At 35.5% G+C, this 72,089-nt stretch overlaps 6 protein-coding genes across 6 annotated transcripts in view; 1 reads left to right on the top strand and 5 right to left on the bottom strand.

Annotated features, from left to right (window-relative positions):
- Positions 1-39,361: 39,361 nt before the first annotated feature.
- On the bottom strand, positions 39,362-42,155 carry LOC140882353 (calcium-dependent protein kinase 17-like). The gene is made up of 8 exons (XM_073288307.1): positions 41,303-42,155; positions 41,052-41,195; positions 40,814-40,966; positions 40,439-40,554; positions 40,110-40,277; positions 39,908-40,035; positions 39,741-39,840; positions 39,362-39,654 (listed from the first exon to the last, which is right to left on the bottom strand). The coding sequence occupies exons 1-8, from the start codon at positions 41,967-41,969 to the stop codon at positions 39,547-39,549; spliced, it is 1,584 nt and encodes a 527-aa protein (XP_073144408.1). The 5' UTR covers positions 41,970-42,155; the 3' UTR covers positions 39,362-39,546.
- Positions 42,156-43,581: 1,426 nt separating this feature from the next.
- On the bottom strand, positions 43,582-44,181 carry LOC140877286 (uncharacterized). The gene has a single exon (XM_073280826.1). The coding sequence runs from the start codon at positions 44,179-44,181 to the stop codon at positions 43,582-43,584; it is 600 nt and encodes a 199-aa protein (XP_073136927.1).
- Positions 44,182-50,766: 6,585 nt separating this feature from the next.
- Positions 50,767-51,282, bottom strand: LOC140877285 (uncharacterized). The gene has a single exon (XM_073280825.1). It carries the CDS (start codon positions 51,280-51,282, stop codon positions 50,767-50,769), a length of 516 nt encoding a protein of 171 aa, XP_073136926.1.
- Positions 51,283-54,829: 3,547 nt separating this feature from the next.
- On the bottom strand, positions 54,830-59,823 carry LOC140882245 (uncharacterized). The gene is made up of 8 exons (XM_073288115.1): positions 59,474-59,823; positions 58,748-58,855; positions 58,029-58,667; positions 57,297-57,376; positions 56,056-56,604; positions 55,887-55,973; positions 55,706-55,800; positions 54,830-55,181 (listed from the first exon to the last, which is right to left on the bottom strand). The coding sequence occupies exons 1-8, from the start codon at positions 59,481-59,483 to the stop codon at positions 55,109-55,111; spliced, it is 1,641 nt and encodes a 546-aa protein (XP_073144216.1). The 5' UTR covers positions 59,484-59,823; the 3' UTR covers positions 54,830-55,108.
- Positions 59,824-60,125: 302 nt separating this feature from the next.
- On the bottom strand, positions 60,126-63,263 carry LOC140884606 (uncharacterized protein At2g34460, chloroplastic). The gene is made up of 9 exons (XM_073291405.1): positions 62,938-63,263; positions 62,292-62,404; positions 62,083-62,136; positions 61,875-61,959; positions 61,385-61,490; positions 61,196-61,282; positions 61,008-61,105; positions 60,806-60,915; positions 60,126-60,287 (listed from the first exon to the last, which is right to left on the bottom strand). The coding sequence occupies exons 1-9, from the start codon at positions 63,233-63,235 to the stop codon at positions 60,207-60,209; spliced, it is 1,032 nt and encodes a 343-aa protein (XP_073147506.1). The 5' UTR covers positions 63,236-63,263; the 3' UTR covers positions 60,126-60,206.
- A 6,486-nt stretch (positions 63,264-69,749) lies between these two features.
- LOC140880147 (magnesium-chelatase subunit ChlD, chloroplastic) overlaps positions 69,750-72,089 on the top strand; it is an 8,592-nt gene continuing 6,252 nt past the window's right edge. Inside the window, exons 1-4 of the mRNA XM_073284317.1 lie at positions 69,750-70,088; positions 70,584-70,762; positions 71,003-71,087; positions 71,159-71,475. Coding sequence (XP_073140418.1) covers positions 69,804-70,088; positions 70,584-70,762; positions 71,003-71,087; positions 71,159-71,475 — 866 coding nt within the window. The 5' untranslated portion in view covers positions 69,750-69,803. The remainder of the gene's footprint in view (positions 70,089-70,583; positions 70,763-71,002; positions 71,088-71,158; positions 71,476-72,089) is intronic.

The following is a 72,089-nucleotide window of genomic DNA, read 5'->3' as shown; positions in this document are numbered from 1 at the left end:
AACATAGTTCCGGAATCCTTGCGACGAGAGATTCGATTTGACGTAAGTATTCTTGAGTTTCCAGCATGTTACACAATCAGGATATTGGGGAAATCAGATTTGTATGCTCTATTTATGTTCTTGAGGTTGTATATCGTGTATATGCGAAATCGAAGCAAAGAACGAATATCGTATGTACGTATTCTGAATTCCAGCTTATATTTCGACATGTATAGCTGCTGATATGTGGATAATTGAGGTGTGTTTGCTGGGTTACGAAGTATATGCGTTGAACATGAAGTTAGTTATGAGTTCGATATCGTTTCGGTTATCGATTTTCAATCGTTACGCCACCGATTTACGAATTTGATCGAGTTTGAATATTGTTTGATTCGGCTGAGTTTGACATGATGTATTGCTGATATATCTTGTTATGACCACTTCATTTCAGCATTTGATAAGAGTTGACGACTCGAGATTGACGCTTTCGAACCGACGAAGGAGTTGAACTAGGTTTGAAGTTGTTTGATTGTGAAGATTGAATGATGATGGAGTTGGGAAGTTGGTTAGAATTTGATATATGTGTTCTTATTGTTGTGTTTTAGAATTGAAGCCACAAGAACCGAGACAAAACGAGAAGGTATAATACAACATCGAGAGTCAGGAATTATCATATTTGATGACGAATGCTCCAGCGGTTTTTATGGGTCCTATGAATCGAGTGTTTCAGAAATATCTTGATGATTTCGTTATCATATTTATTGACGATATTCTGATCTATTTCAAGAACCTATGTGATCATGCTGACCATTTGAGAACAGTTTTGAAAACGTTGAGAGCAGAAAGGTTGTATGCCAAGCTATAAAAATGTGAATTTTGGTTACGGAAGGTAGTATTTCTCGGCCATATTATATCCGAAGACGGTATTTATGTTGATCCGAGTAAGGTTGAAGCAGTGATTAGTTGGCCTAGACCGACGTCTGTACCAGAGATACGGAGTTTTATGAGTTTAGCAGGGTATTATCGTCGCTTTATCAAAGATTTCTCAAGTATTGTCAAACCTATTACTCAACTCACACAGAAAAATGCACCGTATATCTGGACTGAGGCTTGTGAAGACAGTTTTATTGAATTGAAGAAGAGGCTGACAAGTGCACCAGTCTTGACTATCCCTTCAAATACTGGTTATTTCACTCTTTATTGTGATGCTTCTCACATGGGACTAGGATGTGTGCTGATGCAGTAAGATCATGTTGTTGCTTATGCGTCGAAACAGTTGAAGCCACATGAAACGAGATATCCAATTCATGATCTTGAATTGGCAGCCATCGTCTTTGCATTGAAGATATGTCGTCATCATTTGTACGGTGAGAAGTTCAAAATTTATTCTGATCATAAGAGTCTGAAATATCTGTTTTTGCAATCTGAGTTGAATATGAGACAACGAAGATGGTTAGATTTGTTGAAGGACTTTGCGAAATCAATATTATCCAGGAAAATCAAATGCTGCTGCAGATGCCCTAAGTAGAAAGATATGTGCTTTATCCTTATCTACTGTAGGTGTATCTCATTTGATTGAAGATTGTTGCATTTCTGGATTAACATTTGAGACAGATATGAGGTCTATCCAAGTTTGTGCAATTAGAGCTGAGCCTGAATTGTTGATTCGAATCAAGGATGCACAGAAAGAAGATCAGAGTATTCAGAAATCAGTTGAAATGGTTAAGTCTGGACATAAATCTGAATATAAGGTCAGTACTGATGATATTTTATATGTGAATAACCGACATGTTGTTCCAAATGTTTCTGATCTGAAACAGTTGATATTGAAAGAAGCACATTGTAGTAGATACAGTATTCATCCTGGTGGCAGGAAAATGTATAATGATTTGAAGAATCATTATTGGTGGAAATAGATGTCACTGAATACGTGTTTAGATGTTTGAATTGTCAACAGGTGAAGGCAGAGAGAAAGAAGCCTGGTGGTCTGTTATAGAGTTTGTCAATTCCTGAATGGAAATGGGATCATATTTCTATGGACTTTGGGACGAAGTTGCCACGATCATCCCGAGTTTGTGATGCGATTTGGGTGATCATTGATAGGTTGACGAAATCAACTTGTTTTATTTCATACCGAATGACATATCGACATGATCAGATGACAGATTTATATGTTGAGGAAGTGGTAAGATTGCACGGAGGGCCAAAGTCTATCGTATCTGATAGAGATCCTCGATTCACATCTCATTTTTGGCATAGTTTGCAACAAGCTTTAGGTACACGTTTACATTTGAGTACTGCTTATCATCCTCAAACTGACGGACAGTCAGAACGAATGATTCAAACTCTTGAGTATATGCTAAGAGCTGTAGTTTTTGATCTGAGTACAAACTGGCAAGATTCATTACCACTCGGGGAGTTCTCGTACAACAACAGTTATCAGACTAGTATTGAGATGGCTCCATTCGAAGCTTTGTATGTTAGGAAGTGCAGATCACTGTTGTACTAGGATGATGTGACAGAAGTATCGGATATTGGTCCTGATATGATTAGAGAGATGACTGAAAAATTGAAACTCATTCAAAAACGAATGAAGATAGCTCAAGACAGACAGACAAAGTATGCGTACGTGAGACGTCGACCTTTGAGGTTTGAGAAATGAGACAGAGTATTCTTGAAGATTTCACCTTTCAGGGGTACTGTTCGATTTGGCAAGCGAAGAAAATTGTCACCGCGTTTTATTGGACTGTATGAGATTCTGGAGAAGATAGGCGATCTAGCTTATCAACTTGCATTGCCTCCAGCTTTATCTGGTATTCACGATGTATTCCATGTATCGATGTTGAGGAAATATCAGCCTGATTTATCTCATATTATCCAAGTAGATGAAGCTGAACTCGATGACACATTGAGATATTTCGAGAAGACGATTCAGATTCTCGATCGAAAGGAAAAACAACTCCGAACCAAAACCATTCCATTGCTGAAGATTCAATGGAGTCGGCATGGAGTTGGAGTTGAAGAATCGATATGGGAGACTGAAAAAGAAATGAGACAGAGATTTCCCTATCTATTCCACTGATGTGAGTCTTATTCAGTATTTCTATTATCTCTTTATCTTATGTGCGTACAGATTGCTTATGAATTCGAGGACGAACTCATGCCTTAGTGGGAGGGGGGGGAGAAATGTAAGTCCCGGGATTATTTGATTGAATCCGAGATTATTTAATTTTAATCCAAAAATATTTAATTTGAGAATTTTTAGAGTTTAGATTTAAATTCTAATATTCTTAAATTATTTAGGATTGAAATTGAATTAAAATAAGGGCCGAGGACCGAATTGAAAATATGAATAATTGAGGGACTAAAATGCAATTTTTCTTGAATATATCTTATTTCCTTGCTTAGTCATCAAATGATACATGTAATTGGATATTTCATTCAGAAACTTCAGAGGAAAATCCGAGATCTCCATTTTCTTCTGTGAACTTGATTTTCAAACCTTCGTATCTTTTGATCTGATTGTCCGAATTTAATTCCAAACATAGTTCCGAAATCCTTGCAACGAGAGCTTCGATTTGACATAAGTATTCTTGAGTTTCCAACATGTTACACAATCAGGATATTGGGGAAATCAGATTTGTATGATCTATTTATGTTCTTGAGGTTGTATATCGTGTATATGCGAAATCGAAGCAAAGAACGAATATCGTATGTACGTATTCTGAATTCCATCTTATATTTTGACATGTATAGCTGCTGATATGTGGATAATTGAGATGTGTTTGCTGGTTTACGAAGTATATGCGTTGTACATGAAGTTAGTTATGAGTTCGATATCATTTCGGTTACCGATTTTCAATCGTTACGCCACCGGTTTACGAATTTGATCGAGTTTGAATATTGTTTGATTCGGCTGAGTTTGACATGATGTATTGCTGATATATCTTGTTATGACCACTTCATTTCAGCATTTGATAAGAGTTGACGATTCGAGATTGACGCTTTCGAACCGACGAAGGAGTTGAGCTAGGTTTGAAGTTGTTTGATTGTGAAGATTGAATGATGATGGAGTTGGGAAGTTGGTTAGAATTTGATATATGTGTTATTATTGTTGTGTTTTAGAATTGAAACCGCAAGAACCGAGACCAAACGAGAAGGTATAAGACAACATCGAGAGTCAGGAATTCAATACTCAAGAATGACGCTCTTTGAGTTATTCCGCAAAAACCACATACTTGTTTATCGTTTGTGTTTATAGTATTGATGTTGTCGATCCAATTCAGTTAGTGGATCTTTATTTGATATGATATGATATAAGATATGAATTGATTCTTATGCCAAGGTCAGATGGACCTTATTTTTGAGTCTGATGAGACGACGATAGATGGATATTCATGTCAAGATCGTATACGAATCTTGATGGCAAATAGTGTGGTAGGAATCAATTCTTTATATATGCATTTACTCTATTCTTGAATTGAAATGTTTAGAGTCGATATGAATTTATTTAATGCATGTATATGTTGATTATACTGAGAATTTTATTCTCACCGGATGTTTCCGGTTGTTGTCTTGTTTTGTATGTATGCATGACGACAGATGGGGCAGGAGCTGGCCAAAGTCGACGAGGGTAGCTCATGAGAGAAGATTAGATGTGGACTCGGGTAGTTTATTGTAGTGACCCTGCATGGAATCACCTACTAACTGGCAACTAATAGCATGCATTAAACTTAAATACAGCAAAATACTTAACAGAGTAAAAACGTGCGGAAACGTAATCCATAATTTACATATCAGCTTAGTAATATAATCCAGGCTTAAATCTGTAGTGATACAACCATATCGAAATTCTTAAAAGTAAACATTATACAGCTAATAAATCGTGCTGTATAAAAACTTTCAAAGCTCCTGCTCCCTAGTCCTGCCTTGAACTACCAGCTTCGTCCATCCTGCGACCTGCCCCATAGAATAGGGTGTCCAAGATAACAACTAGGACGTGAGCGCTACGCCCAGTACATAGACATGAGTAAACATATGTATATAATGCATGCAACATGATGACTGGTACAGGGTCATCTGAAAAGTCATGCTCAGAACCGGCGCCACATGAGTGCTGCCACCGCACGGATCAACCTCTGGGTGCAACCACACTCGTCTAGTACACCAGAGTAGACAGACATAAATGCCCCCGCCGTCGCGGTACTCTCAGTGACAGACTATCGAGTATAGAGCTGAGCGGCTCTATAATCAGGTATAACAAGGTATAGGCTCAACGTGTATATGCACATGACATATGAATATAGAAAACGGTAAATCATATCTCATGCCATATAATAATGCCAAATAAATGCAACATATAAACATGTATACTCGCTGGCAATCTCAGTCAATGTGTACGTACCTCTAGGCTAGTTCAAGTATAATAGGATCCTAGGTTCCAAGCCTATATTCAAAAGTTCACCGTATCACTACATAAATTCTATAAGCCTTAACTAAGCTAATAAGTACTCCCAAAACTTAAATAGATTCCCGGACCATACCTTCGTCCGTAGTTAGCCCTTTGGAGTCGCTAGTCCTGAATGACTATAACCTCACCGTGGTTATTTCAGAACCTCACTATTAACCGATAGGGCCCTCAAGTGTATATCTCACACTATATAACTGAAGAAGGAAACGCGGGAATTCGTATTTCAAAACTGAAGCAAATGAGCCCTATTTATAGCCAAAATCTCGGCAACGATCGGAACCACCGATCTCGGGATTGGAGCTTCCGATTCCAGCTCATTCTGTGCATGTCCGACACGTCGGGATCGGAACCACCGTTCCGGGATCGGAACTTCCGATCGAACCCCCGATCAACACTTGTCAAAACTCACGGCTGAGTCATCGAGCATTGCTGGCTGGCTGAGATCGGAACCTCCGTTCCTGATCGGAACGTCCGATCTCCGTGCATCCGATCTTCTTCCGAAGTGGTCAGGATCGGAGCTTCCGAACTGGGATCGGAGCTTCCGATCTGGCCCAAAGTCAAAAGCCCAAATTCCTCTTCCGAAGTCCAATAACACTCCGAAATAGATCAATTACCAACCCTTAATCATGTTTAACATATTATTATCTTAAAATGGTTTCCGGGTTACTACATTCTCCCCACCTTTAGATATTTCGTCCGCGAAATAACATCTAAAGATAAATCAAGATAACAATATGAAACAACAAACCATGTCTTATTACAACAACGGTAATTACATCTTATATGGTAATCAAAAATACAAAGTAAACAACTCAGGATATTCTGCTCGCATACGACTCTCAGTTTCCCAAGTTGCTTCTTCAACGCCTCGGCGCTGCCACTGTACCATCACAAGTGGTATAGTCTTGTTCCGAAGAACTTTCTCTTTCCTGTCTAGGATACAGATTGGTCGTTCAACAAAAGACAGATCTGGCTCTAGCTGAATATCAGTAGATTGAATCACATGAGATTCATCAGCTATGTACTGTCGAAGCAACGACACATGAAAAACATTGTGTATACTGGAAAGAGATGGCGGTAAAGCCAAACGATAAGCAACATCTCCGATCTTCTCCAGTATCTGGAAAGGCCCAATGTAACGAGGAGACAACTTGCCTTTCACACCAAATCTCATCACCTTCCTGAAAGGTGATACTCGCAGAAAAACATATTCACCAGGCTCAAACTGAAGTGGCCTGCGGCGAATATTCGCATAACTGGCTTGTCTATCTTGAGCAACTTTGATCCTATGCTTGATCAAATCTACCTTGTCTACAATCTGCTGCACCAATTCAGGACCCTCGACTTGCCGTTCCCCGACTTCATCCCAGAATAACGGAGTACGACACCGTCGACCATACAATGCCTCGAAAGGTGTCATATCAATACTACGATGATAACTGTTATTGTAGGCAAATTCAATCAAAGGTAACTGATCCTGCCAAGATAAGCCAAAGTCCATGACAGAAGAACGTAGCATATCCTCCAGCGTACGAATAGTGCGCTCTGACTGCCCGTCAGTCTCCGGATGATACGCCGTGCTCAAACTCAGAGTGGTACCCAACGCCTGCTAGAAACTACCCCAAAAATGTGAAGTAAATCGCGGATCTCTATCACTGACAATACTCACTGGAATCCCATGTAACCGCACAATCTTCTGGATATATAAGCGTGCCATGCGATCATAAGAATACTCCCGGTTATAAGGAATGAAATGTGCTGATTTCGTCAAACGGTCAACGACAACCCAGATAGCATCACACTGACGTGACGTCATAGGCAAGTGGGTGACAAAATCCATAGTTACGTGCTCCCACTTCCATTCGGGAATCTCAAGATTCTGCAGTAATCCACCTGGTCGTCGATGTTCAGCCTTGACCTGTTGACAAACCAAACATCTCGAAACAAATTGATACACACTTCGCTTCATCCCCTTCCACCAGAGTCTAGTTCGCAAGTCCTTATACATTTTCATACTTCCAGGATGAACTGATAATCGACTCCTGTGAGCTTGAGATAGAATATCATTCCTGAGCTCCGCAACATTAGGTACAACCACTCTATTGGATAGGCACAATAAACCATCTGCCTGAAAATGGAATCCAGATGTATTAACTCCATTGGCTAGACGTGCCAATCGCTGAGTCTTAACATCAGATATCTGAGCATCTCTGATCCGAGAATACAATGCTGGCTCAGATAGAATAGTATACAAACGAATCCCATTCCTCCCTTTCTTGTGCTTGAGCGTAAAACTCAATGAACAGCACTCTTGAATCATATGAGATATTTCATTATTCTGAAGTGCAGACAATCTCACCTGCCGACTCAAGGCATCAGCAGTAAGATTAGCAGAACCTGGATGATATTTGATTTCACAATCATAATCCTTCAAGAGATCCATCCAGCGTCTCTGTCGCATATTCAACTCTGCCTGAGTGAATAAATACTTCAAACTCTTGTGATCCGTAAATATCTCAAATTTCTCGCCATAAAGATAATGTCTCCAAATCTTGAGCGCAAATACAATGGCGGCTAACTCGAGATCATGCACTGGATAGTTATTCTCATGCGTCTTCAACTGTCGAGAAGCATAGGCAATAACATGTCCATGCTGTGTCAAAACACATCCTAACCCCTGACCAGAGGCATCAGTATAAACAACATAACCTCCTGATCCAGAAGGTAGAGCTAACACAGGTGCAGTAGTAAGACGTCTACGCAGCTCGTGAAATGACTCCTCACAATCCGAGGACCAAATGAAGGCAACATCTTTCCGTGTAAGCTGAGTCAAAGGCCTGGCCAACTATGAAAAATTCTCGATGAACCGACGGTAATATCCCGCTAGACCCAAGAAACTACGAATCTCAGCAACCGTCGTCGGTCGAGACCAGTTCAGCACTGCCTCTATCTTACTAGGATCAACAGATATTCCTTCATTAGAAATCACATGACCGAGAAATACTACCCGATCAAGCCAGAATTCACACTTGCTCAATTTCGCATATAGCTGCTTATCTCGTAACGTCTGTAAAACAATCCTCAAATGTTGTGCATGCTCATCCTTGTCATGAGAATAAACAAGAATATCATCTATGAAGACGATGACAAATCTATCCAGATAATCTCGAAATACCTGATTCATCAGATTCATAAAGACTGCCGGTGCATTCGTCAAACCGAATGGCATCACCAGAAACTCATAATGCCCGTATCTGGTCCTGAAAGCAGTCGTAGATATATCTGAGTCTCGTACCCGCATCTGATGGTATCCAGATCTCAGATCTATCTTTGAATAAACAGAAGTACCCTGTAGTTTATCAAACAGATCATCAATCCGCGGCAAAGGATACTTATTCATGATGGTGACACGATTCAACTGCCTGTAATCAATACATAATCGCATCGATCCATCCTTCTTCTTGACAAACAAAATAGGTGCTCCCCACGGAGAAACACTCGGACGAATATATCCCTTATCAAGCAGATCCTGTAACTGCTGTTTCAATTCCCTCATCTCTGACGGTGCCAGACGATAAGGTGCTCGGGATATAGGCGTAGTTCCTGGTACTAGATCAATACCAAATTCAACCTCTCGAACCGGAGGAAAACCAGGAATCTCATCAGGGAATACGTCAGGAAACTCGCTGACAACCGGTAGCTGATCAATACCCGTACTACTCATGGACATATCAACTGTATAGATGAGGTAGCCCTCCCCACCTGACTCCAAGACATGACATGCCTTCAGAGCCGAAACAAGTGGCATCGGAGGTCGCGCACCCTCACCATAAAAGTACCAACTATCACCCTCAACAGGATGAAACTGTACCAAACGCTGATAACAATCTACAGTAGCGTGATACAAAGTCAGCATATCTATTCCCAAGATACAGTCAAAATCCTTCATCGCTAATATCATCAAATTAGCCGATAACACATTACCCTCAAACTCCAGAAGGCAACCCATCACTAGACGCTTAGTTACTATCTCTTGCTCTAACGGAGTAGATACAACTAAATCCATATCTAATGATACATAAGGTAATCTATGTCTCTTAACGAAGCGACTAGAAATAAAGGAATGCGATGCTCCCGTATCAATTAATACAAGTGCAGGAATACCACATAACAAGAAGTTACCTGCCAACATGCGATCGCTTCCCTCAGTAGCCTGCTCCTGAGACAGAGCAAACACCTGCCCTTGAGTCTGGGGACGATAACCAGAAGAACTCTGTGGTGCTGGCTGCTGACGTGGAAAAATAGAAGCTTGAGATCCAACTTGTGATCCCGATCCACTAGCAGAACCCATACGCTGAGGACAATCTCTCCGCAGATGTCCCTGCTGACCACAAATATAACACGCCCCAGTAGCTCTCCGACATGAAGCTGCAGGATGCTTCCCACCACAGTGGCTACAAAACTCCTCCTTCTTCTTCTTCTTCCCAAAACGGAACATACCTCGTGAACCACGAGATCCAGATGAAGTAGTAGGAGTAGAAGAAGACGTAGGTACAAATGGCACAACAGATTGAGCTCGAGGCTCAAAAGATCCACTAGGCTGTGCTGGCATCATCAACTGTCCACGCCTGTTGCTGGTCTCCACAAGACGGCAACGGTTCACCAAAGTCTCATAAGATACCGGGTCATCACAGACGACAACCTGAGAGTAGATATCTTGGTTCAGGCCTTGCAGAAAGATATCATATTTCGACGCATCACTCTCATTGATATGAGGACTGAAAGGTAGCAGATCAAGAAATCGCTGTTGATACTGATCAATAGTCATTGATCCTTGCCTCAAAGTAAGCAACTCCATAGATCGTGCTTGGCGAACAGCCGGAGGAAAATATAATTTCTGAAACTCCCGACAGAAATCCCCCCAAGTCACCTGTCCTCTCTCCGTACGTGCCTGAGCAACCTTGGCATCCCACCAAAAACGTGCTCTATCCTCTAGAACGAATTCTAGAACTTCCAGTTTCTGCTCCTCAGTACACTCAAAAGCTCGGAACGTGCTCTCAAGTTTAGACATCCAGCTTCTAGCTTGTTCAGGATTCTCGCCTCCCACTAAGGGTTTCGGTCCTACCTGCATAAACTTATTAATAGTATAGCGACGTCGACCCTCATGAGGACGATGTTGATCATCCTGATGATGATGATGGCGACGATGATGATGACCACTTCCCTGGCCAACACTACCGTGACTCTCGTCAGCCATATCCTAAAAAGAATTGCACATTAAAATCCCAAATGCGCAAGAATTACTCAAGACTAAACTAAATCCCAAGTACTAATCCCAAAATCTATGCATGCTCTGATACCAAAAATGTAGTGACCCTGCATGGAATCACCTACTAACTGGCAACTAATAGCATGCATTAAACTTAAATACAGCAAAATACTTAACAGAGTAAAAACGTGCGGAAACGTAATCCATAATTTACATATCAGCTTAGTAATATAATCCAGGCTTAAATCTGTAGTGATACAACCATATCAAAATTCTTAAAAGTAAACATTATACAGCTAATAAATCGTGCTGTATAAAAACTTTCAAAGCTCCTGCTCCCTAGTCCTGCCTTGAACTACCAGCTTCGTCCATCCTGCGACCTGCCCCATAGAATAGGGTGTCCAAGATAACAACTAGGACGTGAGCGCTATGCCCAGTACATAGACATGAGTAAACATATGTATATAATGCATGCAACATGATGACTGGTACAGGGTCATCTGAAAAGTCATGCTCAGAACCGGCGCCACATGAGTGCTGCCACCGCACGGATCAACCTCTGGGTGCAACCACACTCGTCTAGTACACCAGAGTAGACAGACATAAATGCCCCCGCCGTCGCGGTACTCTCAGTGACAGACTATCGAGTATAGAGCTGAGCGGCTCTATAATCAGGTATAACAAGGTATAGGCTCAACGTGTATATGCACATGACATATGAATATAGAAAACGGTAAATCATATCTCATGCCATATAATAATGCCAAATAAATGCAACATATAAACATGTATACTCGCTGGCAATCTCAGTCAATGTGTACGTACCTCTAGGCTAGTTCAAGTATAATAGGATCCTAGGTTCCAAGCCTATATTCAAAAGTTCACCGTATCACTACATAAATTCTATAAGCCTTAACTAAGCTAATAAGTACTCCCAAAACTTAAATAGATTCCCGGACCATACCTTCGTCCGTAGTTAGCCCTTTGGAGTCGCTAGTCCTGAATGACTATAACCTCACCGTGGTTCAGAACCTCACTATTAACCGATAGGGCCCTCAAGTGTATATCTCACACTATATAACTGAAGAAGGAAACGCGGGAATTCGTATTTCAAAACTGAAGCAAATGAGCCCTATTTATAGCCAAAATCTCGGCAACGATCGGAACCACCGATCTCGGGATCGGAGCTTCCGATTCCAGCTCATTCTGTGCATGTCCGACACGTCGGGATCGAAACTTCCGATCGAACCCCCGATCAACACTTGTCAAAACTCACGGCTGAGTCATCGAGCATTGCTGGCTGGCTGAGATCGGAACCTCCGTTCCTGATCGGAACGTCCGATCTCCGTGCATCCGATCTGCTTCCGAAGTGGTCAGGATCGGAGCTTCCGAACTGGGATCGGAGCTTCCGATCTGGCCCAAAGTCAAAAGCCCAAATTCCTCTTCCGAAGTCCAATAACACTCCGAAATAGATCAATTACCAACCCTTAATCATGTTTAACATATTATTATCTTAAAATGGTTTTCGGGTTACTACATTTATAGTTGAATCGATATGTATATTAGTCCTAGTCCTATCAAGCATGTTAGAAAACACTTGTGAATGTTGTTCTTGAGAAGTTGATGAACACTTTGTGTAATCTCATGTTTTTGGTTGGATTCCAAACTCTTGGTTTGATGTATTATCTAGTGATAAACATGTGTAGATCTTGTTCTTTGTATTTATACATGTTCTAGACTTGTAAAATATGGATTGAAATGGATTGGAAGACTCAAATTTTTCTGCTGGAAAACAGAGGAAAGGATTGCCCAGAGCTGAGCCCGATCTGCTATTTTTGGCAGACCAATCGTAGCCCCTGAATCCCCAACCCGAAATTTGGGTTAGGGGGGGCGCTCGGTCGGCGATTTTTGACCGACCGAGCGCACCCATGTTTGAAAAAAAAAAATTTGTTTGATCTTCTTCCTTCCTTATTTAATTAATGATGTTTAATTACTAATTACCCTAAGATTGAGATTAGCAACCCGAGGCCCCACAAGTTAATTTTGCAGGGATGTTCATAAACAACTTAGCAATGGACAGGAAGGTGTTCAGTCCTTTATTAAAAAAAGAAGGCTAGATTCATATGGACGGATGAACACACCAAAGGGGTTAACCAATTAAAGGAGATATGTAAGAATCTCCCAAAAGTGGTCATACCTGTAGATGAAGATGATTTGGTATTATTCACAGATGCCAGCGATGATTGGTGGGCAGCAGTTCTCACTAAGCTCACTAGAGATGACGAAGTACCATGCAGATACTTTAGCGCTCTTTTTACAGAATCTGGGGGTATCAGATGGCATATCAACGAAAAAGAATTTTATGCAGTTAAAAAGGCTTTTGAAAAATGGAAATTATTTTTACTTGCTAAAAAATTCACCTTAAAGGTTGATAATACCCAGGTAAAATCTTTTCTAAGAATTAAAATTAAATTTAAATCCGAGAAAGCTAGGTTATTAAGATGACAAGCATTATGTCAAAATTATATTTTTGATATTGTTATTATTAAATCTAATGAAAATATTCTTGCAGATTTCTTAACAAGAGATGAAAGACGGTGACGTGGATTCCATCATGAAAATGCAGAGGCACCTCATAGAACACTTGGGTTTTTTCAAACCGAGTTCAACCAGCTAGTCATAAATGCTGATATGGCCGGCAGGTTACAACAAGATGATCGGAGCAAAGTCTCCAATCGAATCACAGGATGTCTGCAAGCTCAAAATCAATTTTGGGTTGCGATTCAAGGACCGATTCTTCGTGCTATAGAAAAACCACTCGTTTTTCAGAAACAAGAAATAATAAAACCATTGGTTTTAAAAGAACAAGAAATACAACCACAGGTCGTAGAATAAGCTATTGGGGATTTTAACACCCAAGAAACAAGTGCTAATCCATCAAAAACTTTTGATGGATTGGACGAAGTAACAATTGATGAGCATAACTCATCAAGTCAACTCTCCGCCTCTGGGGTAAAAGAGGAAGAGATCAGTCTTAGGCCCAACACGAACAAAGGCAAAACTAAGATTGATACTAATCAAGCTGCCATTTATCCATTTCAGGTTTATCAACAAAGGTGGGAGAAATTAAGTACAAGAAGATAAATTAACCCGAATAGTTACAGGGTTGATGTCGTAGGAAAATATCCAAGGGTTTGACTAAAAATCAATGTCAATCCTAAGGATATAAAACTATGATATGAATTTGGGGATTTGGCCTCAGTTTATACAACTTCACAAGGCTTCCCGGAGATATCACAGTTACCAAAATGGATTCAGGAAGCGGTCCAAGAAACATAGGCAAATAATGATCATTTGTCCAGAGGAGATGTGCTAGAATTATACTTCTTTAGTGCAGCTCCAGAACCAACAGAGAAATGATCACACGAGTCCTTTCATTTCATCAAGCTTAGGAGACTTGATATGAATATTCAAAGATTTATCAAGGATCTTATATCTGAAAAAATGTCATTGGTGTCTACTTTTGGAGAAGATGAAATCTCTACCAGAAGAGCATGGGGTATTTGGGTCTGTCTCACTGAGATAGATAAAGTCAAGTTTTCGTTCAAATTATAGCAGAACTCTGTGAATGGATCATTCCTGTTAAACACAATGACAGGAAAAACTACGGCTTTCGCGGAAGAACTCTTCGAAAAGAAGAGAAAATTTTTGTGGAACAACAAGCTGTCGGGGAGTAAAAAAACTCGCCAAAAATTTTGTAACATAGCTCATGTAGGAAGATGGTCAGAGGTTATCTATCCAGAATGTCTAAATCAAAAGGAGCCTGAAATCGGAAAAAACTTCAGACCCCGAACGGATCGAAAGGATTTTTCCGAGACCAGCAAAGGTGGACAGGGACCGCCAAAGATGCGTTTTCCCTGGAGACCACTACAAAAGCAGAAGATGCACCTGACAACAATAAAGAAAGCATGTGAGGAGAATAAAACCAAAAAAAAATGGCAGACATGTGACTCTTCCACTAGCAAAATATGTCATCAATAATGGCATAAGAAGACAAGAAATATAGTTTTAAGATTCCCTGAAGTTTCTCGGTGAAATGAGTGGAATCATAACTATAAATACAAGCATTCAAGGAAGCTGAGGACATCAATCATTCCCTTCACTTTTCTTACAAATAAATTATTGTAATATTTCTCTCTAAATTGTAATAAATTTTCGTTTATGTATTTCAAGAACAAGATTACTATGAGTAGCTAAACAAACTGTCTTCTCTTCTTCAAAGGAATTGATTTATGTAACAATATTATGTCTGAATAAACTTCGCTTAGTCTCTTGTTCTTCTATGCTCACATTTTATAATTAAACTTATATATCATACGCCTTAAGGTAGAAAATGAATTAAGGCTGTGTTGGGTGTCGTTGAAGGAGCTTGCGTAGAAACCATGTGTTGCGACTGGGTAATTGGAGTGTGAGGAGCACTTCGTAAAACTCGACAGGTATACCGCGATGACATTATGGTCAAAGAGGTATTTAAGTTTAATTCATTTTACGGAAGCATGTTGGACCCTAATCCAAAGTATATCGGTTGAAATCCTTGCATAACTAATAGTTCGGTATGGCCTGGACTGGTTCGATAGGTAAAATAATGTCACGTACAAAGGATTAGTTACTAATTAAATAATTAATTCAAAATGAGGACCTCTAGGGAGTGAAAACAAAAAAATGGGTGGGTAGACGGTAAAAAAAAAAAAGAAAAATTTGGTAAAGGGGAGTTTTAAATAATTTGTCCAAAAAAAAAAATTGTATGATCACTACAAATTTGACGGCCTATAATGTCCCATCACATGTCCTGGATTTTGTGTGTCGTGATGTATATATTTGGGAGCTTCTATGATCCACGGGGTGAAATTCACCCGGTGGATCTAGGTCGTTCATGGGCCGGGCCCCACATCCAGGGCCCGGGCTCCACACACAAATTGTGTGGGTCCCGGGCCCCATGGATGGTGGATGCTGCTCCGGGTGAAATATATATGCATATATTTCTTCGAGTTGGTGTGTTGCAATATTTAGTGATATAACTTATATCTCACGTTAGAACAAGGGCAACTTGTAGATAACTCCCTAAATCAAACATAAGTTTCAATTTACTCCCTATATTTGTCTTTCCAAAAATGCCCTTGTCTTTATTTTAATCATTATTATTTCTTCAATTATCAAATGTGGAATCGGATTCAAAATCTGATTCACTTGATTAATCAAGATAATAAATATTTTCATCGTCGGATGAAAATCCAATTGTTTCTACTGGATAGAATCCAATAGTATATATTTCTTCAAGAAGTTTAACTTTATTTTTCTTTTCGTTTCGTTTTGGACATTCATTTGCATAATGATCTTCTTTATTGCACAACCAACATGTGCAGTTCTTTCCTTTATTTTTTGGGCAAGGTGGTTTTTTATTATCAAACTTTTTATAAAATTTTCTTTTATAAGGTTTTCTGAAGAAATTCCTTCTAAATTTCTTTTTCTTATAGGGAATAAATTTCCTATTAAAAGATTTATAAGGTTTATTTAATTTATTATGTTTCTGTCGTTTTAAATGTTTGTGTGACATGTTTGTTTTACAACCGTATTCTTTTACTGTGAATTCCATTTTGTCACAACAAAGTTTATTGTTTTGTTTGTAAGATTTGGATATTCTTTTATTTAATGTTACTTCATGACATTTCTTTGTTATAACGTCTTTAATAAATTTAATAGCTCCTCCTAGTGTTTTGGCATAAGCACTAGTTAAGAATTCATCTTTACTATTTATTGGTATATTAGGTATTTTATTAAAAATACTTAATTTATAATGCTCTTTTTTATCAGCATCTATTAACTGATAATAGTTTGTTTCATAATCACATATAAATTCTTCTAGATAACATAGATTACATAATTTTATATTATCCAGAATAAAAATCGCTCTATTTTGTTCTATATTTTTGGCTACTAAATTAGCGTTATTATTAGAAACTCCTAAAAATTCTTGGTACAAGGCATCAACAAATAGTTCGAAATATCGATGTCCTGTCATTCCTTGTGGTAGATTAGTAATTATTAGGTTTTCAGCCCAAGTTCTTACTGCTCCTACCAGTGTCATTTTTATCATCCCATGAGTTAAAACTTGAATATTCTCACTTTTGTCTAATAATGGTGTTAATTGAATTTGTACTGATAGTTCATTTGCCCAATGATCTATCTTTGATTTTTTTTCTTTGGCTGTTGAACAACCTAAATCTAAGATATTCTGTTTCACAAATTCTGATGTTTTTGATTCTCTAAGAATATCTCTAACATCTTTATAAGATCCAGAGTATTGGTCTCTTTTATATTTAAATTCTTCATCATCTCTTCCACCACTACCTTCTACATTCGTTCGTAGATTTAATCGTGGTCTAGAATCATCTTCAGATTCTGATTCTGAAATATCCATATCTCTGTATTGTTCTGAGTCCTGATGTGAATGATATAATTTTTTTGTATTTACTCCTATTTGTTCAAAATCAGATGAGTCGGTTTCACTAAACATCTCCATACTTATGTTTGCCATAACTAAGGGGATTTCTATACCATGATTCAATTTTGAATGGTGGTTCTTCTTCCATTTTTCTTTTTCCTTTATCTATTGAAAAAACTTCTTTAAGATAGTTTAATATTTCATTACTATGTCTTTCCTGTTCAATTATTAATCTATTCGTTGCTAAATCAATATATTCTTTGAAATTTTTCTCTAATTCTTGTATTGATAGATTGATCTTATTGATATTATTTTCTAAATCTCCTAGATCTTTTTCTAATTTTATTAAGGACGTCATTGCGATGAGGTTGATTTATTAACAATATCTTGTTTAATTTTAAGAATATTTTGATTCATGGTTCCAATCTTTTCAAGAATATCTTCATCATTTCTAGCAAATGATAATGATCTTCTTGGTACAGACTGTTTTGTGATTTGGAGGTCATCTGAACTCCATATTTTATAGGGATTTATTTCTTCAATAAATGCTTTTCGAGGGTGTTCAATTCTTGTAATATTTTCAAACATTCTTTCAACAGAAATAGTTGGTTTTGTTGAAATTATTCCTGTTTAAGAATTATTACTTATTGCTAAACCGACAACATAGTTTATATTGATCGGATAATTTTCTGTTAACATAAGATTATTTCTATAAAAGTAATAATCTAATGTTAAAACGTCATTTATGTTTTTATCAAAAAGAGATATATTGTATTGTGGATAAATACAAAATTTTATCTTTTTGTAACATAAGTTTCCTTCAATTTTTCCAAGGATAGAATCCTCAAAATTACGTATCATTTTGTCACGAACTGTGATTTCAATTGGTGTATCTATTCCTTCTCGGTAGTGAGCTGATACTATTCTTTCGATTCCTCCAATGTGAACATATTTCAGTTCAGATCGTTCTTTTTCACTGGCTTTTGCCATGATGGTATCAATATCTTGAGTTGTTAATAACTTCAGAGTATTAGACCTTGATTCGTTATTTATTTTACAAGATCGTTCTTTTGTACGAATCGAATAATAAATTAAATTTTTTCTAGGATTAATAAAATTTGAAATCTTGCTTAATATTCCTGGTTGGTCTATTAGATTTGTTTTTGAATTAGAAAACCCTGTTTTCTGTATCTCAGCAAACTTATTCTAATTAAATATAATATTCAAATTATACTCTTGGTTCTCTTCAGATTCATCAATCTGACTATTTTGATTTGGAATTGTTACTTCTGTCATTTTAACAGATGATAGAACTTCTTAATTTTCTTAAGGCTATTAAAAGCCTTTTTGTTGAATCTATCTGTTCTAATAAGTTCTGAAAATCTTCGAAACTATCAATTGAAGATTGACAATTTTTAAGATGTTTCAAATTGTTTTCACAATTTTCTATATCAAAATTTATATTTTGAGAATATAAATTAAAGATATTCATTTTTGTATTTTCATACATTTTCCATTTAGTAAAAATTGTTACTTTTATTATTTTGTTTTTGTTGATCGGATTTCGATAACAAAGTTTGTTCTTATTCATAACATATTGTTATGTCTTCAATTTCATCGTTTTCAGAAATTTGAATTATCATTTTCCAGTTGCTTGAAAAATGTTCTTTTTTATGATTTTTGAAATAAAAGGTTTGGAGATCTTTTATTTTATTCCATAATTGATCTATTTGACGTAAATATTTTAGTAAGATTATTTTATCAAATAAATTTTTAATCTCAATATCTAAAGTTAATCCAGGCATTAATAATCTTCTTTATTTAACCGCTCTGATACCAGGTTGCGGAATTCTTCAAATTCTTATGAATTTTCTCATTCATGGCTTTACAGATCTGATTCATTTATAACAGATAAATATTTTCAGATTAGTTTGGTTCCATTCATAGGTTATAATTACAAATTTTAGTTGATAAATTGATTCGAATATGGTTAAATCAGAAGTATTTAAATGATATTTATGAAATGTATCGTATTCATGATCATCTTCTATTTCAAACCAGTTTTTTATTATCAATCTTCCATTTCTTATAAAGGATGATGACATGATTAATGTATTTTGACTATTTTTTTAAATTAAAGGCTGTAGGAGATTTAGGAAGGTTACCTTGTTTGAATGAATCTTGGTTTTGAGCAGAGGCCAAATCATTGCTTTCTCTTAACGATCACTTGATCAACTGGTACTTGCTCTATGGATCTCCAGATTTACTCTAACCATGAATCTTCAATGGTTGGTTTCCAACCTTATCCTCCTTACGCCATGCTTGTTTAGTTATTAGCCATAAGACTTATTTTTGTTTCTGATTTTATGTTTGTTAGTTTTTGATAGTTTTCATACGTCTTGTATGAACCAGATTGTAAGAAACTTGAGAAGAGAGAGATACTCAAACTTCACTTATCCATTTACAACACAAACATCTCCTTTTATAGGCGTAGAGAAACGCATACAGTAGTAAAAATAAAGGAAGAGGGGGACCATACTACATAATGGAAAACAACTCATTTTACATCTGAGTGGATGCCTTTCACATGTGGTGTGGTCCACGATTTTATTTGTTTTTACATTGTGTCACTTTCTGAATCACTGGTACATTCGGACCATTTCTTTATTGGTTTGTCTTCTTTCACAGCTGGTTTGTCCTCTTTGACAGATGCTTCTTTTGTCTGAATGGGTTGGCAATGTCTACATTTGTGAGTGGAAATCATGGTTCTTAGTCTTTGACATAACATTTGTTTGGTTTCTCCGGTCATGTCAACTCTTGCTTCATAGATTGGAGCTTCGAATTGAGCTAACATGGCTTGTTCTTTCTTTTGGATTGTCTCCTTGTGTCCAGTGGTTAATAAAATTTTACTGGTTGCAAAATTTATTTTAACCTTTGAGTTTCCATCAATCTTTTCTGTCTATAAGATCATGTCAATCAATATCTTTATTCTTATCTCAGGAAGTGTTGAGATATCCATTACTGGTTTCTCTTCATTTGATCCTTCAAATAAAAACTTGTCTTTATTTTTTCGAAATTGAATGTATATCATCGACTGATAGAATTTGTCATTTTCCCAATCTGGAAGGGTTGAATGAATACTTAATGTTAACACTGGTTCTTCCTTGAAGACTGCTTTCTTGAACTGGATAATACTATTTCTTAGTTGATATGGAAATAGTTCTATCTCTTGATTGTTGGGACTGACTTCTAATCCGCTTAATAATCCATTTGAAAAGAATCTTGCGACTTCATGCGCTGGAGCACCTTGTAGTGTTCTTGCTCTTGATATGCTCTGTGTGTCACAAGTTTGTAGCCAAGATCCTGCAGATGGTTTGGCTATTCTCAAATAGTTTAGTGTTTCAAAGAATTCAGTTTTGAGTTTTTCTGGAAAATTTGTTTTTTCAAAAATTGGTTTTTGTGGTCGCAGATTGACCATCTTTCTTTCTCTTGTTTCAAGGGCGCTTTTAAACGTCCTTTCTTCTTTTTCATTTTTCTCGGTGTTGACTGTGACCACCGGTTCTTTCTTCTTTTCTTTTTTTTTTCCTTTTTCTTTTTCTTTGTTATCAGTGTTGGCTGTGACCACTGATTGTTTTTCATTCATCTCCATTATTTTTTCAAATAGAGTTGCTAACTTGATTGGTGTTCTTGGTGAGAATGATGATGACGAGGTTGTCATCTTTTCTTTTATCCTCTGAATTTTTCCATTTATATTCTTTTTCCTTTGTTGAAGAATCTAAATTTCTTCATCTATGTCAATCAATTGTTCTTTTAATTGATCTAATTGCTCCATCCTGCACAAGAAACATATATATATATATATATATATATATATATATAATGGTTAGAAATTTAACTCTTAATTGTGAGTAATTCGGATAGTTTTATTATGTGTATCATTGCATTTATGAATTCTTTTGCAAGAATTGAACCAATCTTCATGAGATTGATTATTTTACTCATAGAGTAATTCATGTTTCTGAATATAAATCTCATTTCATCAATTTATATTTCCCATGCTTTCTAAGGCATGTTCGGATGACTTGAAGTCATAAAATAATTCATGTTTTTGAATATAAATCTAATTTATCAATTTATATTCTCCATGCTTTCTAAGGCATGTTCGGATGACTCACAGTCATTTTCTGGATCACTTAGGATCTCTTTTGTTATTCTGGTACTACGGATAGTATAATTTGGATGAAGTTCTCTAGTTAATGCGTCGGGTAATGAAATGTCTGTTCCTTTGACATGCTAGATCTCGAACTGATAGTGGTTTAATTCCAATTGCCATCTAATTAACCTTGCTGCATTTCTCCCTTCATTTCTTGATATTTTTCTTGTCTTGAAATATGTTAAATTCATATTATCCGTTCTTACTAAAAACGATTTAGAAATAAGATAAATCTCATAATTTCTAATTGTATATGTTAAAGCTAATAATTCTTTTTCATTTGAATGATAATTTAGTTGTGCACCTTGAAAAGTTCCTGATGTATAATTACATAATTCTTCATTATTCCTAGTAGTTATTTTAGCAAGTTCTTCTAAATTTCTTTCTCATGTATAAGCTTTTAAACATGCTCCCCAGTATTCATCTGAGGCGTCTGTTTCAATTATTATTATGTCTTTATTTGAAGGAAAATATAATTCGGGAAGATTACTAATTATCTTCTTTTTAATAGTGTCAATATAATTAGTATCTTCTTTAGACCATTTCCACTTATAGTCTTGTTTAAGTTTTGTCTGAAGAGATTTTCTGATTTCTGCAAGTTTCTTAATGTAATTTCCAGAATAAGTTAATAATCCTAAAAATCTTCTTAATTGATCTTTATCCTTGATTTCACTAGGAAAATCGTGAATTTTCTTAAGTATATACTGTTGTAAACAATGTTTTTCATCTTCTATTTGTAATCTTAAATAATTTATTTTTGTTTTAAACAATTGTGCTTTCTTTTCAGAAAGTATAATTCCATCTTTATGACAAATATCTAATACTGTCATGAGGTCTTTATAATGTTGATCTAGTGTTTTTGAATAAATTAATATGTCATCTATATAAACACAACAAAAATCTACATATGATTTAAAAGATTCATCCATATATCTTTGAAAGATACCTGGTGCTTGTTTAAGTCCGAAAGGTAATACAGTCCATTGATACTGTCCTTTTGGACAACTGAATGATGTAAGTAATTGTGTTTGTGGTTCTAGCTGAATTTGCCAGAATCCTGATTTACAATCTAAACTGGAGAAATATTTCATTCCTCCTATATAAGATAGTAAATCATTCTTGTTTGGGATGTAATATCCATCCATAATTGTTACATTATTCATTTTTCGATAATCAATTATCATTCTTTTCTTATCAGTGTCTTTCTTACTGACATAAAAGGCTGGTGAAGAGTGTGGACTCTTGCTTGGGATGATTATCTTAAGTTTTAGTAATTCTTGAACCTCTTTTTCGAATATTTTTACATCATCCATGTTGCATCTTCTTGGTGCTTCACGAATTGTGATATTAGGGTCTTTAAGTTTTATTAAAGCAATGAATTGTTTTCTTTTCTTAATTTTGTCCTGAGGATTTTCAGAACAAATATCATGAAATTTCTTCATGATTTCTTTTTCATGATTAATTGTTAAAATATTTTCTATTTTTAGTTATATTGGATTTGTATTTCGTTTATGAAATTTTTTTGTAAATCCTTCATTTCCTACACGAAATGCTGTTCGTATTTTAGGAATATAAATAATTGATGATCATTTGTTTAAAGTTATGTGATTTTCAAATTGTGTAAAAGGAAGATATTCTCTTAAAAAGTTATTTCCTATTATAATGTCCATTCCTGATTCTAATTGGTATATAATGGGTATTACAAATTTTGTTACCTCAATTTCTATTTTTAATTTTTCTGCTACTGTATCAAGCATGATTATTGATCCATCTCCTATTCGAACTTTTAATCCTTTATCATATTTCTTTCAATAATGATTTGGAAGTATATGTTTGCTTTCTAAACACATACTTGCTCCTGTATCAACATAAGCATGTATATGATATGGTTTATGTTCTTTGATTTTAATTTAAATTTTTATATATATACTATTTGGATTGGTTTTGTTTTTATTATTATCCATTCTCTCTTTTTTTTTTTATGAATTTTAAGAGATAAAGGTATAATTGGTATTTATAAATAAAAGTTTCTCTCTCCAGGAAATTAAAAGTAAGTTTTATTTATGTAGGGATTTATAAATAAGTTAGAAATTGGTTTAGGGAGTGATTGGCAATTAACCCTTAGAACAAAGAAAAGATGGATATAAAATCTTTATTAGAGTGATATGTGCCAAAATAATTAAATATCGTGGATGAAAATATGGAGGAAAATTATACAAATAGTGGTATTTAACTAAATTAGAATGGATTAATAGTAATTCAAAGTTGTAATTGCCTTAATTGTTATTATTATTTTCGAAAATTAAAATAATAATGATGTTGGAAAACTGGCGTTCAGATCAATCACAATTGATACCCGGTGCAGCGGAAGTTTAAAAATTTTATCATGGAACAATTCCATGGTGTGGGCATCAACCGTTCAACGATTAAATTATTTGTGTGTGTAAAATTCAAATAACAATTAATTAAATTTTACCTTCAATCTCGAAGCGAGATTATTGGACACCACACAGATTTCTCTGCGCTTCTTGTATCTCCCTGGAACTGATGAACAAGCTTTCCTTCAATCAGGTCCACGAATAGAGGTTTAATCCCTCTGATAGATTGCACTAGAAAATCTATCAGAAGTTTTCTACGAAGAGAATAAACGAATTTGATTCGCTATTCCAGACTGCAATTCAAAATCACAGACCGGAATTTCTCACGCAGAGAAGGGAGGGGCCGGCCGAATTTGAGAGAGAGGAGGCTAGGGTTTTCGAAAAACCTGTCTCAAATTATGACCTGTTGTGTGTAATTTCTGTACTGCAATAACTTATTTATAATGCAGGCCACTAACACCTTAGAGCCCATTAGTCATAAGTTGAGGCCCGACAAGCAAAGCCCGCACGTTCAGAAATTAATATAAAATTCATCGTGACTCCGATTGATAAACCGATTTTACCAATGTGCACAGAAACCATTTCTGCACATTTTAAAGTCAAGATAAATTTTCCTGAATCCGAATTCAGTGGTTTCCAAAAATGTACATCCCTATGTCATTTTAGGAAATCCTACTCCCTTACTCTTATTTAAGAAGTCCAACTTCTTTATTCATTAAATTTAACTCTTTAAATTTAACTATCTCAACGGGGATTAAAAACTCCATTACACTGTGTGACCCTCAATGGTTCAGGGATACAGCTAGCCGTGGGCTCACAACTCCTTGTGACTCGGAACAACGATTTCCGACTTGCCCAACGAATCATGGTAAAGCGCCTAGCAACATCGCCCCATGATTCCCTAGGTATCACTGATAGTGCCTACAAGAACCAGTAGATTTTGGTTCGCGTACAGTACGGTCCCTTCATCCATATATCCCGATCGAATCAACAACCATTGGTATATCGAGAGTCGCTCAAGATTCGATAACTATGCAATACATCTTGAAGATCAAATTAGTGACATCGCATGTGCTACTAAGAAACCATTTCTTAAATCACATCAAGTACTCTGGCCAGAGATTCGTCACACTAATATCTCCTCAGATCGCATAGGATATCCACACTCGCAAGTATGTGGTGAATCCTTGACAACAATGCATCGACTCCTATATGTGTTGTAACTGTACCCAATCCCGACACCTGATGACCCCCATAGAGTCGGTAAACGAGTCAAAGCACAGTACTAGCATATAGAGTCTCCATGATGTTTCAAGTAGTAAGGACTAATGGTGTACAACCAAAACCGCGGACTTTATCCACTCGATAAGTGATAACCACTTGGAAAGTCCGGATAGGGTAGTTCGATAATTCATCCTATGAATATCCATTTGCATGCTTCGAACATCTCCATGTTCCCTACCAATAAAACGTGGTACTCCGCATCGCAAATGCTAGTCTCAAACTCGAGCGATCCTTATCCTTATTATCGGACGGCTCAATCGACTAGGAACAGTTTAGAATATACAGTGACTATAAGATGTATTTCATGATAGACATCCCCATGTTCTACCACATCTTACATACACTATAGTATATTCAAGGTCTTTATCAAAACAACAATAGTATATCACAATATAACAATATGAAGAAAGATAAAGTCATTGCCATTAATAAAAGTGTAAATTATATTAAACAAAAGATCGTTTGTACAAAGAGTCATCAAAGCCCATAGCCACAAGTTGGCTCACTGGGCACCCACTCTTTCAATCTCCCACTTGCCCTATAGCCAACTAGTCATACTACGTAGACCCATTGCTTCGCGATGTTTGTCAAACAATGGTCCTGGCAAGGGCTTAGTAAGCGGATCAGCGATATTGTCTGCAGAGGCCACTCGTTCGACAGTGATGTCTCCTCTTTCCACAATCTTCCGGATGATGTGGTATTTCCTCAGTACGTGTTTGGATCTTTGATGAGACCTTGGTTCCTTTGCTTGAGCAACGGCACCCGTGTTGTCACAGTACACCGGGACTGGACCAACAAATTCAGGAATGACGCCCAATTCTTGGACGAACTTCCTCATCCAAACGGCCTCTTTAGCAGCAGCTGATGCTGCAATGTATTCAGCCTCAGTGGTGGAATCCGCTGTGGTGTCCTGCTTGGAACTCTTCCAAGAGACAGCACCGCCATTGAGCATGAACACAAATCCAGAGGTTGACTTCGAGTCATCCACGTCACTTTGGAAGCTAGAGTCGGTATAGCCTTCCAATTTCAGATCTCGTCCTCCATATACCATGAACATATTCTTAGTCCTTCGTAAGTACTTAAGAATGTCCTTCACGGCTTTCCAATGCATTTGACCGGGATTAGCTTGATATCTGCTCGTGACACTCAGAGCAAATGCTACATCCGGTCTGGTAGATATCATCCCATACATGATACTACCTATAGCTGATGCATATGGTACATGTGTCATATTCTCTATCTCTTCATCAGTCTTGGGACACATAGACTTGGATAGAGAAACTCCATGACACATGGGTAGATGTCCTCTCTTGGACCCATCCATTGAAAACCGTTTCAATATGGTGTCGATGTAGGTTGATTGAGTGAGTCCTATCATTCTCTTAGATCTATCTCTATAGATCTGTATCCCAAGAATGTAGGATGCCTCACCCAAATCCTTCATCGAGAATCTACCTGATAACCATATCTTTGTTGACTGTAACATCCCTACATCATTCCCAATGAGTAGGATGTCATCAACATAAAGTACTAAGAATGTCACAGCATCCTTAACTACTTTCTTGTACACGCACGGTTCCTCCGGGTTCTTGATGAAACCAAAATCTTTTATTGTTTCATCAAATTTCTGGTTCCAACTTCTTGATGCTTGTTTTAGACCATAAATTGATCTCTGAAGCTTGCATACCTTATGCTCGCTTCCCATGGATGTGAACCCCTCTGGCTGCTTCATATAGATTTCTTCCTTAATGTCTCCATTAAGAAAAGCAGTCTTCACATCCATTTGCCATATCTCATAGTCATACCATGCAGCTATGGCAATAAGGATTCTTATGGACTTGAACATTGCAACTGGTGAAAAGGTTTCATCATAGTCAACTCCTTGTCTTTGAGTGTAACCTTTCGCCACCAATCGCGCCTTGTAGGTCAATACCTTACCATCAGGCCCAAGCTTTCTCTTGTAGATCCATTTACACCCTATTGGAACAATTCCATTAGGAGGATCTACTAAAGACCAAACTTGGTTTGTATGCATTGAATCCAATTCAGACTGCATAGCTTCAAGCCATAAATTTGAATCCGCATCAGAAATTGCTTCCTTGAAGTTTCTTGGATCACATCCAATGTCGGGTTCATCTTGATCCCCTTCAAGAAGAAGACCATATCGAACAGGAGGTCTAGAAGTCCTCTCGGATCTTCTAGGTTCAGGCGTGTCCAGTAATGGTTCCTGAGGCGTAGGATCATTATTTTGTATTTCGGGTTCTTCTCGAACTTCTTCGAGTTCCATCATCTCGCCTTTCTTATCCAATAAGAACTCCTTCTCCAAGAAGGCGGCATTCCTAGAAACAAACACCTTTGTTTCAGCAGGATAATAGAAATAATATCCGATTGAATTCTTCGGATACCCTACAAAATAACATAAGATGGATCGACTATCCAACTTATCTCCCACTGTCCGCTTCACGTAAGCAGGACATCCCCAAATCCTCAAGTACGAATACTTAGGAGCTTTGCCATTCCATAACTCGTATGGTGTTTTGTCCACTGCTTTAGTGTGGACGTTGTTCAACAACAATACCGCCGTTTCAAGCGCATAGCCCCAAAACGAAGGTGGAAGCTCAGTGAAGCTCATCATGGATCGAACCATGTCCAACAAAGTTCGATTACGACGCTCCGATACACCATTCAGCTGTGGTGTCATAGGAGGAGTCCACTGAGAGAGAATCTCATTCTCTTTCAGATAGTCCAAAAACTCGGTACTCAAGTATTCTCCACCTCGATCCGATCGAAGTGCTTTAATACTTTTACCTAACTTGTTTTCTACTTCCGCCCTGAATTCTTTGAACTTTTCAAATGCTTCAGACTTATATTTCATTAAATATAAATACCCATACCTTGAATAATCGTCAGTAAAGGTAATGAAGTAGGTGTGGCCATATTGAGTCCCAACTCTAAATGGTCCACAAACATCTGTATGGATCAAATCCAACAGATTTTGACTACGCTCAGGCTTCCCCTTAAAAGGAGATTTAGTCATTTTCCCTTTTAGGCAGGATTCACAAGTAGGTAGAGAGTTAATATCAGACATATCAAACATGCCCTCTCCCACTAGTTTGTTCATCCTCCTTGAGGAAATATGACCTAGCCTAGCGTGCCAAAGGTTCGCCGGGTTTTGACTATCGATTTTTCTTTTGTTTGTTGTTGCCGGTTTATCAATATAATTTATTGGAACGTCTTTTAGTTTTAAGTTGTATAGATCGTTTTCAAGTTGTCCATTTCCAATCAAACATTCATTCTTGTAAATATTGCAAATCTCATTCACAAAATTGCAAGAATAACCATCTCTATCTAGCATAGAAACAGAAATAATGTTTTTAATTAAATCCGGAACAAATAAAACATCTCTTAAAAATAACTTAAAACCGTTCTGCAAAATTAAACAAACATCTCCAATGGCTGTAGCTTCAACTCTGGAACCATTCCCGAGCCTCAGCTGGGTCTCACCCATTCTAAGCCTGCGACTTCTTGTCATCACCTGCAAATCATTGCAAATGTGAGATCCACATCCGGTATCCAATACCCAAGAAGTAGTATTAAGTGAAATGTTTATTTCAATATAGAACATACCCTTTGCAGTTCCCAACTGCTCTAGATATTCCTTGCAGTTGCGCTTCCAATGACCGGGCTTCTTGCAGTAATGGCAAACATCCTTGGATTTTCCATTGTTTGAAGCCTTTGTCTTGTGCTTCTTCTCGGGCTCGACTTTCTTGGGTGGGGCAGAACGTTTCTTGCCCTTCATACTTGGCCCCTTCTTAGCAGAAGATGAGGAGCCCACCAAGAAAGCTGGCTTATCCTTCTTAAGTGTGGATTCATATGTCACAAGCATATTGACCATCTCTTCAAGGGTGGCCTCTATCTTGTTCATATTAAAATTTACCACAAATCCGTCAAACGAAGAAGGAAGAGACAGAAGCAGTAAATCCACGTTGAGTTCATGCTCCAACACCAAATCAAGGGTCGCTAACTTTTGTATGAGCCAAATCACTCGTACCCCATGATCACGGACCGAAGTCCCTTCACGCATGCGACACGTCATCAGCTCCTTAACAGTAGCGAACCTTTCAGCCCTCGATTGAGCCCCAAAAAGTTCCTTGAGTTGAGCGTGAATGTCAGCAGCATTCACGGTGTCCTCAAATCGCCTCTGGAGTTCATCAGACATCGAGGCTTGCATATAGCATTTGGTCTTGATGTCATGGTCCCACCATGCATCAAGTTTGGCCAATTCCTCCGGACTTACGTCAGCTGGTGCTTCCTTCGGAGGTGATTTCTCTAACACGTAGAGCATCTTCTCCGAAGTCAAGACAATCTTCAACTTCCGGAACCATTCCGTATAGTTTGCGCCAGTCAACTTGTTTTGTTCGAGGATCGAGAATAATGGATTACGCGAATTCATTGTATGAAATACTGAAAAGAAAAACAGACATATATCAATGATTGTTTAAGCAATTTACTAAGACATAAAATAGGCGAATTTAATTTTATGAATCTCACTCCCACTATTTTAACGATTTCACTACCCTCTAGTGAAAACGGGAAACTTTTTCCTTAGTGAGAACATGGAGTCCAATTGACAAACTTATGGTCCCGAATAATATCAGCCAACCATAATTCTCAAAAGGTAGAGCCCAATTGCTTCCAAAGCAACCCCCATGTATTTACCTCATGTCCAATAAGGGCCCAATAATATGACGCCGTTTAAAGTGACATGTCAAGATGACCCATCAATATTAAGTTGTGATGGACGGTCGCCATGTGGATCCCCCAATAATATGAGCCGATCCCATGGGAGTTCCACCCAACTTACAACATGTGTCGATCCAATGTACAGCTTTCCGACAGACGGGCCCCCCCAATAATATGAGCCGGACCGTATCCGCGGGTAGCATCACATACATTGACCGTTGATGGAAGGTAGGAACATTTAAACAAATTTAAATTTCCTTTATTTATCTTGATATCAATTTTAAATCATATTTAAAATGAGGGATTTTTAATTATAAAAATTTGTCTCATCAATTTCAAATTATTGCATGCTTGCCGGATTCACGCAATTATGTCTAAATCATGCATACAATCATAATATCATATATTATATAGGATGATCGATTCCATTTCTAATTGACCCGTGGTTGCCAATCACGAGTCTTAGTCCAATCCTAGGTAATATGAAGTATGCAATGCAATTCTATTACATGTGCTTCCAATTTACATTTCTTCTGTCTTTATTGTCTGCTGGGCCCACCATCTTCAAATCTTGATCTCCCACTAAATCTAATGTATTTACAATAAATAACAATGACAAGTAGGGGATACATTTTTTAGGGGTGGGAACGGGCCATAAACCAAGCCCACTTTTATTACATATGACATTCATATCGGGCCATAAACCAGGCCCATTAATAAAACCAACAACAATAAAAACAAAATGTAAATTCCTAACATACACCTACAAAATTGGTCATGGCAATCGATCATCCTTATCCAATAACATTTAATTCAAAATTAATTTATTGGATAACATGCAGTGGCAATTCAAATTTAAACAAGATAAAATCATATTTTATATATAAAATCATATTTTACACATAAAATCATATTTTATCTCTATATCAAATAAAATCATATTTTATCTATAAAATCCAATTTTACAGATAAAATCATATTTTACTTAATATATCATAAGATCATATCTTATCATCAATTGTACCAAAAATAATTGATTTCAAAATTCAATTTAAGGATAAAATATTAAAATTTTCCAAAAATTCAAATTTATCCAAAAATCAATTTTAAAATTTACGGACTCGAACAATTCGATCCGAAATCTCGTGAACCAATCAAAAACAATTTTTGACCGGACCAAAAATAAAATTTTAACACATTAAAATTAATTTTAAATAAAATATAATTTTTCCCGTGGGCCGGGGCAGCCCGGCTACCCCCTTAGGGCAGCGCACAGCGCTGCCCTGGGCGGCGACGGTCGCCGCCCTGGGCGGCGCCGTGCGCCCCCTTTGGGCGGCGCCGTGCGCCGCCCGGGGCAGCAACGATTGCTGCCCCACCGGGCAGCGATCCAATCGCTGCCCGGGTTTTGCCCCGAAAATTTTTTTTTTTTTTATTTAAAAATATTTATTTTGTTTTCAAAAAACCGAGATTCAAAAATTTTGTACAATCGATTAATTTAATCGTTTGATCTGAGCAACCTGGCTCTGATACCACTGTTGGAAAACTGGCGTTCAGATCAATCACGATTGATACCCGGTGCAGCGGAAGTTTAAAAATTTTATCATGGAACAATTCCATGGTGTGGGCATCAACCGTTCAACGATTAAATTATTTGTGTGTGTAAAATTCAAATAACAATTAATTAAATTTTACCTTCAATCTCGAAGCGAGATTATTGGACACCACACAGATTTCTCTGCGCTTCTTGTATCTCCCTGGAACTGATGAACAAGCTTTCCTTCAATCAGGTCCACGAATAGAGGTTTAATCCCTCTGATAGATTGCACTAGAAAATCTATCAGAAGTTTTCTACGAAGAGAATAAACGAATTTGATTCGCTATTCCAGACTGCAATTCAAAATCACAGACCGGAATTTCTCACGCAGAGAAGGGAGGGGCCGGCCGAATTTGAGAGAGAGGAGGCTAGGGTTTTCGAAAAACCTGTCTCAAATTATGACCTGTTGTGTGTAATTTCTGTACTGCAATAACTTATTTATAATGCAGGCCACTAACACCTTAGAGCCCATTAGTCATAAGTTGAGGCCCGACAAGCAAAGCCCGCACGTTCAGAAATTAATATAAAATTCATCGTGACTCCGATTGATAAACCGATTTTACCAATGTGCACAGAAACCATTTCTGCACATTTTAAAGTCAAGATAAATTTTCCTGAATCCGAATTCAGTGGTTTCCAAAAATGTACATCCCTATGTCATTTTAGGAAATCCTACTCCCTTACTCTTATTTAAGAAGTCCAACTTCTTTATTCATTAAATTTAACTCTTTAAATTTAACTATCTCAACGGGGATTAAAAACTCCATTACACTGTGTGACCCTCAATGGTTCAGGGATACAGCTAGCCGTGGGCTCACAACTCCTTGTGACTCGGAACAACGATTTCCGACTTGCCCAACGAATCATGGTAAAGCGCCTAGCAACATCGCCCCATGATTCCCTAGGTATCACTGATAGTGCCTACAAGAACCAGTAGATTTTGGTTCGCGTACAGTACGGTCCCTTCATCCATATATCCCGATCGAATCAACAACCATTGGTATATCGAGAGTCGCTCAAGATTCGATAACTATGCAATACATCTTGAAGATCAAATTAGTGACATCGCATGTGCTACTAAGAAACCATTTCTTAAATCACATCAAGTACTCTGGCCAGAGATTCGTCACACTAATATCTCCTCAGATCGCATAGGATATCCACACTCGCAAGTATGTGGTGAATCCTTGACAACAATGCATCGACTCCTATATGTGTTGTAACTGTACCCAATCCCGACACCTGATGACCCCCATAGAGTCGGTAAACGAGTCAAAGCACAGTACTAGCATATAGAGTCTCCATGATGTTTCAAGTAGTAAGGACTAATGGTGTACAACCAAAACCGCGGACTTTATCCACTCGATAAGTGATAACCACTTGGAAAGTCCGGATAGGGTAGTTCGATAATTCATCCTATGAATATCCATTTGCATGCTTCGAACATCTCCATGTTCCCTACCAATAAAACGTGGTACTCCGCATCGCAAATGCTAGTCTCAAACTCGAGCGATCCTTATCCTTATTATCGGACGGCTCAATCGACTAGGAACAGTTTAGAATATACAGTGACTATAAGATGTATTTCATGATAGACATCCCCATGTTCTACCACATCTTACATACACTATAGTATATTCAAGGTCTTTATCAAAACAACAATAGTATATCACAATATAACAATATGAAGAAAGATAAAGTCATTGCCATTAATAAAAGTGTAAATTATATTAAACAAAAGATCGTTTGTACAAAGAGTCATCAAAGCCCATAGCCACAAGTTGGCTCACTGGGCACCCACTCTTTCAAATGATGATCATGATCATGATTATGGTTATGATGATCATAATAGCATTGTTCTGAAACAGTGTCTGTTCATTCAGAATGTTTCGAGAATTATTAACTTTGTTTCAGTAACTTCTTTTTTTTTTAAACAACAGTAACTTAGATTTAGATTAAATATAAAATTATAATTTTGTTTGGTATCATTATTAATATAAATATAAATATATATAGCAAATTATGTGGTGCAATCAAACGATTTTCTCCTATAAATTGACACCATATCATTTTATGCGGTGCAGTTTGATAATTTTTTTTAAATCACGGTTTATTTAATTGAAAAATTGATATAACGGTGCGGCTCGATTTGATTCGATCGATTAAGAGTTAAAATGATTTTGAGAAAATTTGATCACCCCTTATAACCACTAGTACTCTTTATTTTTGACGATAAGATTTGTGCAAATCTTATCTTCTTGCTCTCATGCACCCATGTGACCACATGAATTCGATGTCTGTCTTATATGTATTGGCCATTCGGCGTATATATATATATAGCTAGAATCAACAAACATGAAGTTAACAAAATATTGCATGTATGGTCATGAAAATCAAAAGGATTGAAGCATATATGATATACATCACACTATATTATGGAGCAATGTCTCCTAAAGATGAGTCACATCATTTCCACATTAATACCGTCATGCTATAATTCATTAATATATGTCTTGCTTTTTTACATGTAGTGCGTGTGACCACTTCCAAAGTCTCCCGTGCTTTACCTAAAAATCATATGCATCTACATCACTGTTATATGTCTGTCTAGGGAATATTCACAATGAAATATAAAGATAAAAATTCTCCGAGCTATAGTGATTATATAAACGAAGAGTAGGTTTCTTTATCATACAATATACATATATAGAGGACATAAGTTTTATCTCGATTCATTCTACAATGAAATATTATAATATTTCTCTCAAAATTTACTGATTAGACGATCTGATATGATAAATAAATCATGGGGCTCACAAATATATCCAATAAAATTTAAAGCTTTTTGCTTCTTGGTAGAAAAGTCAAAGATGATATATACATCTTATTTATGCATGACTGGATATCGCTGGATCCTCATTCATTTGTGTGAAATTGTAGTGTGTGTCGTCGTTTAGTCTGGTCGGGGCCTTGAGATCGATTTTTAAAACTAGACTTGATCGATCGGTTCGATCGCGAACCGATCACGGGTTTGGTCCCGAATAATCTCAAAAATCATTTTTTTTCTGATTAAATCGTCCGGATTCGGTAAAACTCGGTCTAACATCGGTCGGACGGGCCTTAAAACGGTTGACTTGTATTTTAAAAAAATTATATTTTTTAAAAATATAATTATTTCTTATTTCCCATAAAAATATATATTTCCATATTTAAAATTTAAAATTTTTATTTTTTTGTTCCATATACATGATTATTTGGGTTTAAAATTTTTAAAAATAGTATTTTAGTAGTATTTGAGCTTATTTTGATTTTATTTTGTTTATAAAATATATAATAACTATATTTCATATTTTGATCATATATATATTTTGGTGTTTAGATTTTAAAGTTTGGTAAGTATATATATATATATATATATATATATCATGTATGTATTATATTACATATATATACATATTTAAGGTTTTTAAAATTTAAAATATATTAATTACTTTATTATATTATTATTTTATACAATATAACAATATACCAGTGCGACCGTCCGATTGAACCATTTTGTAAGAGTTTTACTGGTTCTGTTATGAAAATATTGTTTGAGATATTATTTGATACTATTATTGAAGTGTTATTCTTTTCTGGGTCAATAGTTTGACAAAGTCTACGTTCTCAAAGAGAATTACATCTCATCATCTTAAAATCATTAAATCATATATGGTCTCATACATGTATTTTCATGGGACTCTTTTTTGGTTTTGAAATCCAATGGACATCATGTGGTCATAAAAAACCTGTTAAGTTGATACCCTTGTTTGATTTATTTATTTATTGAATAAAGAAAAGATAAAATGAGAAAAATTTTTGTACAATTTTCGAATAACTTTATCAATACGTGTGAAAAACACACGAGTATAATATATATATATATATATATATATATATATATGTAATAAATTAACTAGCGATGCATGTATTCAATAGAAAAATTAAGAATGTAGTTTTTTACTTTAAAATAAGGTTATCTTCAACTCATATCTTCTATTTTTGTCATCTATCCTCCAAAATAAGGATTCGTGATCTTTATTTTCAAAAAAAAAAAATTCAACTCATATCCTTTAAAATTACCACATACTCTATTTTTTTTGTCTTTTACAAGCACACTTATATAATTAAATAATTATATAATATATCGTTCAACTAGATTAATTCAACAAGCTTCAAATAAATCGTATAATATATTATAATTATGTATTATATCACTAAACATAAAACAATTAAAATTTATTCGACTCGATTTGAAAACAAAAAATTTACAAAAAAAATTTAAAATTGAACACTAAAACTAATTCCAAAAATTTATAAAATAATTTGTGTCAAAAAATAAAACAAAAAACAAAAGTACCTTTTTGCAATTTTAAAAGATGATATTTTTGTAATTAATGAAATCCTCTAAAATCCTCTTCTCTATATATATACTATTATTCCGATGCACGCGTTGTGTGCTCGTACATTTCTCTTTTTCAAAAAGACAATAAGTAATAAGTTGTAAAATTAAAAAATAATAAAACAATAAATAATCAATTTTAAAATTAAAAAAATAATAAAAAAATAATGTTTTTCTAAACAAATATTCACAAAATATATATATATATATATATATATCTTATAAAGTGAGTGTCATATTTGTAAATAAAATAATATCAAAAGGCACAAAGTGAGCTTTTAATGGCTAGAAAAGAGAAAACTGTATAAAATGACTATTTTTCCCAATAATTTTGGTTTTATTGAAAATTAAGTTAGAAGATAATGGTAATTTCAAATCAAGTTTCACAAATTAATTGAAAGTTTGTTAATTAGAGGGTCGCTATTTTAATAATATAGTAAGATATATATATGATGTATTATAATAGCTAAACCAATTAGAGAGACTAAATTTGATCATTTTAATAGATTTCCAAATTTACCCTTATCATTCTTTCAACATATTCAATAGTTAAGAGATAAAAAAATTAATTTATCATTAAAAAACTTTCCACATCATCTCTCTACTATTGCATTATCTTAATTTATAATTACCTCTATCCCTTTACCTATTATCCTAATTTATAAATAAATTTAAATTTATAAAAATATATTTTGTGCACATGCAATACATATGTTTGGGTTAAATAGTTATTGATTAAAGTTAAACCACTTATATTAATCAAATTTTGGTATGTTGGTGAAAATTTTTCATAAATAAAAAAATGTCATTTATCAACTCATTCCACATTCTACAAATTTATTTTCATCTCGTCTCTTATCTCCTATCATTTAATTCTCAAAATTTGAAAACTTAATTTAAAATTTAAAAATTTTATTTTTCTCCTATATGTTTTTTATGGGTCACATGCCTCGCTTATGCGATAACGTGCTAGTATATACAAAAAAATATTAGAGAGGGTTTGGAAATTATAAAGAAGTTCATGATCATACCAAAATTAGTTAGTGAAAAGAATTTAAATGTAATAAATAACTAGCAATCATATCACGGGAGAGAAACATATGAGTTTTTTTTTTATGGCAAAAACTCCTATGAGACGGTCTCAAGGGTCATTTTTATGAGACGGATCTCTTGTATGGGTTATCCATTAAAAAATATTATAATTTATGCCAAAAGTATTACTTATTATTATAAATATGGGTAGGGTTGACCCGTCTCACGGATGAGACTGTCTCACAGGAGTGTTACTCTTTTTTTATTACAAAATGAGATGTAAGACTCGAACTCGTGTCCAAATGGGGGACATATGAGACTAATTGGATGAGATCAATTGGATTGCAAGCCGGTCTTAGAAATATGTGAGTTTTAATATAGAATAGAGAGTTGCAAAAATTTGCATTATAATTTAATAAATATTGATAAATTATGAAATTTAAAAAAGAATATAGAGAAAAAAATAAGATATGAATGTTAGAAGAAAAAAAACGAGGATAATTTAGTAATTTAAGATCTAATTTAAAGATATAAATTAAATTCAGGGGTAAAATGAGAAGAAGTCACATTAAAACGTTAGTGTGAAGGATGTAACTACTATGTAATTTTGTGTGTGTATTGATAAGAACATATACGTCCTCTTCTTGCACAAAAATTTTTGTGAAACAGTTTTACGGGTCAATTTTATGAAACAAATATTCGACCCGATATAAATCATAAAAAAAAAAATTACTTTTAAATTCAAAAATATTACTTTCACCTCATATATGGTTCGTATCGACCTGATCACAAATATATTCCGTAAAAACATATCACAATACACATATTCATATTGCTGAAGTATACGATATATGCAAAGCTAAGCTTAGCATAAAGGTAACTTTACATTTTCAGTTGGGAAAAAATCCGTAGCTTTACTTGTAAAATTATATAATCCAAATATAAAATTATAAATTAAATAGAAAAGGATTTGAATATTTTATCATAATTAATTAAATACATAATTTGTTACCTCCCCACGTATTAGGTTCTGAAGTCGAATTTCTTTCTATATGTTCTGCCTAACTTTCAAAAAGTCAAAAAAATAAAAATAAAAATAAAAAATTGACCGAGGCATTCATAGAATCAAATATCAAATGCTTGTATTGGTTCATTTACAAGTTCGTTGAATGTATTTTTATAAAATTATTTAAATTGAATGATAGATTTACTTGTAATAAGATCTAATGACAATGATTTATAAAATAGAAAGCTTTGTGTGGCTTATCTTATAATGCATCGAGATCAATGTCACAATGTGGCCGATTAAAATTAAATCGATATCTCATGCTCGATAAAATGCTATATTTTTGTCAGAACCAAATCTATATTATTCCCATACAATATAAATGTCTTTTAATATCATATATTGTAATACAATAAAAGTATTGTGAATTTAGTATAAAACTATTCATTACATTTGGGCGATTTTATTAGCATACTTTTGATGTGAAATCAGTTTTTATTTTTTTTATTTTTTATTGATGCTTACAACTAATATTCAGGTAATGCTTGCAAATACTTATTTTTTATGGACTTTTCTTCATAAAATTTTGAATACTTTGTAAATAAATGTATGTAATCACTTCTGTTTTTAAACTTTTTTCCAAACACTACGTTGGCGTAGAGTTTTGACACTCACTCTTATCGTGAGTGCTAATATTGCACCACACATCAACGCCACATCAATATTTAATGATACCACTTTGGAGAAAGAACTAAAAAAAATAAAAGCATAATTAAAACAAACAAAAATAAAGATAATGGATGATTTAGCAAAAAATTGATATCACCTGATTGGAGAAAATCTGGGTTCTGTGGAGATCTGGGTAGCCGGATTAATACTCGAACGGTTCTAAAGAACGAACTTCGTGGGTTGTGACCTGCATCACAAAGCAAAGTGAGTGGCGCCGGAGGTTTCCCGACGAAGACACTCTGACGCTCAAGTTAATATTTGCCCAATAAAAGTTCTAGAGAACTAGATCATGTGACTATAGAGTGCGTACCTTAATAACGATAGAATTTCAGCTATTTATAGATAGTCGGAGAGTTTCAATATGGGCTTGAGCCTCTTATGGGCTTTTTGGAATTTTTGGGCCTTGATAAAGTGTTCCAATAAATAATATGAGATCCAAATGGATTGAGTCATTGGGTTTAGGCCCGAGAGAAAGTCAAATTGGTTAATAATTCTTCAACGGAGATGTTGGAATTTTATAACACAGAGAACTACAATTTCAAAGAGACGAGCATACAAATGAAAAATGCAAGGTCCCCCTATGCTTCTCTGAAGGTTAGAGCCTAGACGTACTTCTTTAATTCTATTCATTTCATGATCAACAAAAGATGACTCCCTTATTGGTTTGTAACCTGAAAGAAGTGCTAAAAATCTCAACTAGTTACATTTTAATGGCGCTACTTTTATCAACTTAATTAAAAGAGCAAGTAACAGATCTAGAAATATACATCTTGTACTTAATTTCTTTGAGCCAATCTTCAACAGAATCATGTATATACAAAGACTTGATTCAGCATGGAATCCCTCAAAATGTTCCCAATCATTCATTGACTCTCAAATCCAGTTGCCTATTACACTGATTCAAAGTCACGACGACGTAAAAACGCCCTCTCGTCTCTTCTTGAGATTTGCAACAGCTTCTGGATTACCTTTCTTCATCATCGCCACGAATTCTTCGTAGTCTATGTTTCCGTCCTGCAGCAAGATTCACCACATCAGCACGTTGATCTTGCACATATATTTTTCGAGACAATGCAAAGTATTATAAACAAAACGCTAACGTTATCAGCATCGGCTTCGGAGATGATTTCCTTTATGTCCTTCTCATCGTTCATGCCGTAGTCTCGTAGAGCCTGCTCTAGCTCTTCTCTCGTAATGTACCTGATCAGCGAGAACTCGAAAGAATTAATTCATATGGAGGCGAATTAGTTCATTTATATAGACGTACCCGCTGTTGTCTTTATCAAAATACTGAAATGCGGTGTAAAGATGTTCTTCTCTGTCCATCCTATTCATGTGCATTGTTGCTGTGATGAATTCCTCGTAATCTATCGTCCCGTTTCCGTCTGCATCCGCCTACGTACAAACGATGAAAATTATATGTTTACAGTTAATTCAATGTACAATGAACTGAAATTATACAGTCTTACAGCTTCCATCAACTGTTTGACTTCATATTCAGACAGTTTAGTCCCTTGTTTTGCCAATCCCTGCTTTAGTTCTTCAAGAGTTATCGTGCCGCTGTTATCTGTATCCATACTCTTGAACATTTGCTTCAATCCCATGATTTCCTCCTCCGATAGACAACCCGCGATCACCTGTTAATTTATCCCATAATTCCTCCAATGAAAGAATGCGCGAAAACCAGAACTTTTAAATAAATTACACGCGAAATCAAATAACTTCCAGGTCTATCTCGTGTTGTAAGGCGATGGAACAGTGTCGTGTGTGTGTATTCGAGAAAGGTGTAACTAAGTACCCGAAGTGCAACTTTCTTGAACTGGTTCATGGCTGTGAACTGTTTTAGCCGATCCAAAACAGCGTTGTCGAGTGGCGTATCAGGGGCCTCTCCATCCTCCTTGATCCATGGATGATCTTATCACAAGTAAGACACACCAAGTTAGACCATGTTTCTTTCAAGTTTTTTGTCAATAGAGAGAAAGACATTGCATTCGCTTAAACAAAGGCGCGCAAACGCCCTTGTGATCATCAAGAGCAGGGGCAGCTAGCCCCTCATTTACTGGAAACTAGCTAGCTACTTCAAATTTCGTATGTGATAGTTTTCGATCATAAGTTTTAATCGCAAGTATATACACGTCCAATGAAAACTTTCGGTTAAGTCCAGGATCCATACTTAGGACTTGGAATGCTGTGAGCCTTTGCTTAGGATCTGAATTCAACATCTTCCTCACAAGATCCTTTGCTCCATTCGAAATAGAAGGCCAAGGATCACTCGAAAAATCGACATGTCCCTGTAAAATAGCATTGAATATCCCATTCTCCGATTCTGCAACCAACAATCAAATCGATCCACATTTCACTTTATATAAATTAGAGGAAATGATATTAGAAGTAAATTTTTTATTTTTGACCTGCCCAGAATGGGGGAACCCCACATAGAAGAATGTATAGCATGACTCCTACACTCCAAATATCAACTTCTGGTCCATATCTTCTCTTCAACACTTCTGGAGCAATATAATATGCACTTCCTACAACGTCTTTAAATTGATCCCCTGCCATTTTTGGATCACAAACAATGTAACTTGTAGATATATAAATCTTTTGCCATATACACATTTCTTCGAGCACTCAATGTACAAAGAAAAGGAAATTCATCAACCTTCTTTATAGAACACGGAAAGTCCGAAATCCGTGGCCTTGAGAGGAGAATTCTCATCCTTGTTCAACAGCAAGAAATTCTCAGGCTTGAGATCTCTGTGAATGACCCCCATGGAGTGGCAGGTGTGCACAATCTGCACGATGGTTCGGAGCAGAGACGCGGCGGTGCGTTCGGTGAAATGTCCCTTGGCGATGATCCGATCGAAGAGCTCTCCTCCGGCGCACAGCTCCATCACCAAATGCACCGAATGCTTATCCTCGTACGCGCCTTTCAGCTCCACGATGTTGGCTTGGCCTGTCAAATGGTGCATGATCTGAACCTCCCTCCTCACATCCTCGATGTCCTCTTTGTTCACCAGTTTTCTCTTCGCGATCGTCTTGCAAGCGAATTTCTCGCCGGTTTTCTTGTCGGTACACAGATGGGTCACGCCGAATTGTCCGCGACCGAGCTCTTTGCCGATGGTGTAGGAGGCGCGTACGTCTTCCATGGGGCGGCCGAGGACGGGGCCGACTGGGGTTGGTTTGGAGGGTTTCGCGGAGCGGTTGGGTGAGGCGTGCGGAGGCGTCTTGGGCTGGGTGGTGGAAGGACCGGCGACCGAGGCATCCGCTTTTCCGGCGGTGTCAGGAGGAGCTTCCGCCGTGGAGCTGCCGAAGCAGCAGTTACCCATTTGATGTTATATATGAATATGAAAAAAAATGAAATAATTATATATAGATTAAATTTCAAGAACACGAGATTTGAGAGAGACGGTGAATTAAAATGCAGAAAGGAGATGGAGCGACGAAGAAGGAATTAAGAGAGAGAAATGAAAATGGTGTAGAGAGAGAAAGAGAGTAATTAACATGCATGCATGAACAGGCAGGCTAAAGGAGACGACCGAGATAATATATATGTGTTCGAAAATTCATTTATATATTGGATGTCAAATGAAAACTCTTGGAAACAAAATGGAACATATATAGTCGGATAATAAATGTGTGCTTGGATTCATAGATTTGAATTAAATTATGGGTTTCAGATTAATTTGATTGGGACAAGAGATTTGGGCTGATTTAGATTTCAAATCCTTAGCCCAAATCTCTTGTGGTTGTTTGGAAGCCCAGTGGATTTAGGTTTAGAAATCCATAAATTTATACGTTTGGATTTAGGCTTTATTTTTTCCAAATCTGAAATCCACTCGCTATCTAGGGTATTTCAAATTTCCCGTTTTGCGCCGAGCCTTCCTGCATGCCGTCGACTCAATTTCTGATGTTCTTCTCCTTCTTTTTTTTTTTTTTGACTTTATTCTGATTACTGCTTTGATTTATGCATTCGTGTGTGTTAAAGGTGACCCAGGAAAGTGACGAGGATTATTGTGCAAAATTCTCTAGTGGTGCTTTTTCTATAATCTCATAAGGATTTTGTACTGATTTATTTGTGAAAATTATTTTGATTTTGCCTTCTTCCGTAATCTTGCAATATGATTTTTTTCCCTTTTTCTTAATGAATTTGAAGGAGAAATTAAAACTGTGATGTTGAAATTTGAAGATTATTGAACTCGATTTTGGGTTTAAAAAAGAAAGATTTGTCGGAATTATGTGGAGAGGAATAGATGCTCTCAATGGTTTCGGTTCTGAGAAATAAATTGATGGATCCTAAGCTTCCTTTCCACCTTTGAAATTCTATGCTTATTCCAAGCAAGAGATTTAAGAAAAAAAATGCTTTAAATCCATGGATTTTTAAATCCATTTGTTTGAAATACACTCTCAAATATCCAAATCCACTAATCCAAGCACAACTTGATTGTTTGGACTACATTGGATGAATTTCATGAAATAAGATATTTTTGTTAATTTACCTAGATGCAATTTACATGTACACATTCGGATCAGAGATCGATCACAATTTCACAACATTAACCCATGAGACGATTTTATAGAAGTTTTGTACAGATTTTCAAATACCATCAGTGAAGTGCTTAATTAATGATATGAATCATTCGCTAGATCGAGATTGTAATCAACCGTCATGCATGAACTGCGTCATAGATATATATAGTTAGGTTTCACCCGAGTAACGGGATGACACCTAAATATAAAATCATGTATCGTTTTTTATTTACTTTTGTACAGAAAAATATATATAATCATCTATGAAATGCAACATTTAAGCATAAAAATTACTTTCGTCTTTCCCTAAACTATTTTCTTAATTTTCATGACAAACCTAGCTAAAAGTGAGTTTTGCAAAACCTAATTATGGTTTTAATTAACATGCTTTCCCCTTGTGTTTCCTTTCCATTAAAACCCGAAAACCCTACAGGGCGAAACCCTACGTCTACACTCCGAAATCGTCTCCAGTTTGGGGGACCAACCCTGATCTTTAGGCCTAACCAGTTGATTGTAATGCTTCTTCAGCTCCGGGGTGCTACACAAAGAGCTGTCTCTGTCATCGTGGCTTCCGTCGCCGTCGATCAATCTCGCAATGAAGGCCGGTGCAACCTTGATCAAAACCCTACCATCCGAACCCTTCAAATACTCGAACGGGCACTCCTTGAAACCGTTAGGGGACCCTTTCTGAGCGTTGACGTTGGAAGCCATAGCCGCTACCGAAGAAACCGAAAGCACGTCTTGTCGGAAGAAATCGGCGGGGAGGAGGAAGTAGGTTTGGCCTCTGATGAGCTGGTCTTCGATGGCTAGCGCGGGGACCGGTTGGCCGATGAAGAAGGAGTCCGCGTGGCACACTATTCTGTCCGGGAACTCGAACATGATCTCCCCGGCGAGGGTTTTCCTTGTGAGGGTTCTGGTGGCGCCGCCTTCTGAAACGAGCTTCGCGGAGGAATATCCCGGAGGCGGCCGGATGCATGGAGGAGCAGAGATTAATATTAATGCGTTGCCCATGTATAATTATATATCTAATAAATATATATATACAAAGCTGCTGCATGCGATTATATATATATATATATATATAGAGTTGATCCACAAGAGGAGAGGGATTGACTTGGAGAAAGTCTTTGAATAGAGTTTGTAAATGTGGGTTGAGGTTTTGTTTAGGTTGCTAAGGGGCGGTGGTCACTAATGGCGGCTTTGATTGTGTTGTGTATATAGACACACGTAATTACAGTTTTTAAAGTATGTTTTAAGCAATCGTCGTGAAAACTACTAGTCTTTAATTTATTGCGACCAAAAGTTGAAACCAAAAAAATATATATAATTATGGCTTCTTTATATATATAAGATTAATCTTGATTCATGCAGATATACATTAATTAAATTTAAAATTTTAAAGTGTATTAGAAATCAATTAGGGGTGGCCACCCAAAGGGCTCCGCACGTGCTTAATTTTTTTAAGTAGTCCAAAGATTTGGTTAAGTTGACTTGTGAAATATATTTGTGGGATTTGCGGATTTTATAAAACTTTAGGGACATAAAGATATCGATAATGGGAAAACTGCAAATTTGGTCCTGTATGTTTGTCATTTTGCGATTTTGGTCTTTATGTTTTCATATTTCAGTTTTACTCCTGCATGTTCCGATTTTTTGGCAATTTCGATCCTTTTTATTCGAAAATGCTTACGTGACACTATACACGTCAGCTCTACATCAGCACTGAATTGGTTCCACGTCAGCATCACGTTGGAAAAAGACTAAAATTGCCAAAAAAAAAATATAAAGATAGCGGACTAAAATTGAAATCTGAAAATATAAAGGACTGAAATCGCAAAGTGACAAACAGACACGACCAAAAAAACAATTTTCTCTATCGATCATTGATATAATAATTCGTCTTGTTTTTTGGTGCAACAACTGAACGATCATTATCAGCCATGAAACTTCTTAAAACCTCTCTCCACAATAAGATGGAAAAAGAGTTCTTAGCAATTATATAATTATATGATCGTTTGTTGAAGAATTTCGAAAATAATATAAAGGATTTTGATGAACTCCAAGGTACATTTTATAACGCTATCTTTTAAGAGATGTTTCTGGATTATAAGAAAATCTCTCTCAGGATACAATGGAGAAAACAACCGAAAAAGACATATCTTTGAATCTGATGATGCGACCTGACCGGACAGGTCGATCTCCGTATTTTCGCAGCGAAGATCATTATTCGTCATCGGCAACAAAATTTCTGAAAATATGAATTCGAAAAATATACTAACAAATGAGTCTTGAACCAAGGACCCTTTTAGAAACCAACCGGAGTCATCACACATACTATTATTCATTCAAAATTTGTCTAATTTTAATTCCAACGCATTAGTGGCCATGCGTAATATCCCGATTTCGTGAGTGCTCTAGAGATGGTCTAAGATCTCGTAGAAAACAACCTGATTTTCACACTCATATAGGTAAATTCCCTTTAAGTGATTCTGTGAGTTACTTATTTTAATAGTTGAATTTATTAAGGAACTAATTCTAGCCTCTTACATGCAGAATTTCCACATTAGAGATTTTAAGAAATGGATTTAAATAAATACTCTAATGTCTCTTCTAAGTTATTTTTTAACTTGTTAGTACCCTTTGAACTTTGTTGTATTTCAAAACATAAGTTGGGTTTCAGTTAAGATAACTATAATCACATAGACCTTAACTTCATTCTTTTTGATGTTTTTGTTAGCAAATCTCTAGCGAGTCCTTTCGTCAAAGGATCTGCTAAATTGTTTTTCGACTCTACATAGTCAACTGTGATTACTCCTTGCTTGAGTAATCCACGTATAGATTGATGTCTAAGACTAAGATGTCGTTGCTTACCATTGTAAGTCTTGTTAGCTACCTTATACAAATTAGTTTTGTTGTCACAATAAATCATCACAGCTGGAGAAGGCTTCTGCCAACATGGTTGAATCTGATATGCATGTTTGTTTCTTAGAACACCACGAGATGGCCGCACCTCCCAAAGTAAAAATCCAACCAGTAGTAGATTTTGAATTAGATTCAATGTTATTCCAACTTGCATCACTATAACCTTCAAGTGCAGTTGGATAACCTTGATAATGCAACCCGTAGTTAATAGTTCCCTTCAGATATTTAAGAACTCTTGAAATTGCGTTCCAATGTTCTTTACCTGGATTACTAGTGAAACGACATAACAAACCAACTACATATGCTATATATATCTGGTCTTGTGCAATGCATGGCATACATAAGACTTCCAATCACACTGGCATATTGCAGTTGATCATATATAACATCGACCAGTGTTTTTCATCAACTTAATACTAGGATCTATATGGGTGGAAACTGCATTATGTTCTAAATGACCATATCTTTTAAGAATTTCCTTGATATAGTGAGATTGAGACAATAATACATTTCTATTTTTTCTCATTAACTTTATTCCTAAAATCACATTAGCTTCACTCCAATCCTTAATATCAAAATTAGATTCTAGAAATTGTTTAGTTTCATCTACACATTTCATATTAGAACCAAATATGAGCATATCATCGACGTATAAACACACCAAGATGCACATATTATTGGAATATTTTGAATAAATGCACTTATCTTCTTCATTAACCTTGAAACCATTAGATAACATTACTTCATTGAACTTTTCATGTCACTGCTTGGGTGCTTGTTTTAGCCCATACAATGACTTTACTAATTTACAGACTTTCTTTTCTTGCCCAGGTATAACAAAACCATCCGGTTGCTCCATATATATCTCTTTTTCTAAATCATCATTTAGAAAAGCCGTTTTTACGTCCATTTGATAAACAACTAAATTGTGAATTGAAGAAAGAAATAATAACACACGGATAGATGATATCCTTGCTACTGGAGCATATGTGTCAAAATAGTCTATACCATGGCGTTGTTTGAAACATTTAGCTACTAATCTAGCTTTGAATTTATTTAGGCTGTGTTTGGTATTGGTTATAGTGTTGGATAAAATAAATTTTATGTCATTGTCCCATGTTTGTTTGATTTTTTGCTAAGCTCGCTCTGTCCTTCCAAGAAAGGACAAACACCTACTAAGTCCAGATTATTAAACCCACCAAAAAAGCAATGACTAACAATCCCTTCCTTAAAACATCCTCTAGTTCCGAGAATACCCTTTGCCCCACCCAAAATCAATCTATCATTTTCCTCCATCGTACTACAGCAGAAAGGGTTTTCTCAATTTTTTTTTTTTTGACAATTCAAAAAGCAATTCCACCATCAAATTGCAAAAGAACCTCATTGTGGATTGAGTGGAGTTGAAATCGAAGATTACATGGGTTTCAATTTCATGCTACCTTTTCTTCAAACCATAGATCTTGGTCTGGAATCGAGCTAGTTTGGCTCACTCCAGCATATACGATATCAAAGGCCCTCAACTATTCCGCTGCAAATCTTGCTTTGTAACCATGGAGCTGTTTGTGATTTTTTTTTAAGGATGGAGCTATTTGTGATTTGGAAAAGGTTGAAAAGATTATGTCAGGCTTGGAGAGTATTTTATTTGTTTTTTTTTAACAAAAAAATAGGGGTATTTTGGTCATATTAGAATACTCTAATCACATAATCCTAAACATAAAAATCAAATCAAATATAACAATATTTTATCACACCTATTACACATTCTCATCTATCAATATTTTAGTCACTCGTTACTAATAATTCAATAATCTCATCATTCGTACCAAGCGCAACCTTATAGAACCGTCTGCATTAAGTTTTCGTTTGAAAATCCATTTGCATTCAATTGGTTTGGAACCACGAGGTATATCAACCAATTTCCATGTTTGATTTATCATAATGGATCTCATTTCATCATTAACTGCTTCTTTCCAAAAAAAAACATCTCTCGAAGTCATAGCTTCTAAAAAAGTTACATGCTCATTATCATCATTATGAGATAACTTAGTTTGGTGTGTAATGTTATTTACATCACCTTCCACCAAGTATGTTACAAAATCATAACCAAATGAATTTTCTTTCATTTGCCTCTTACTTTTTCTAACAGCAGTATTATCCAAAGATTCTTCATGAACTCTCTTGGATGAGTTATGAGTAGAGTTATTTTTTATTTGAGGTAAAGACGAAGACTTTTATAAGTGTTCAAAAAATTCAGCATCTACAGATTCAAATATGTGCTTTGATTCTAGTTTCAGAAATCTATATGCAGTACTATTTCTAGAGAATCCAATAAAGACACATTTATAAGTTTTATTTCCTAACTTAGTAATCTCAGGATTTGGATTTCTCACATATGCAAGACATCCCCATACCTTGAGATGACTTAGATTTGGTTTTCGATTGAACCATGATTCATATGGAGCCTTGCTAATCCTGTTCATAGGAATTCTGTTTAGAGAAGTGCCTCACCTCACCAATAATCAGGTAATCCATAACTGATCAACATGCAATTTACCATTTCAATTAAAGTCCTATTTTTTCTTTCAGCAACACCATTTGATTCAGGAGACTATGGTGGTGTGAATTCGTGAATTATACCATTTATTTCACAAAATGTTGCAAGTTCAGTAACTTGATATTCACCCCCTCTATCGGAACATAGGACTTTAATTTTACGATTCAATTGATTCTCAACTTCCGCTTTATATATTAAAAATTTGCTCAGTACTTCATCTTTGCTTTTAAGTAAATATACATAAGCATATTTCGAATAATCATCTATAAAAGTTATGAAATACTTATTTCCACCACGAGAGACTTTACTATGTAAATCAGACACATCAGAATGTATAAGACCTAGTAATTCAGTTGTTCTTAATGAAACTGATTTATGTGGTTTGCAAGTGATTTTTTCTTGAACAAAAATATCACACTTTTGAATGTTATCCATTTTGCATTTCGAAATCATTCCTAAGTTATGCATGTTTCTAACAGATTTATAATTTACATGTCCTAATCTAGCATGCCATAAAGGTAAAGAGTCAACAATATAAGCAGAATTATCTTTTATTACATTCATCTTAAACATGTCATTACAAGAGTAGCCTTTTTCCTACAAACACATTATTCTTGGATATAACAAGGCTATCAGACTCAATGACTAACTTAAATCCTCCTTTGTTGAGACGATCTCCAGAAATCAGATTCTTTGTCATTTCAGGCACATGATATACTTCATTCAATGTCAGTGGTTTGCCTAATGTGAATTTTAGAACCACTGTTCCAATTCCAATAACTTTGGCACGAACATTGTTGCCCATTTTCACCTCTCTGCCATCAGTGCATTCTTTGTAAGTTTTTAAAATTGACATATCATAACTTACATGAACAAATGTGGGGTCCATTATTTTTTAGTGGACCCCACATGTATTGATAAATGATGACCATTAGATCTATCATGTAAATCAGACACATCAGAATGTATAAGACCTAGTAATTCAGTTGTTCTTAATGAAACTGATTTATGTGGTTTGCAAGTGATTTTTTCTTGAACAAAAATATCACACTTTTGAATGTTATCCATTTTTCATTTCGAAATCATTCCTAAGTTATGCATGTTTCTAACAGATTTATAATTTACATGTCCTAATCTAGCATGCCATAAAGGTAAAGAGTCAACAATATAAGCAGAATTATCTTTTATTACATTCATCTTAAACATGTCATTACAAGAGTAGCCTTTTTCCTACAAACACATTATTCTTGGATATAACAAGGCTATCAGACTCAATGACTAACTTAAATCCTCCTTTGTTGAGACGATCTCCAGAAATCAGATTCTTTGTCATTTCAGGCACATGATATACTTCATTCAATGTCAGTGGTTTGCCTAATGTGAATTTTAGAACCACTGTTCCAATTCCAATAACTTTGGCATGAACATTGTTGCCCATTTTCACCTCTCTGCCATCAGTGCATTCTTTGTAAGTTTTTAAAATTGACATATCATAACTTACATGAACAGTGGCCCCTATGTCTGGTAAGTTAGATCCTACCTATACAGGCATTGTCTTGACATACATCTAACGATTGAAATTTATCAATAAATGTGGGGTCCATTATTTTTTAGTGGACCCCACATGTATTGATAAATGATGACCATTAGATCTATCATGGGGGTAGTGCCTGTAAAGATAGGTTGAAATAATCCCCTGTGTCTAGCCACCATCCCTCTTCACAACCAACTGAGTTGGATTCCTCTACTATAGCGGTGAAATTTGAATCATCATTTCCAGTAGTCATATCATAAATCTGTTTTCCTTTGAAGTTATCATCCTTGATGCGCTGCCTGCAATTCTTAGCAAAATGACCAGGTTTCTGACAGTGGTAGCAACCGCCTTTCTATTTTTTCTTAGGAGGAAATCCATTTGAACTCTGATTCTGAAATCCATTGGAACTCGGATTCTTCCCCTTTTTCCAATTTTTATGGTTCTTATATGTTTCTCCTTGAACCATATTAGCTTTTCCAGTCTCCTAATCAGAAATCTCTCGCTTACGAGAATCCTCCTCACTACGCAGATGACGTAAGAGGGACTCCAAAGAATGTTTGCTTTCATCATGTTTAAGTTTTTTTTTCTAGTCATTCCAAGAATTAGGCAGTTTCGTAATGATGGCTCCAACTTGAAAAGGCTCAGGCAAAGTAATTTCAGCATTTTTAAGATTACTAGCAATTAACTGTAACTCATGAACTTGATCAAGAACTTGTTTATTTTTTGCCATCTTGAAATCGAAATAGTTACCTATCAAGAACTTTTGATTGCTTGCCTCTTCGATACGGTATTTGTTTTCCAGTGCCACCCACAACTCCTTTGTTGTTTCAATTGTTTTGTGTGCGCTGTAAACAGAGTCTGATAATGCATTCACTATATGGACTCGGCACCAAAAATCATCATCTTTCCGTTTCTGTCTCTGTGATTTTAGTTCCTCTTTGCGTTTTGCGTCATCAGTTGCAGCGTCGTTTGCAATTGGAGCAAGGTCATCACTTAGAATGTATGACAGTTTGATGGTTGTCAAGAAGAATAAAACTTTTTCCTGCCAACGCCTCAAGTTATGGCCATTAAAGAGGTCGAGACGAACTAGATCCTGATTCATCACTTGAATGGACTGTGCCACGGATTCATTCAGAGTTAAATTAATCCTTGAATGAACACATCTCTTAAAACTGTTGAAGAATTTCAAAAATAATATAAAGGATTTTGATGAACTCCAAGGCACGTTTTATAACGCTATTTTTTAAGAGATGTTTCTGGATTATAAGAAAATCTCTCTCAGGATACAATGGAAAAAACAACCGGAAAAAACATATCTTTGAATCTGATGATGCGACATATATATAGAATTTAAGAGACGATTCCGAACAGTTATATCTTTTCTGAATTGGCATGCATACCGTATTTTCGCAGCGGAGATCATTATTCGTCATCGGCAACAAAATTTCTGAAAATATGAATTCGAAAAATATACTAACATCGTTTACATTGAAATAGAGTTTACTACAAAATTGACACTAATTCAATATTTGATGAGTTATATTCTATGAAAAACTACAGGTCATATCTTCAGTAGTTTATATATTTTTCCGTATCAATATAATTTTTGTAGGGAAAAATTGCTTTTTTGGTCCTATATGTTTGTCACTTTGCGATTTTAGTCCTTCATATTTTTAGATTTCAGTTTTAGTCTGCTATCTTTATTTTTTTGGCAATTTTAGTCCTTTTTTCGATGTGGCGCTGACGTGACACCAATTCAGTGCTGATATGGAGCTGATGTGTACAGTTTCACATAAGCATTTTTGAATAAAAAGGACCGAAATTGCCAAAAATCAGAACATGCAGGACTAAAACTGAAATATGAAAACATAGAAGACCAAAATCGCAAAATGACAAACATACATGACCAAATTTGCAGTTTTTTTATTTTTGTAGTTACCATTGTCGGTGTTGTACTTATGAGATGCAAAATGAAATCAGTTGTAGGTTGTCGTTGTTTATGTTGCAACAAATTGTGTGATGAGAACAGAAATAGTAAACAAAATCGATACTAGTTAGAGTTCAACTCTATGCCTTTAAAACGATTTCTTTTCCAAACTGGTGCTTATGATTGTGACAAACGTCTTTCAAGATACAATGATTAATATTTTGTAATAGGAACACTCAAAACCAATTGAACAAAAGATGTTTTTTGAACTTTCAAAAAATGAAGAACTAAATAATGCAGCAATATCGACAAAATATGGGTATTTTCGAAGTTTGGTTGTGTAAACTAATTCCATTATGATACTAGGTAAATTTGTAATATCTCAAGGGTTGTAGGAACATTTTTGCGAATTCTTGTGTCTCTTGGATGAGATTCAATCAGGGTACTTTTCAAATTTCATCTCATCTGATGGTTTACGATCCTTAAATCATATTATTTCACAGATTGAAATCTGATGCATCCATCTCCAGATCAACGATATGATCACATCCGATCCACTCAATGCAACCCTCCGGTATGATCTAACGATTTAGATCACATCCATTGCAATGGAATACAACTGCTCCGTATATCCGATCGCCATCCAACAATATCCATCACACCCTTTGTCGTTTTTGCGTGCCCAATAGATCTCATCCTACTCTAACTCATGTGTCCTTGTGGTATCCAGTCAAATACCACATTCACATTGACTTGAACCACATGACACGTCACTACCTGAAGTCACTACCTGTCATGCACGATTTCCGAGTTGCATAAATAAAAGCTCTTCATGAGGATGCATACGTGCGAGGTGCCAATTGCGTCATGAATGCATCCTTTGCGTTTGTGTGGACTAGGTAGGATCCGGTCGATTTATTTGACTTGAAATTTAAAATTAAACGATTATTTATAAACAGAAAAAATTTGAACCTATCTCATAAGTATTATTCTATGGGTAGGTGGAATCATTTTATTGGTTCATATAGTGGGCCCACATAATAAGAACTAATTAGTGAGCTTCACCTACCCATGAGGTATTATTCATGAGATAGGGTCGAATCAATATATAAACAGACACAATAACATATATAAGAATTGAAAATTTTAAACTTTCTATGTGGGACAATTCTCATTCTCTCTCCTACATATATAATCGGGTTTTAGCCACCATTTTTCATTATTAATTTATTATTTACTAAAAATTTGTTTTGAGCAAATTAATATTCCAAAATTATCTACTTGAAATATATATTTCAATTTTCAAGTCCAATTTCAATTTTATCAAACAAATGATACTCAATTATTTTTAAAATCTTAATGGGTTTCAATTCCTATTTCCAGCCACCATTAAATATTTAGTAAGTGTTTATTATTGACACCAATTGATCAATATAATCGGATCGATGAGTCATCCCACGGTCAATAAATTTTCTAACTAAGTCCCTAAAATCAATGTTCCAATATCATTAGGTTCGCGTCCGTTGTCGTTGGTAATTGTATCATATATATGCAAATAATTTATGGTCTCATTAAATGTTTGCAAGCAAGTTGCACAAATTTTTTGTCAATGGATGATGGTAATTCTATGGAATAGAATATTATAATTAGTTAGTACGTACAACACGGTTACACGGAGTTTGTTTGTATCAAGATTTGAACCTTGAATTCTTCTACAATGGAAAGAGAATTATATCACTACAATCTCAAAAACGTGATGTATACAATCACGAGTTTGATTAAGATTAAAATTCGAGAACACAGGTAAAATATAGATATAGATATATAGTACTTGTTCAAAAATGTAATTTTCTATTTTTTTAATAATGGTCACAAAAAATGATAGTCTTGCTAATATCTTTACTTCCAAAATTAAATTTTGAATTTTGAAAAATTAAAAAATGATAATCAATAATCATATGATCAATCAAGTCAAAAAATGGCAATAGTTGCCGACTGTTGTTAAGAGCCTCTCTGCCTCAATTTTTGAATATATATATGTCATCATCGCCGTCATCAAAGCTAGTAAAGTATTGCCAAAAAGTTGAAATTCGGCACATAATAATTATTATTATGATTATTATTATTCAATAAATTTAATTTGAGTCTATCAATTAGGATTTTCCATCTTTTTTCACTTCGTTGACGCATGTCGGTGTTAAACGTTCAAAATGTCAGCTACTAGCAAGCCAATTATTATATCTTAAAAATTAATTTACAAAAGGCACGTGACATATCATTATGATAATGTGGATAATGCGAGTCGAAATTTAAAAAATCTAGCTGTTTTTTTTTCTATAACATGCTGGTATATATTATATGCTACTACCTAAAAATGACCGATTCAACAATAAAGAAAACGTGTTCAATTGAAGGCATATTGGGCAACACACGACCTGGATGTATAATGTATTTCTTGCTGGTAAAATAAGCTCCCGCACGTAACAAAACAATGAAAACATGCTAATCAACTAGCTGAGTAACGCCTAAAATCACGAACAAGAACGTTACAAAAGAGGTCGGATATGAGTTCCGATGTATCCCTTTGGCGCTCAAATCATGCAGCCGCGACAGTAAGATTTCTAGCATGGGAGACTACCATAGATTTTATGTTACTAAGCATCACTGCGTCACATTTTGTGTCATTTTTATTAGTGTTTTCAGATTAATTTTTAGAAAACACAAATTTACAGTCAGATAACGTTTACAGTAACTATGAAGAAAAGGCTTTAATTGGAAACATGGTGCTTTAATTACCAGAAACATAACATCCCATAATTTTGCACCATGCAAGGAGGATACCCGAAAGGCACTACAACAGATTGATGATGCGGCTTGATAATTACACAGTAATAAGATACAATGCTGATGAAAACACCAACTGTACAAACTACACAAAATGCTACAAACGCATGGGATCCGAGCCGTGAGTAAAACCATCCACACCTCGTCGCCATTTTCCCTACTCCACCGAAGAACTTGTTTCTGCGCTTCCCTCGTCTTCACTGAAACTAGATGGCATCTCCGCTCTGGACCTAAAGCATGTGTGCACCTTCATCAGGCCAAGGAAAAACAAACGAAAACAATAACTATAAAAGTACCAAATGCGATGCAGTTCGTTCAAATTCTAGTAATCTATAACTTCTTTTTTTCAAAATAAAAGGAAAAGAGTTCTCTGTAACTTCTTGATCTAGCTGGTATACATAAGTCGAGCTCAAGTACGAGTCCATGTCAATCCGAAGGCATACTTCTGTTTTTTATAATATTATTATCATTATATTTGGAATATATCAACCATAACTTGTGTTGCCGGCAGATATTTTGAAGATATGAACTGTAGCTCGGTCAGTATCGAAATTTTAAAAAATTTCAACCTTATTAAAATCGATTTCTGAGCAATTGAAACACACAACAGTCTGAGCTCGAGTATGTTACTGCTCAAGCTTAACACGGTTCATGTGCATCAAGTATGTTTGATAGACTGTGAAATGGAAAGAAGAATAGAGCCAAGATCACTGGCATTCAGCAATTAACTTCAGGGTAATGTATATGGTCAAACCTCATTACATGGGAGGCCCATGGTTGGTTATCTACTGGAAACGATCTCTGCTGATATTGCTGGTGCAAGATTTCACCCCTCATCCTTTTCGGAGCCTGTGTTGAGAAAAGATGATGGGAAAAAATGTTCAGATTTGATTGGGAAAAGTTGAAGATAGGTGTTGATATAGCATGAAACTTACAGGCATCTCATCCTTAAAGGGTATCTTGACTTGAGCTGGCTCATAGTTTTCTTTTTTCATTTTCCTTTCTCCGTAAAATTTGCCATCCTACAAAATTGGAGCATAGAATTTCAGCACCAACATATAAATGCAGGACTTAGTCATCGAAACATAAAAGTTAACATCGCACCTTAACAATATGCCGGGACACTCCTCTATCTGTTATGTTGTGATAATCACTGCCTTTAATGGCCATATAAGAAGGCTCGTTTTTTACATCTACATGAGATAACTTAGTGATGTGATCGTTGGACTTATGACTCCAAGTCTCCGTAGGCTCTCCTTCCACCTTCACACCATTGGACCTATGAGTCCAAGCCTCCGCAGGTTCCCCATCTCCCTTCACAACATTGGACCTATGAGTCCAAGACTCCACAGGTTCCGATTCTACCTTCACACCATAGGGAAGTATATGACGATGATTTGGAAAAGAACCCTTCCTCATTTGGTAATCATCTCCATCATCACAACCAGGCACGTACTTGGCCGAATTTTCGGGTAATTCTACAGGAAAGTTCCTCCTGGAATAATAAGCATCGCTGCTGGGAAGTAAAGTCTGTTGCCCAAACTTTTGCTGAAGGTAACTGTCTGGAGTATGAGACACATGCATCGTTTTAGCTCTATCCATGTTCGACTTATAAGAGGCCATGCCGGAGTTGAATCCAAAGTCCCGAGTGGACTGAGATAAAATTAAAACTGTAATGAGTATTGCTGTAATATCAGGTTATAACATTAATGAATGGTCTTAAAATAGACTATCTGCTTTTCACAACGTTAAGAAAGCAATTACCAAATGACCGATGCGTGATTGTGTAGATATTTCATATTGTTTCAGAAAAAAATTCAAGGGAAACACCACAGGAACCCAAGATAAAAAGTTGCTCAAGACATAGACAAATACTTCATTATAATCAAAAAGAAAAAATTCTTCAAGCCATTGACTTTTAAGACCTCATCGAAAAGCTAATATCCATTTTTGTAGTCCTGCAGGACATTGTAGCTCTTCAATAACTTATCCATCCGCAAAACATGAACAAAACCAAGCAATCAGTTCTTATTGCCTTTAGGTACATCTCACAAGAATCCAAATAGAAATATGTTTTAGTTACTCAAGAATAAAGTCATCCAAGACATCGACCCTTGCACCATGTTTGTTGCCTTCTGTATGCATAAGCAACAGGACAATAATGCATCCATAAAGCTTAAGTTTGCAGTGGTCATGGCATGTTTAAGATTAGCTAATCTTTGGAAAAACGGAAGCATTAGTTATTCAAGTCCAACTCCCACTGTATTTTAACCACTTAATAAGCCTGAAAATCCTCCAACAAACAACAGTTGGCTCTTGAAGAAAAAGTCACAAAATTGACTCACCTTGTCACACATGGGGTACTGGCGGATCTTTGAAACTTCAGGAGAAGCAGGAACAATAGGTTCTCCAGAGTAGCAAGGTTCTGAAAAGTATTCACATCAAGAAAGAGAAGTCAGGAAAAACTCCGTTAGGGTTAACATTTTTCAGGTACGGGTATTGTGCTAATGGTCACAGTCAAATTTCAAGAAAATGGCTAGACCAATGTATAACAGTAGTATCTAGAAAGTGAAATCAAGATTTACACGTGGTCAAACATAATATCACAAGTTGCATATAAGGAAGTTAGCATCTGTGAGCTCCATTCCTATATTACAAACACTACTCAGATAACAATATTTTAGAACTTCACAGGAGATAACAACATCCAACTCTTCTAGAAAATAGAACACTCCTGCAAATATTTGATCTGTGCTAGGAATCATATGAAATTTCGAACATTAATAGTAACCAACCCAAGAAAAAAAATTGAAGTTTATCATGGATCCTAAAACAGCTATTTATATGAAATGGTTAGTTCACATGAGCTATCAGATGATTTTAAAAGCCCAAAATTAGAGTGAATGACATGCTCACATACTCAGAAAAAATGGAGACAAAAACCACTTGTAAATTATAGAAGTACATAAAATTTCAGGGGGTCCAGAGAATAAAATACTGACATGGTTTAAAATTGCAGAACTAAGGAAAATGAAGCACATATTGAAAATTTATATCTATTAACTGTTCTAACTTACCATCAACTGGATTTTGCATTGGGGCCTCAAATGCACCAGGCGGAAGTGGATCAAATTCAACACCAAGTGGTGGGCCATCCTCCCGATATTGCCTCCCTAGTTGCATTTTAACAGCCGTTATGGCAGAATTCTCAACTTGACCCTTCACTTTTAAGTAACCTGACGGACCCGATCTAGCTTTTCCACCCTTCACTTCCACTGGAAACTTTGGTATTAGATATCTTGAAGTTGCCAAATCCAAAGGCTCCCCATTGTGATGGGAAGGCATGTTAGGCAACGAGGAACTACTTCCCGAAGTTGAATCGTTCACGGGAATTTTGTTTCCTGTATACTGACTACCACGTTCACGTGTGAAGTCTGCTGCTTGGACAGTTAATCTTCCACTTTCAACTTCTCTGGTGTCAAAATTCCGATCATCGCCCTGTTTTGTGCTGCCACAGGAATCTTGCCGAAGTCCACTACCTCGATCCTGTATAACCCCACTTGAACGATCCTGTCTTCCAATTGCACAGGTTTCCCCATTCAGCAATCTCTTGTCCTTCAACCTCCGGTGGCAAAACCACCCAGAAACTTGTTTTTCTGTCAAACCTATAGACTCTGCGAGTTGTATTTTCATGGGTTCTGAAGGATATTTATGTTCTGCGGGAAAAAAATACTTTCTTCACAATTACGTCAGAGATGGACACAGAAACAGTGAGATTCAAAAAGAGCAAGTTTACCATTATAGAATTTCTCCAATGCTTCAACCTGAGCCCGTGTCTTGACAATCCTCTTCTTGTTCTTGTCGGGAAGGGTTTTATCATCTTCAGAATGTACCTCACATGATTCTACAACATAGAAAAGAAAACGATAGCTGTAAGTCTATAAACCCTCAAACTATCGACCACAAGAAGCCCGAAAAATCAATGTCCACAATAGTTCCAAAACCCTTGGTTTTCTTTTTTTAGCAAAACATCATCTTACAATTTATCTGGCCTTTTTCATCATTTGTTTTCCATACAACTCACTCCTCAAACACATAAATAATACACCATTCTTCTTTTAAGTTAAAACAAACTGATCCTCTAAGTACACATGATTCCCAATGTTAGCACCTGAATAATATCAGTAGTATGAACCAAAGAAAACCAAAGACCAAAGTATAAAACCTTCAAACACTAACGCAAATTATGTCTACAGCACATTAAAGTAAAATCCAATTAAAGCCTAAAAGACATATTTTGACGCACAAGACAGAAGCCCCAGGAACCAGAATCCAAACCAAGTCAAAAAAAAAAAATATAGTTCTCGCAACAACGCACGCAGAAAACAGAAACACGAGAAAAAACCATAAAATCATGAACACCCAGAAAAATTCAGGCCAAGTAAATCAAAACGGATAAACATCAGAAGTCAATCACGATCTATCTAAATTTTTTAAAAAAATCTACACATCAAAAGGCTACCTTCTTCCATATTGAGATTCTTCTGGTGCACAAATTTCCCAATGATTTAACGTGTTTCTTTGTTTTACCCCTACTTCGCTATTGACCCATCAACGTTTCGACCAACCCCACTTGGCGGAGAATTCAAGAAATTCTGGACAGATAAAAAGAAAGGAATCTTTGTGGGTTTTTCATGAGACGTTAATTTGATGTATATATCCCAACAGCTAAGAACAGACGAGGTTTAATTAGGAAAGATTTGAAGGATAATTCACATCTTTTTTAAACTTTTTGTCTTCGATAAAATATATATTTTTAAAATTTTAAAAAACCCAGAATCATTTTTCTTTTTTTCTTTTTCTCTTTTTTTTCTCACACGGAATCATATTTCTTCTGGGTTTCATCATTGTGTTTGATTTTTATAATATTATATTATATATATATATAAGGGTTAATTCTATTTTCTAATTTTGTGTTTTGTTTTGAGATTCTGTAAATCAGAAAACCCTCCGACCTTTTCAACCAAACAGAACATCAAGATTTTATCGCATACTTCGAAGTTTGAAAAACTCGAAATTCGAATTGGGTTGGAAAAACTTTTAATTTTTAAATAAATATATCTATTAAATTATCTTTGAAAAAATTTACAATATTATATTCGATATTAAAGGAATCGTGACAACAGCATCAAGCCAATGTTGCTCTATAAATATTTTCCAGTCAAATACATATATATTGTAATAATTTACAAGAATCAGACTCTAAATCTTGCTTCCTTCACAGCAGATTTAAACAGCTTCCGCCACTTTTGTGGATCACTTCCTGGCCCATCCCCCTGCAAATAATTTCAACCCAAAAACCAGAAAATCTTGAATCTTTTGTCATTTATTCTTCAAGATTAAACTACAGAAATTACAGAATTGAGTTTCTTGTGTACGTCACTTAATCTCGTATCCACTAATGACGCACGTTTCTTGCATCTATTCATGGGTCGAGTTCATGCTAGCACGAGCCGTTTGTGTAATACATGGAGAAATGAACTTACAAATTTTATAGTTAAAGAGACATATTTGAATAGTTGAAAATGAATAAAAGAGTCCAAAGAATATCATAAAGGGGGAAAGGTCTTGAAGTCAGGATCAAAGGCAAATCAATTGACCTGCAAAGAGATCCGGGCCGTTGATACCCCACCCGGACACTACCCGGGTGGGGTAGCATCGACCGATTCGTATGACACATTATTGGAGGAACAAGACATTTTAAGCAATGTGTTCAAATTCAGGAGACCTCTTCCCCAACGGAGCATGATAGAACCTTGTTGAATATTAAATCTTATAACCTTAAAATGCATACCTGGACAGAGTTAATTTCGTATATCTGGCCTACTGTGAAATCTATGTCGAGCACCTGTACGCAAGCTTCCGCGACAACTAGTCTACTAACCTCTCCAACAAGTTTATCGCCTGAGATAAATTGAAAAAATGTCAACTTAGCACCAAGTAAACTCGAGCAGTAAAATTTTCTTGGATCGCAATTCAATACGCTCCAGCTTGACCTTGATCTATGACTACTGCACGCCGTTCCCCAGCTGTAGCCTGTCGTAGAGTATTGAGATCATAAGATGTGTAAGGACCATCTGTTAACCGGCCTGCCCTGGTACAAAGGAAAACAAATATTTGAACCAAAACATACAAAAAAATGTATGTAACTCAGAACAGATGTGTGTCTAGAACTCCAGATAACCTGATTATTGTGAACGGCAGGCCAGAATTTCGAACAAAATCCTCCCCCATTTTCTTGTACTTCAGGACACCAAAAAGGTTCATGATGCTATGGCACAAAAACGATACAAAATTAACAATGCACGATCAGATATTGTTAGCAACCAATCACGGGACAGTGCATGCGAGAACAAATGGAAGCATGCCACACCTCCAAGGAAGTTCATTGAACTTGGTGACTCCAATCGAAGAAACGAGAACAATCCGTTCCAATGATGAAGGCAAAGACAGCACTAGGTTTCTCACGCCTTCCCAGTCTACCGAGGCAAAACATAAATGCTTCAAATAAGGCATTATCATGAAAAGTATATGGACACGAAAATAATGAAGCCCTATTTGCAAGATGCGTGCTCCAAGATTGAGGGCACATTCATCTGTAACAATGATAAACATTTGGCCAAAATGGAAGGATTTAACTATCTCCCTACCAACCAATTTTTTCCTTGGCGCCTTAAGCTAACTAGTAGGAGTATCTAAGGGTACCTCCACTGTTGTATGACTAAAGTAAGAGGTTGTGAAAATACTAATTCTACAGTTCAATTTGGCCTATTCACATACTAAGGCGTACTCCAATTTAATTTTCGTGTGGTTGGAAATAGCACAATGAGTAAGAAACTGCAATCCACTAACGAAATTCTGACCGACTCTTTCAGGTGTATTATCTCCATCCCACCTCCTAGATGGAAAGGCTGTCGTTCCAGTGCAGCATATAACATGTGTGATGCCCTATAAAACACAAAAATTTCCAAGATTCATTACTCGCTCTGAGCGCTACAAAACAGTTTGATTTAACAATTATTCGCAAATGAAGCAAGAATGGAGATCTAAAGCAGACACTGATCCACAAACCTCAAACATAGAAGGATCTAAATCCTCTGGATTCCTAGTATCTCCTTTCCATATCTGAGAGGTTTAGAAATGTGAATTAAGAACAAGGACGCCGTGAAGTTGGAAAACAATAGATTTAATTTTTTGGTACGCCAGATTTGAATGAAAACTAAACAATGAACTGCTAATATTGTCAATTAGTCCACATTTTAGATAAGAAAATTAAAAACCTGTAATTTTTCCTTGTCCAGTTTGCCAAATAGCGTGGTGGCCTTCTCTGGATTTCGGAGTAGAAGGCGTAACTTGATGTTACGACTGAGCAATGATGCTACAACCAATTGTCCTACACAGAGGAGCATTGTTTAAAGAGTTGTCTTCAAACTACACCCCTCCACGAAAAAGTCGGCATGCAGAAACACATATTATTGACGCATAAGGCCCTCAAATAGTCATTGATTCCAAAAGATTCTTGATGAAATGGTGCCTATCTGCCATCTAATTAGAACTGGCAGTCTTACAAAACATCACCTACAAAGTGATTTGGTATTTCCTCTATCATACAAGATATCATCGAAAAGCTCCTCGGAAGTACATAACACAAAGTCAAATTCGCTAATTTTTTTACCAAGATACGTATGCTGCTACTGTTCGTATACGAAAGGTTACATATATACAAGGGCAGTAGGTTGCAGATTCGCAAGAAAAATCTTCATTTCACTGTTACAATTTCTAATCCAAATATCTAAACATTGCCAACCAAATAGAATAAACTTAAATGATTCTCATCAAATTTACGGAGCCCATCTCCGCGTATAAACATATGTAGGGAGGGTGCGTGTACATGTTTAAAATACAGAAAGCAAATAAGGCAAATACCAACGCCACCGGTGCCACCAATAACAAGAACGAGCTTAGAAGTCGAGGGCCGTGAAGGGGAATCTTCGAAATCCTGAGTCGAGTCTGTAGCTAAAGATTCGCCAACTTTTTCACTTGCAGCATTCGAGCACGAGAGATACGATGATTGAACTTTTCTTGTTCTGTAATTGTAATGGGAAGAAGGAGAATTATTAGTGGGCAGAAGAGGGAATAAAGGGATTGAATGAGGGAATTTGGGGAGTGGTCGTCTAGATATGGGGAGATTAGTGACGGGGTTTAGCGAAAATTTTGACGCCATGAGCGAGAGAGAGCAAGCTTGATGAAAACAGTGCGTGTAGTGGTGTTGGAGAAGACAGTTGGAGAAATACCTGTGGTGGTGATTTCATTTTCAAAAATAAAAATAAAAAAAATTAGTAATAATAATAATAATAATAATAATAAAATTACCACCAAATTGACCCCAAAATTAATTTAAAAAACATCTTATATGACTCATTATTCAATAATTTAGTGATTGTTTGCAAAGGATTATACTTTTGTAGAAGTGATTAAATTTATAGATTATAAAAAAAATTAAGAAAAATTAAAAGTTTGTAGTGTTTGGAAACAAATGTGAAAATCTAAAAATTAAATTTGGGTAGTGTATGAAAAATAAATGATTAGAGTGATTTTAACATTGACTTTTTTATTAGAATCACTTTTGGAGAATCATAATCACTATATTACTAGCTTTTGAATTTCAATTAAGTTAAGCATAAGCTAACACATAATTTGGGTTCAAAAAACACATAAAATTGATTTTTTTAAACCAAAATCAAACAATCATTTTTTTAGTGATTGCAAACACTCTCTTAATAACTTTGTTAATTGTGATACACTTAGGCGTGACATACCGTACTATATCGAAAACGGCATATCGTATAACGTATCGAAAATTATGATATAAAAAAAACTTATACCGATATCGTATCGAAATTTTTGGCATACCGATTTTCGGTAAACCGAAATGTTCAGTACATATAACAAGCATACCGATTATGTCGAAATTTCGGTATGGTGTCGGTATATACCGTTTTATACTGAAAAAAATATTATATTTTTTAAAATTTATAAATTTATTGCTCAAAAATATTATAAGTTTTAAATTTTTTATATATTATTTCGGTATATACCGAAATTTTCAAAATTTATATAGTTATCGTACCAAAAAATTTGGTATCGTTATCGTGCCGAAATCTTCGTTATACCGAAAATTCTGTATTTTTTCGTTACGATAACCTCGGTATACCGAAAATTCGGTATTTTTTTCCAGCCCTAGATATACTTGCATTTTTGGATTTTTTTTATTTAGTCTGGTTTATTTAAGTTTCGATTTTAAACCCTCGAGGAAACTAAATATCTTTTTAAAAAAAAAACAAAACAAATAATTTTATTAATAGTTGGGGTGAGAACAATCATCAGTGATTGACTTCAGTTTAGTGAATCGAATGCTAAAGCAAGTCTAATGTATAGCTGTCTGGACCAAATAGTTGGCGACTCTATTCGCTTGCCTCCTAGCAAAATAAACTTTAAAAGTTTTATAGTTACTGATAAAAGAACGACAAATGGAAATAACATGATCGAATTTTCAAACATCGCAACTCTTGGAATGAATTGCATCTATGGACACTTTTGAATCTGAATCAATGATAATGGGGAGGTGTCCAATTAAGTCCCTTGACCCAATTGAGCGCCACTTGGCTAGTTTTAGCTTTCGTCTCCTTAACCAGTGTCGTTCCGTGATGATTGTTTGTTTTGCAGGCTAAAAAAAGTACCATTAGAATCTCTAATAATCATATTTGTTGCAAACGATTTTTTGTTGTTGATGAACTCAGCATCGATGTTGAATTTCACGAATGGTGTGTTTGGCTTTCTCCAAGTTGTCTTTGAATTCGACTCAGATTAGACCAGCAGATGAGGCTCTAGTTTTTACACAATAATTCACTCATGTAAAGTATCAAGAGAGTGAAGAACAACTCGTTATGCTGATTGAGATATGCTGTCTCAAAATCTGTCATTTCGAGTCTGCCAAATACCCCAAAGGATGAAGGATCATCATAAACTCTTGTTTCAACAACTCATTTAGCTTCCCCACAACAAAGAAGAACAAATATGAAAATCCCAATTTATGTGGAGCATAAGAAATGACATCAACTAAGTTGGAGATCTCCCAACATGATTGTGCAAACTCGTATTGAGAGAAAAGATGTCAAAAGTGCTTAAGATCGTTTTTTTGTTTTTTTTTTTAAATGATGATGATGAAACACATCGATGTTATGATGATGAAATTCACCACCGTTAATCTTCGGATCCTAGGAAAGTGCAGTGAGTTGCATAATTAAAGGGTATATAAATTGTTCAAACTAGTTTGGTAAACTTTTTTCGAAAAGCTAATAAGCTATCAAAATAAGTTGTTTAACAGCTTATACACTTTTTTTAATAATTACGGATGATCTTACTTTTTAAAAATTATCTTATTGTGTCGATGATGTGTAGCTCATCTGACACCAATGTCTCAAGTGTGGGCCCACGAGGTATCGAGTTCAAGACTCAATTGTAACAATCTCTCCCCCAACTCAAAAAAAATCTTATTTTAACATTTTATTTTTCTAAAATATTCTTGCATATTTTAATAAATTATCATAATGTCCACCACATATTAAATATTATTTTAAAAAATCCGAATAATATAATTTTTTTCTAAATTAAAATGTAAAGTAATTTTATTTTTTATATGTGTTTATTTTAAAACTATATCTGTATATGTATAACCATTTACATTATCTTCATAAATTATACCATTTTTTATTAATTCTAACCAAAAAAAATCTTATAATATCAAACATATCAATATTTTTAAGTTTTTTTAAAATAATTTTATCTAAATACTTTAACAATTTATTTTTAAAAAACTTTTTGACAGCTTATAGAGTGTGTTTGGTTAGAAAAACCAACTGAAAAAAGCGTCTTTAAAAAAATATTTTTTAAAAAAATATATATAATGTTTGGTCAAAAAAGTGTTTTTAAAAAGCGTTTTTAAAAAAAAATCATAAATTCTGGCTTTTAGACTTATACTTCTACTTATACTAAAAAAAAAAGGTCATTTTAACTTTTAAGCGATTTTTGAAGCTACAATTTCAATATCCAAAGTGGCTCATAAAATCTTAAAACATCTTTTAATTACTCTACGAGCTTATAAGCTATTTTTAAACTGACTCATAATATTGCATGCTCTCTACGGTTGAAAGAAGAACGAAGAAAAAAATGAGGCTTATTCATTTCTCCGTGTTGAACAAAAATCCGTGTGTTTTTATTTTCGAAAAAATTTACCATATTATCTAAATATCATATCACATAGCTTGCCGTTGCCCAGGCCATGGAAATTTACACAAGAACTCAAAACATGTTATTTTACTATCAGGCACCATATCTTGATATCTTGTGACAACCTAGTCAAGCCTACTCGGCAACTTAAGAAATGAAGATAAGTTTTCTAAGTGTTTTTATTTTTAGCAAACTATTCTTGTTGGACACATTTTGAGATATCTCATAATGAATTTTTTTTATGTGAACCATACGTTTAATTAACCCAATATTGTATTAGACTTATATTGTCTTGTATCTTTTGTTTTGGTCTTTTTACAGATATCGGGCATGCAATCTATCAATAAGGCTCAATCTATGGCTCGACACATTATAAGCCCGATCCGTTCGGCACCTTGTAATTTCACGCAATTTGTGGTTATTACGTAATCCCACGCAACTCGTGGTTGTTGCAAAAGTCCGATATGTTAGGCATCTTGTAATTTCATGCAATTCATGGTTATCACGTAATCCCACGCAACTCGTGGTTGTCGCAAAAGCCCTATCCGTTCGGCACTCTCTAATTCCACGCAATTCGTGGTTATCCCAAAAGCCCGACCCGCTCGGCACTATAAGCCCATTAACTTGGCAATGAAGACAAGTTCATTAACTTGGCAAAAATCACAAGTCCGACTATCTCGGCACCATTTAAGTACTCCATCACGAGCGCTCAAAGGAAATTGCAAACAACCAGAATGTTGTCTTTATACTCTAAAATATAAATTCAATCACTTTTAAGTTTCTCTTCGTTTCACTCGTCGTCACTTCTCTCTGGGATGTAGTATTGATAATATGATAAAAATCCTATCATATCTTATTATATTTTAGAGATATATCAGAATATTGCATGTATATTCATAATTCTAGTTTACTTATATATTAAAATTCTACATGGGCTGAGACTCTCTTCCTATAAGTAGGGGTCTCTAACCCTTATTACGACAACCATTTTCTTACACATCTCACATGTCTTTTACATGTCTTTCATATATTTTTCATCCTTACAATTTTCCTACTTTTTCTATCGAATCCTATATTGACTTAAGCGTCAGAGTGGTTTCGACTTCGGGCGAAGTCATCTCACATGTTTTCTTTGATACACAAAAATATTTTGGGATCATTCGTCTCGGTTTATTGAAGAAATTGATCGTGATTACTGGTTTGAGGTAATTTAATTGATGTAAAATTTTGGAACACATCAAATTGTTTATAATTATAGTAATGGTATATGATTTCTAAATTTGTGTTTTCTAGCTTCGACAATATATCAAGAAGTGTTCTTCATGTTATCAATGATTTTCTTACAGAGGTATTGACGAATCGAATTGAGTTTAATATGGATAAATAATATTCAAAATAAATTCAAATTGGATATGGTTCTAAATTGTTGTTTTATTCGACGATATATCAAAAGTTATAAGTTTTCTTCATGTTATCAATTATTTTTTTTACAAGAATATTGACGAATCGAATTGGGCCGAATATGAATAAATAATATTCAAAATTAGGTCAAATTGGATATATTTGACCTCGAGTTCAATTTTAAGTTCAAAAATTTTAATATTTTTTTATGAAGTTTGTGTTTTGCTCAAAATATTCTAATATATTTGCCAGATACTGGACATACATGCATTTAATATATGATTATATTATCGACTATCGAACTATTGAAAAAAATAATATGATCTCGAGTTTGACTCGAAAAAATATTCAAACATATTTAAGTTGACTCAAATTCGATTATTCAAACAAAGTTCTAAAAATGCGCAACATGACAAAATGTGGATGCGAAGCTTAAGAAAATGTTGTAAAAAAATATGGGAATCACTTTTTTTAATCATTTTAAAAAACCACATTCGTAAACGTGAAAAAATATTTCAAGTTTATAATTTAATTTTAATTATATCATATCAATCAATAGATCATAGAACATGATGCGAATGACTCGTAAGTTGATCAAGTTGCTTATAAGACCAGGGATTCGTTGGAGCTACCACAAAGACCAATAACAAGGGGTCAAAGCAAAAAATTCAAGGAAACGCTCCAATGAATGTTTACAAGGGCGGTAACAAGAATTGAAGGCTTTGGGAACCATGGTGTGAACGACATTTCAACATCATTAAAGTGTTAAGTAATTAAGAGAATGAAGATTATTGCGGAGCCATATCAAGACCACAACACGGACCATGCACACCCCGTGCCATCTCCATGTAAGGGTTCGTGCATTTACAATGAATATGTGAAGCTACACGGACCTTGGCACGGACCCCCTTCCAAGATACATGCATTTGAAGGACGTCATCGTCGCGAACTTGGGCACGAGCTCCCTTTCAGGGTCTGTGCATGCACACTCGATGTGTACTGTGTGGTGCGTGAATTTATTTATTTTGAAATCATATTCTATCAGGAAACTTATTATTGTTATCTATTAATTAACACTATAAAGTTGTAAAACTAAAGAAACACGTTAGTTTTTATTATTATTGCTTTTTATCAAAATTCTATCTAGAATTTTTATTGAAACTTTTTGTTTTGTTTTATCAAAAATCAAACTTATCAAAGTTCTTACTTTGTGATGTTTGACGAGTTTTTTGAAGGTTCTTTTGAACTCAATTGTTTTATCGTGATTATTTATTATTATTTTTCTTAAACTAGAGGTGAATTTCACAAATCTGTTACTTGCTTTAAGATTGGGACAACTTCTTCGAATATTTTTGTTATTGAATTGAGGGCGCAATTTCTTTAATAATCGTATTTGTTTTTCATGTCATTAAGTATTCATATCAGAACGCATAAAACATACAAACTTTAAGAACAAATACAAAAAATCTTAGAAAAAATCTTATAAATTGTTTGATATCAAAATCGGAGGAATAACAACAGATACTAGGTTAACTAAGAAACTAAGAAATTTTTGGAGGGAATACTTGCTAATCTCAAACTAACTTTTGTTAACATGCAATGCAATAGTATTCACAGTTATCATGTTATCATCATGCTTGATTTGAAAAACTCGATTACATTTCAACTTAAATTTGTTTCACTCAAATATTATTAATCGATTTTACAGTCTACAATTTGAAAATTTTATCCGATCAATCGAAATTTTGAAAAGAGGAGGTATAAATAAATCTACACTATATGACTAAGAATTGAAATATAAATTTTTTATATACTAGTAACTAATTTAGAATTTTAAAATACATCAAATGTTATTTTTCTAGGTATAGTTTCACCATACTACACATTAGATGATAAAATAAAATTTTAAAAAGATTTAATTAATCATATAAATAATTACAGTGGTTACGGGGAGAAACTGAAAACGCTACTGCGAGTTATTCTACAGGTTTTCATAAAACGCGACTTTAGTTTAAAGATAAGATGACTAATATCAAGCGATAAGAAGCGCCAGATATTCTCAACCTGTTGAGTTTCATGTTCTCGGTTGATGATTCTTTGCAATGGCGATCAGTGCACCCATTAATCCATCTATTTCTTCGCCTAAGTCCTTTACAATTCTGAAATATTCGAACCCGTTGAATCCATTTCCTGTTTTTGCTCATTCTGTGAGGCCGAGAGTGTATTCTTTACGCAGAAAAGGTAGGAGGCTGTGTGTTGAAGCCACTGCCACTCTTGATTCCGGCAATGGAGCAGTGGGCGTGGCGCCATCAAAGAATAAGGAAGAAAGCTCCACTCCCAGTGAATATGGCAGGCAATTCTTCCCTTTGGCTGCTGTTGTTGGCCAGGTAACAATCTCCTCCCTGCTCCTAGTGTGTAGGCTAAATGCGGGATCTTGGTGTGATTTCGTTAAGTGTTGGAGTATCTAGCCTCGAATTCTGCGTTGCCGGAACAGGTGGATTCTACTGCTATGAAATTTTCTCAATGCGTGGCAGCGGATTGGGACTAGTGTTTGCTGTACATATGTTTTAGAAATGCCCAATAATTCTTCCATGATGATTTAGAATATATTTTTTTAAATTTATTTCTGCTTTTATTCTATTTACTATTCCCTTATGTGTTTGTTTCCTGGCACCAAGAATGCGGGATAGTTTATTTAACATGAAGGGAGCAAGTGTCTTTGCTTTCTTATCAGCTGTCACACTTTTGTTCAACTCATTCTCTAAATCAGTTGTCTACATGTTCATCACTCCAGTGGTGTTTTCAGAGGACAAGTTAAAACTTAGTTAATTAGAGATGACTTGTCTATTTTGTAGACCTTTGAAAGTGGATTTTCTTTACAGGATGCTATTAAGACTGCTCTTTTACTCGGGGCTATAGACCGTGAGATAGGAGGAATAGCAATCTCTGGAAAGAGAGGAACAGCCAAAACAGTGATGGCGCGTGGCTTGCATGCTATTCTTCCACCTATTGAAGTAGTTGCTGGATCATTTGCAAATTCTGACCCAGCTAAACCTGAAGAGTGAGGCTTACTGATTTGGCTTCGATAGATTGTATGCGTTATCCAGAAGTTATATTGTCAATAATGTCTCATGCTTTGCAAATGCGAACTTGATGAGTTGGAACTATTTCTACATTCAGTTGCATTCTGGGCTAGTTCAACAACTGAGCTTGCACGGACTTTTTCTAGTTTTTGTTTCTCATTTTATTGGAGATAATGAAGCTATGTGTTTTTTTTAAATTCATCGCATGAAATTTGAAGGTGGGAAGATGGCCTAGCTGACAAAGTAGTTTATGACTCTGATGGAAACATAAAGACCCAAGTAGTCAGGTCGCCTTTTGTTCAGGTAATTACTCAGAAGACATTGTTTGAAATAAGAAATGCTAGTTTGTATAATCTCATGCACCTGTTTCGCAGATCCCTCTCGGAGTTACAGAGGATAGATTGATAGGGTCTGTTGATGTTGAAGAATCTGTGAAATCTGGAACTACAATTTTTCAGCCCGGTCTTCTTGCCGAGGCCCATCGAGGAGTGCTGTATGTTGATGAGATTAATCTTTTGGATGAAAGCATTAGTAATTTGCTTCTAAACGTCTTGACGGAGGGGGTCAATATTGTGGAGAGAGAAGGTATCAGTTTTCGACACCCATGTAAACCACTTTTGATTGCTACTTATAATCCTGAAGAGGGTGCCGTTCGGGAACATCTTCTAGACCGTATATCAATAAACCTGAGGTATGACTTGTGGTCTACTTTATGTGTGCATTTTGTCATGCAGTCGTGTCTAGCAGTTTCTCTTTGTTTTGGCACGTGTTGCTTCAAGTATGCAACTTTTCTATTCTTGTTACCGATTTTTTAAATTATAAATCTTCCGCAGTTGGAATTAATTTTGGTAAACTACGTGATTGAAACCAACCGAGCTTGGTCTCAAATACTTAGCATCAATTTCATTTCAAATTGGTTTTTACATTATTTTAGAATTGATTTCTTTTCAAATATTAATATTAGTCATTTACTGAACATTTCTTTGCACATATATTGTTTACATCTACGATCTCTGGATCTATAGTTGATGAATTGCAAACTGCAACATGTGGGAAAATGGAACCAGTCTTATGATCCTTAAAGGAGGCAAGTCAAATAAGGATTGGCAGGGTTTCCCTAGCCATGCTTACACCATTATGCACATTTCTTTCTAGTATTTACTTGATACCCTCATTTTAGAGCCAAGCAACTTAATGAGTTGCAAAATAGGAAAGCATGTATCCACGTTTTACCACCGGCTTAACTATTCAGTTCTTTAATATCGTCAAATATTATTCACCTTCAAAGTAGTATATTCTCTTGTG

The sequence above is a fragment of the Henckelia pumila genome, chromosome 2 (assembly GCF_033568475.1).
Source record: "Henckelia pumila isolate YLH828 chromosome 2, ASM3356847v2, whole genome shotgun sequence".
Lineage (NCBI taxonomy): Eukaryota > Viridiplantae > Streptophyta > Magnoliopsida > Lamiales > Gesneriaceae > Henckelia > Henckelia pumila.
The sequence above is the reverse complement of the archived record's forward strand: the minus strand, read 5'-3'. Positions and strand labels throughout refer to the sequence as shown.

What these genes read in the sequence shown, in the direction of transcription:
- LOC140882353 (XM_073288307.1), bottom strand. Translation starts at nt 41,969, where the DNA reads ATGGGTAACTGCTGCTTCGGCAGCTCCACGGCGGAAGCTCCTCCTGAC. An exon ending in GGTTCCCCCATTCTGGGCAG is followed by an intron (nt 40,967 to 41,051) that starts GTCAAAAATAAA and finishes TGTTGGTTGCAG; the next exon opens with AATCGGAGAATGGGATATTC. An exon ending in CCGAAGCCGATGCTGATAAC is followed by an intron (nt 39,655 to 39,740) that starts GTTAGCGTTTTG and finishes ATCTTGCTGCAG; the next exon opens with GACGGAAACATAGACTACGA.
- LOC140877286 (XM_073280826.1), bottom strand. Translation starts at nt 44,181, where the DNA reads ATGGGCAACGCATTAATATTAATCTCTGCTCCTCCATGCATCCGGCCG.
- LOC140877285 (XM_073280825.1), bottom strand. Translation starts at nt 51,282, where the DNA reads ATGAATCAGGATCTAGTTCGTCTCGACCTCTTTAATGGCCATAACTTG.
- LOC140882245 (XM_073288115.1), bottom strand. An exon ending in AATGCAAAATCCAGTTGATG is followed by an intron (nt 57,377 to 58,028) that starts GTAAGTTAGAAC and finishes AATACTTTTCAG; the next exon opens with AACCTTGCTACTCTGGAGAA. An exon ending in AGTACCCCATGTGTGACAAG is followed by an intron (nt 56,605 to 57,296) that starts GTGAGTCAATTT and finishes ATTTTATCTCAG; the next exon opens with TCCACTCGGGACTTTGGATT.
- LOC140884606 (XM_073291405.1), bottom strand. Translation starts at nt 63,235, where the DNA reads ATGGCGTCAAAATTTTCGCTAAACCCCGTCACTAATCTCCCCATATCT. An exon ending in TAATACACCTGAAAGAGTCG is followed by an intron (nt 61,491 to 61,874) that starts GTCAGAATTTCG and finishes TTGCCTCGGTAG; the next exon opens with ACTGGGAAGGCGTGAGAAAC. An exon ending in TGCAGTAGTCATAGATCAAG is followed by an intron (nt 60,916 to 61,007) that starts GTCAAGCTGGAG and finishes AATTTATCTCAG; the next exon opens with GCGATAAACTTGTTGGAGAG.